Here is a 60,948-nt window from a genome sequence, read left to right as displayed (position 1 = left end):
TTCTCTATTGCAGCAGCCCAAGTAAGGTCTCTTTCCACCAGACTGGTTTTTTGGTGGAGGGGTGGCAGGTGGAGGAGTGGTTCCTAAATTAAGTAGAACCTCGTGGTTGGCTGCCTCTGTTTCACTTCTGGATCTTCCGTTTAGTTAATTGGCTACAGTCAAAGAGTCAGACCAATCAGATTACCACAGTAGCACCTTTGCCAATTATGCTAATTATACACACCATGCCTCGGAGTGTTAAGTCTGATGTCTGGCCTTGCTTAAGTGTCCTGCCCTCATCCTATTACCATTGTCGGAATCAAGGAGACAATTTCAGCACAGGTAGCTCCTCCCATCTGCATCCTTGGCCTACATGTGCTTTTCAAAGTTTCTAGGTCTTCTGAACCAAAGTATTTTTCAATGGTTTGGTGATATGAGTACAGGGGGCTCCGTATATGGGTTCTGCATCCACGGACACAGAGGGCCGACTGTACGATGCCATTTCATATAAGGGGTTTGAGCATCTGCAGATTTTGGTACTCACAGGGCCTGGGGAGGTGGGGGTGGGGGCGTCTTGGAAGCCATCCCCCCTTGGATACTGAGGGATGACTGTATATTCTTTTTTTTTTTTTTTTTTTTTTTTTGCGGTACGCCGGCCTCTCACTGTTGTGTCCTCTCCCGTTGCAGAGCACAGGCTCCGGACGCGCAGGCCCAGCGGCCATGGCTCACGGGCCCAGCCACTCCGCGGCATGTGGGATCCTCCCGGACCGGAGCACGTCCCCTGCATCGGCAGGCGGACTCTCAACCACTGCGCCACCAGGGAAACCCTGACTATATATTCTTGATCTTTATTGCGAGGAGGGCTGAATCACCCATGGTAAATCCATGCCCAGATTCCTGTCTTCCGAAGTCTTTTTATTCATCCCTCTTTATTATATCCAGGAATTCCTGACTTCTTGGCTTTATTTGGTGTTGTCCATCTTTGAGTCAGTTTGAAGTCTGCCAACTGAGGAAAAACAGTTAGACTCACTCCAGCTGCTGGAGCTACCATTTTCATCCAACAATCTCTGGAAAGAATATCAGATCGAAAAATGTAGCCTAATCTTTGTTTATGTCTCTCTTTCCTTGGCCAAACCCTTAATCTCGCATACATTCTCCAGGGTTTTGCTGATAAATTAGGAAAGACTTAAAGTCTTTTTATATCTTAGCCTTATTCCGGGTTCTGGGTCCCTGGGCACAGGCTAGGCTACAATTCTCATTGTAAGTCTGGAGACAATCAGAGATGGTGAAAGGATGGGGCATGGAGAGAACTGGCTCCCTTTTGCAAGGTAAATCCCTATAGCAAGGTCTCTGTGGGCTCCCAGACAGGAGAGGAGGAGGAGGAGGGGAAAGGGGAGGAGGAGGGGAGGGGGAGGGGAGGGGAGGGGAGGGGGAGGGGAGGGGAGGGGAGGGGGAGGGGAAAGGGGAGGAGGAAGGGGAGGGGGAGGGGGGAGAGCAAGGGGCAGATAGTTGGGGGAAGGAGGAGCTGGACCTGCAGCCAAGAGAGGCTCAGTGGGGATGTGGGATACTCTGAGCTGGACCTGCAGCCAAGAGAGGCTCAGTGGGGATGTGGGATACCCCCAGGTCAGTGCTTGGCACCTACTTCTTTCTAGTCACTGCCCTAACTTTTGCCCTAGACCTGATGAAGCTCTGAATTTAACGGAGGTTTGAATTTAACATGCTGTAGAATCAAACTTTGAATATTAGGAGGCAGCAGGGAATGCCAAGTTGGTCATCATATTCAAGAGTGAGTAGGAGACTGGATGGGGAGATACAGCCAGTAGCACTGAGAGCCAGTCATACGCAGAAGCAATTGGAGAATGATGTCCGGGAGAGCTCAGGTAAAGGTGGGAAGTCAGATGAAATGGCTGTGATCCTGACATGGACTTGTCTTGGGTGTCAGCCTCCTGGGACCTTTGGAGCGGGGGGGTAAGACCCTCGTAAAGGCAGACTTAGGGTTGGTATGAAACAAAGATGGATTCTCACTGCAGAAACTAGGCAGCTTACAAGTGGTACATTCCCATCTGACCTGTACAAAAGGAAAAAAACAAAAGTTTCCACCCACACTTAGGTCACAGGGGTAGATAGGATTTCTGTAAATAAACAGAATTCCTCACTGGGATTAGAGCAACAACTTTCCTGCTGGCTTCTCTACCTTCAAGTTCATTCTCTCTACAGGCTCATTCATCTCCACACAGCAGCCAGGGATATCTTTCTTTCTTTTTGATGCAGACCATTTTTAAAGCCTTTACTGAATTTGTTAAAACTTTGCTTCTGTTCTACGTTTTGGCTTTTTGGCCGCAAGGCATGTGGAATCCTAGCTCCCCAGCCACAGATCAAACCCACACCTCCGGGGGTGGAGAAGGAGAAGTCTTAACCACTGGACCACCAGGGAAGTCCCAGGGATATCTTTCTAACACACAAAACCTTTAATGGCTCCACTCTGCCTTCAGGGTAAAGCCCAAACTCTTTAACTAGGCTCTCAAGGCTCAGCAGGCTGCATCCTTGCCGACCTCTCCATCCTCATCTCATTGTCCCCACCTCCATCCTTACCCCTATTCTCAACCCTACAGCTTTTCACCAAAAGCTGACACTGAACTTCTTACAGGACTCTGGAGCAGATGGGGAGAAATGTTCTTTAAAAATGCAAAGCCTTCGAATGAGGGTGGATGCTGTCCACAGAAAGACCGTAATCACAAATTTTCTGCTAGGCCTTTTCATCACTAAAGGAGAAATTGTTCCTTTTGCTCAGCTGAGCGTCTTGATGGATTTTGGCTGTGCACAGGTGATCCTGGAGCTAAGTCTGAAATCTGTAGTTAATTTGGCCTGTGTGAAGAGTGAGATGAATATGGGTAGGGAGAAAAAAAAGACGAGGCGCTGAGAAGGTAAAGAAAGGAGACAGCTAGGTTAGAGAGAGAGAGAGAGAGAGATACTACTGCTAGTAAGAAATCCTCAGTGAAAGAACAAAGGACTTTGGGGACTTCCCTGGTGGCTCAACAATGAAGAATCCGCCTGCCAATGCAGGGGACACGGGGTCAAGCCCTGGTCCGGGAAGATCCCACATGCTGCGGGGCAACTAAGCCCATGCGCCACAACTACTGAGCCTGCGCTCTAGAGCCTGTGAGCCACAACTACTGAAGCCCACTCACTTAGAGCCTGTGCTCTGCAACAAGAGAAGCCACAGCAATGAGAAGCCTGCACACCACAAGGAAGAGTAGCCCCAACTCGCCGTAACTAGAGAAAGCCCGTGCACAGCAAGGAAGACCCAACGCAGCCAAAAATAAATAAAGAAGAAAAGAACAAAGGACTTTTCGTGTCTAAGAGGCAAGTTCAAGTTGTATTTTTGTGCACTGCACCCCCTCCTTCAAGACTCACAAACCTAAATAAAACTTTGAACCATTTTTACTTCTCCATTTTCTCCTTTCACATCCCTGCTCCTAGGTTTTGAGAGAAAAGAATTTTAGCTAAGGCTATGGAAATTTCCCCTAGAGTAGGTCTTACGTTATTCAAAAAATTCTTATTATTCCATATCACACTAGCACTGTCCATTTAGATTATGACTAATACAAGGTTCGCCACCATTTTCCTGTATTTTTTGTCATCTTCCATGCAGAGGTTTTTGTTTGGGGTTATTTTCTTGAGAACTTTCTTGACAAATTTCCTCAGAGTACAGGGGTGTAGATTTTCCAAGGCACTGTGTGTTAAAAAATGCCTTCTTTTTGCTCTCGTATAATGATTTGACTGGATATAAGATCTTCAGATCATAATCCTCTTTCCCCCCCAAATAGCCTATAGATATCACACCTTTGTCTCTCAAGCGCCTCCAGTATTGCTGATGGCCTCTCTCTTTTTTTGGTCAATAACTTGTTCTTTCTGGCTGATGAGGGTTAAATTAATCCTTGAAGCTCAGAACATTCACCGGGATACTTCTTTGTGTGAGTGTGTCTTTTCATTAAACCCACCTGGGACCAGGGGAGTCCATTAAATGTAAATAGTCAAGTCTTTCTTTAGTTTTCTTCTATCTTCTCCTTTCTCCTTCTGGGACTCCTATTATTAGACTAAGTCTCTGCCTAATTGGTCCTCTATGTGTTGTATTTGTGCATTTTTCTTAGTAGTTAGTATGCTTTGTTTTCTTTTGCTTTGGGTTATTGGGACAACCCCCTACACCCAACCCAAATACTAATTTAGTTTTCAGAAACTATCATTCTCTTTCATTTCTGCATTGAATCTCAATTTAGAAATCGTGCTCCTTAGTTGCATAATTTCATTTTTTATGCTCTAATTCTATCTTCTCAAAAGTTCTCATTATGGTTTTTCCCTCATTATGTTTTAATTGAATTTCGCTTCTGTGTCTCCCATGAATTCTGCCTCTATTGCCCACGTCTTCTGGCCATTCAGTTTGGGCTCTTCCCTAAAAATGACATGTTCCCTTTGTTTGTAGTCCATTTGCCTGATCATTTGGCAACTCAGCTGCTGGAATCCCTCAAGCAGAGTGGACTGATTGCCACTGTAACGTGGGCCAGCAGTACTGGGACTTTTCAGTTTAGGATTTAGGTTGTGGGGAGAGGTCATTGTTCTCAGATGTAAGAAAGCTAAACCTCCCTTCTAGCGCTCCTGGCATCAGTGGAATCACCTCCGTTTCCCCCAGAGATGGTTACTGCAAGGAAGAGGAGGTAAGGCAGCCAGATCGGGATCCTCACCCCTGGGTGTCAAACAATAAGCTCTTAGCTGTGTCTGGACTCTTCATTTGATGCCTGACTTGTCCTAGATGGGAGGGGCTGAGATGAGGAGTGACTGCACAGGTTGTCATTTTCCCAGAATTCCCTAAGGATGGGCAAGGGCAGCACTTCTGGCCCAAATCAGTGGGACTCTGAAGGCCAGAGACTGCTTCCTACATTCCCTTGGCAGCTCTGGTTCAACCTCATTAGATACAGCAATGTTACTCCTCCACCACATTTTTCCCCCTGGGCTGGTCCATGAAAACAAAGTAAACATTTTAAATTCCGGTTACACTGGTGATAAGTTCAAAATCTGCAGTTTCTCAGAATCAGGGACATAGAGAATAGACTGGTGGTTGCCAAGGGGGAGGGTGTGGGAGATAGATGAATTGGGAGTTTGGGATTAGCATATGCAAACTGGTATATATAGAATGGATAAACAACGAGGTCCTACTGTATAGCACAGGGAACTATATTCAATATCCTTTGATTAAACCATAATGGAAAAGAATATAAAAAAATGTGTATATATGTATAACTGAGTCAGTTTGCTATACAGCAGTAATTAACACAGCATTGTAAATCAACTATACTTTAATTTTTTAAAAAGAAAAAATACTGCAGTTTCTAAGGAAAAGATGTTTTTTGCGGTATGCGGGCCTCTCACTGCTGTGGCCTCTCCCGTTGCGGAGCACAGGCTCTGGACGCGCAGGCTCAGCGGCCATGGCTCACGGGCCCAGCCGCTGCACGGCATGTGGGATCTTCCCGGACCCGGGCACGAACCCGCGTCCCCTGCAACGGCAGGCGGACTGTCAACCACTACACCACCAGGGAAGCCCAGGAAAAGATGTTTGAATGGAAAACTTTGTTAACTTTTCAACTAGTTTTCCTTTGTTCCTGTCTCTTTCGTTACCAGACCTCTTGTTTGCCAATCAACATCTGCTGTTTCGAATGGCCCGCCTTGCAGACTCCTGGGTGTCCTGGCAACCTCTGGGGACTACACTCCTACTGGGCCACAGTCTGGTTCCGGATCACAATTCCAACGTGTGGAGGGGGAGGTTTCTTCCCACACTGCCCAGCAATGCTCGGGACACCAGCTAGGTGTCCAAAAATTCAACTCAATTCTGATACTATCTACCTGGAGATAGCATCAGATCCCACAGGTTAAGGACTCAGTCCTATAATACTGCCCAGCCCCCTCTTCAGACACCAATTGTGAGTCCAGGTTGTCACCTGTGCCTCTGACCTACTGGCTATAGATGGGAGGCTCTCACGACCCCCTCCTTGGGTTCAGTTAATTTGCTAGAACAGCTCTTAGAACTCAGAGAAACATTTTACTTACTTGATTACTAGCTTATTAGAAAAGGAACAGGCAGATGGAAGAGACGCATAGGGCAAGGTATGGGGAAGGGGTGTGGAGCTTCCATGCCCTCTCCAGGCCTGCCCTTCTCTCCAGATCTCCATGTGTTCATCCACCAGGAAGGTCTTCGAACTCTGTCTTTTCGGGTTTTTATAGAGGCTTCAATACAAAGACACAATTGATTACATCATTGTCTATTGGTAATTGATTCAACCTCCAGCCCCTCTCCCAACCCCGGATGTCGGGGTGGGAGGGGTGGAGCTAAAAGTGCCAACCCTCTAATCACAGGGTTGGTTCTCCTGGCAACCAGTCCCCATCTTAGATGTGGTCCAAAAGTCACCTCATTCACATAACAAAAGACACCTTTGCGGCTCTCATCCCTTAGGGAAGGTTAAGGGTTTTAGGAGCTTTGTGCCAGGAATGGGGATGAAGACCAAATATATGTTTCTTATCATAAACCACAATATCACAGCCACTTCACCTAGAGATCGACGAAATGAGGCCCTAAGAGCAGAGTCTCAACCTTCCTCTGCCCAAGGCCACCACCCTCCTCTGCTCCATTGTCCTTGACTTCCATAAAGTGCATCCCCAAGTGATAGACCTCCACTGAAATGTTCCTCAAAGTGTACTGGAAGGTGCGCGCATCAGAATCTCAGGAGAGCTTATACAGGCTGAGAGTTCTCGACTTCATCTCAGGGGAGTAGGGCCCTGTGGTTGGCATTTTAAATAATTTGTTTTCATACTGCAGTCTGGGAGCCATGGAAGCTATACAGCCTTGTGGAAGAAAATTCCCTTTCAGATGGCCAGTTCTAGCCCCCGACACTCACTGCTCTGAGTGCCCCAAGTCAGCAAACACCTGGGAGACTGCCTCTGAATTATACAAAACCAGTTGTCCATTAAAAGAATGATAGCTGGGAACATTCCAGCTGGGTAAAATTCCTTGAGTGTTGCCCACGTCGTGGGTGCAACTCATTCCACAGAGCATGTGCAATGCCCTGCCGTAAACGCCAGGTTCTCTCAGCCTTGGGATTTCATGGATATTCTCGCAGGAATGCAGGCCTGTGTCCTGAAGTCTTGTAACTGCCTGCCATGCCTTGCAGCTCAGTCCATTGGTGCTAACATTCTGGACAGTATTATATGGGCTACACTAGCACTATTTATAATAATTCAAATTAATCAGATTGATTTTCTCCTTGAATGCTAGAATATTCACTCTGAACCATCAAGGGCTGAGGGTCAGTTGTCCTAGAAAAGCTCATGCAACCCTCTGCATTAGATTGTGAACAATTCTCTTCCTCGAGCCTTGAAGGAAAGAAGAGCTACTTTGTCGACTGGGTAGCGAAACTTTCGTTTTTACTTAGTGACCACAGCCTAACACTGGAGATCCTTATGATACTAACACAAAGTTTTTATTGAGAATGTGCCTTTGCATATATATTATCTCCTTTAATTCTCAGATCAACCTGAAAAGGAGGTAACGCTGGTGTCCACCGAGAGGTACAGGGAGCAAGTGGTGATGCCAACAAGTGGATGCAAGCAGTCTGGCTCCACAGTCTGCATTCCTAACTGTTGTGTGATTACTATAGGCATAAGATTCATGATCAAGGCATACTTATCCTTATTTATTCATTAATTCCTTCAACATAATGGACTTCGGTGTCAGGTCGTAACCTGGGTGCTTGGGACACAAAGTCGGATATTACTGACCCTCCTTGCTGTGGCATTCCCAATCTAATGATGAAGACAAACAACTGAAAGGTCAATTAAAATAATGAGCGTTGGGCTTCCCTGGTGGCGCAGTGGTTGAGAGTCTGCCTGCCGATGCAGGGGACACGGGTTCGTGCCCCGGTCTGGGAAGATCCCACATGCCACGGAGCGGCTAGGCCCGTGAGCCATGGCCACTGAGCCTGCGCGTCCGGAGCCTGTGCTCCGCAACGGGAGAGGCCACAACAGTGAGAGGCCCGCATACCAAAAAAAAAAAAAAAAAAAATAATGAGCATTAAGTGAGGGGTGAGGTTATGGAGGCACAGACACAGGGTGGGGGAGGGGGGGCGGTACCTAACCCACAGTTAGATAAGTCATGGAGGAGTTGGCTTCTGAGTCCCAAGGTCAGGGTGGGGGGTTAGTTAGCGGAGTTGGGGGACCCTGATGAGGAAGCAGAGCAGAACAAAGGCCCAGAGCAGGAAAGGGCAGATGTCAGGGAAGCTACAGGAAGTTTACTACCAGGAGAGTTTATATGAATGGGCTAGGCAAGTGGCAAGGGACAAGACTGGAGGGATTGGCAGGGACCTAACTTGAATGGCCTCTGCGTGAGAAAAACTTGAGCTTTATCCTGAAGGTCACACCAAGCCATTCAAGCTTTTTAAGAGGAAGAGTAACTAGGTCAGTCAGCTTTTCTTCATATTAAAAGGATACTGGTGTCACAGGAGCGATGATGGCTTTGCCTGTCACTCAGCTCTCAGATCACAGAGGCCCAAGTTCAACTGGCACAGGGGCCGCAAACCTCCTGGACAACAGCATATCTGGCCAGAAAAAGTTTGTAAAGAATTATGGGAAAAAAAAAAAAAAAAAAAAGAATTATGAAAATGCTACGTGCATCCCTATGGTGTAACTGACTAAAACTGACTTTTAAAAAAATGTAGAAAGTATGAACTATTACCAATGAAATAAACTGAAAATGTTATTGAAGTGCCAGGCCCCTAAAGTTTTAAGGATAAATTCTTTCAAGCTTTCAAGGAACAGATAATTCCTAGCTAAATAAATTTTTTTTCTAGAGCATAGATTATAAAAGAAAAAAAATAAAAGGCCAATTGACTATGTAGTTAGCATAACCTCACTCTACAGCCTAGAAAATATTTCATAAAATACTAGCAAATAAAGTTCAGAAATGTATTGGAAAAACAGTACCCAAAAGCTTTTTTTATTTTTATTTTTTTTTGCGGTACGCGGGCCTCTCACTGTTGTGGCCTCTCCCATTGCGGAGCACAGGCTCCGGACGCGCAGGCTCAGCGGCCATGGCTCACACCCAAAAGCTTTAAGTAAGCCTTACTTCAGAAATGTAAATATATGTAGACTCTGAAAATAATGTTACTTCAGAACTGAAAAGGGTTTTGTGCTAAAAGAGGGAGGGAAATAACATTTGGGAAAACTGATCTTTGATCTGGACACCTGTGCGGGCCATTTAGTTGCACAAATGTTAATCAATTATTTCCATGCCTGCCCCATCTTGCCTTGGGGAAACATCCGAAAGGCAAAGATTTTAGCCGTGTGTTCTGGTTGGCAATGTAAATTGTTTCATATGGTTAAAAAGAAAAGAGGTGTGTAATAAGCAATAGGAAAGCCTTAAGACTCTCAGGTAAATAAGGTTAAGAAGTGGAAGAAATTTCAGTGGCTAAAAATCATACATAAAGAATACTCAATCATAACCAGTCACTTAAAAATCTATAAATTAGACGATGAGGTACAATATTTTCATCTGTCAAATTTAAAAAGATTTAGAAAATGGCAGTCCCGAGTTCTAGCAAGAATGCCAAGTAACGAGCATTTACACACAACCTCTCTTGAAACATTTCGGCAATACGTGTCAGCACACTGGAAGGAAATAATACATTAACAGTGACTTTTATTTTTTCTTTATTTAAAAAATTGAGATATAATTCCCATACCGTAAGATTTGCCTTTTAAAATGTACAATTCAGAGGTGCTTTCTTGTTTGTTTTGTTGTTGTGCAACAATCGTCACTATCTAATTGCAAAACACTTCCATCATTCCAAAAAGAAACCCTGAATCTGTTAGGAGTCCTCTTTCCTCCCATCCTCCAGCCTCTGGCAACTACTAATCTACTTCCTGTCCCCATGGATTTGCCTACTCTGGACATTGCATACAAGTGGAATCATACAGTATGTAGCCTTTTGTATCTGACTTCTTTTACTTAGCATAATGTTTCCAAGGTTGTGTTGTGGCATGTATCAATACTTCACTGTTGCAATTTCCAAATATCTGTGCCCATAGCTTTCATTTCTTCCTCACATGCTCCTTAAATCCCAATAATCTGACTTCTGCTCCTTCCACTCTACTGAACAGCCATGTTTTTTGTTTTTGGGTTTTTTGTGGCCATGCCACACAGCTTGCAGGACCTTAGTTCCCCAACCAGGGATTGAACCCAGGCCCTCAGTATTGAAATCATGGAGTCCTAACCACCAGCCCGCCAGGGAATTCCCAGAGCAGCCATTCTTACAACTTTTTTTGGCACAATGGTTACTCTCAGGGTCAGGAGCGATTTCTGGCTCTATCTGAACATCCCACCCTTTTCTCTTTCCCTGAAGAGAGTATAATGTAAAACAAGACAGACCATCCATAAAGAAGCTATGTTCTCACATGCTGACACTTCACCTATCATTATGCGACGATTCACAATGGCCTGAAATCCAACAACATTGGTGCCCCTGCAGGAAGTATGTCTGCTCCTGAACTCACCAGCCATCATTCCTTTTCGTCCATGACCCCCCTGACCATTTCCTTCTTGAAACCTCTCTAAGGCACCCGTGGCACTCGTTTCACTACTTCTTCTTTGAAAGGGGAGAGGAGCTAACCATCACTTTATATGCATTAGCTCCCCATTTCCACATGGTTAATAAACGTAGGCTCAGAAAGATGAAGTAAACTGCCCTAAATCCCATAGCTACCAGAAGGCTGTCTGACTCCACATTGGCAGCCTCTTTCCCTGGATGCTTTTCTCCCATTGTATGTCTAAATAGGTCCCCAAGATTCTCGTCCATTGACACTCTATCTTTGGTTATCACATTCATTGTCTTCAACTATCACGTCTATGGAAAGGACTCCCAAGTCTCCACTTCCAAGCCTACTCTTTTCCGTGCTCCAGAGCAGCCTGTCAATGGTCTGCATAATTCTCTAATATCCTGCCTATGTTCCTTCCACTGGCCTGGTGTTGGTCAGCCATGAGGGAAGATGACGGAGGTTCCAGGGCTGATGACAAGGGTAAGAAAACAATGGAAACAAGGTGGCAATGAGAGGTGTGGAGGCAGCAGTGGGGGCAGAACAGATACTTCCAGTCCTGGTATAAAGAAATGATATCCTTAAATTGTTTAATTACAAGTCCATGCTGTTAGCACGGATGTCTTAATGATGAATCGACTAAACAGCAGAGCACATGACACTACCCACAGTCTCTGCCAATCTCTCCCAGGACAGGGCAGGGGTCGTGTTAAGTGTTTAGCATATTTTGGTTCTTAGGCAAGTAGCTGCTTAGGAAACTGTTAAAGTTATACATTTTTATTTGTTTTTAGAAAATGTGGAGATAGTGATTGTAAGGTATCTTGCATATATTAGGTTTTTTGGTTTTTTTTGGTTTTTTTTCCAGTACGCAGGCCTCTCACTGTTATGGCCTCTCCCGTTGTGGAGCACAGGCTCTGGATGGGCAGGCTCAGCGGCCATGGCTCATGGGCCCAGCCGCTCCGCGGCACGTGGGATCTTCCCGGACCGGGGCATGAACCCGCATCCCCTGCATCGGCAGGCGAACTCTCAACCACTGCACCACCAGGGAAGCCCCCAGATATTAGTATTTTTAAGGCAAATTACTCAAACGCATTCCTTGCAGCTCTGCAGGGATAACTGCTCACCATTTTGCAATGTTTGTTTCCTTTCCAACAAAAAGAAGTTGGTGTAGTCATAAACTATAACTTGAAATGAATAAATAATCCAAACACTATATCCTACTAAACATGAGAAGGAAATGTCTTAACTATTTTCATAAACATTAACAGTCTTGTGGTATGTACTAATCTTATCTATCAAATAATATATGTAAAGCATTTACCTTAAACTAGCTTTATAATTATTCCTGTTTGGGAGGTTTGAATCTGGTTCTCTAAAACAATGTTAAGAGTTGGAATATAGATGGTTATTGAAATTATGGCTTTTTAAAAAATTTTAAGGTTTATATACTGAGTTTTAAAGCTGTTGTAGGCAGAATTTTAAACAACAGGATCTAGTGGAGTGACCGATGATGCTGGGACCTGATAGATGCAGGGGCTACACCCAGCTCAGCCGACAACTGTCCACCTACCCTCTGTGCCCACAGCTTTCACAGTGGGTGTCTCAGCTTTTCACTCTAAAATAAGGGCAAGGGCTTTTCAAAGTTTGCCTAGCTATAAAACTCTAAAAGACTTACACCAACTTTTTGTTGATCGTTTCTTAAATGTTAGTGTTAGAAGCATACTTTACAAACCAGGAGGAATGAGCTTGTTTACTGGGTCAAGGTGCTAGGAGTGGGGCCCCTGGCAGGCCACAGCCAAACCCCTTCTGGAGTCTTTCTCCCCTGGGACGAGCTCTCCATAGGATCATTCTTCTCTCACGGGCTGGTGGTAAAACAGGCCTGGGGGTGCCTCTAAGCTTGGGAGGAGCCTGACCCTGGACAGTGTGTGGGATGACACGTAGTCTGTTTCTCTGTTAGATGTCCAGCAGCAAAGCCATTCCTTTCCTTTCCTTGGATCTGCCTTTCCTCGCCATTGGGGTGGTAAGATCTCAAAGGCTGAGTTCAGGTTGTAAGCGCAGGCGAGAGGGGACTAAAGGACGACTGAGTCCTTTCTAAATGTTATAATGGGCCAGAGCTTCTCAAACCTGCTTGCACAGAGCAAAGAGTCTCCACCCAGAATAATTAAACCAGACTCTGCAGGCAGGGCCCAGGCATCTGTATTTTTTTTTAAGTTCTACTGGTGATTCTAACATGCAACCAATACAGAAAAGCCTGACTTTTAAGTTATACATCTCACCTGTAGCACGGGTAGAGGGAAGATTTCAAAATTAACACTACAGAATTCTTCAAATAATTCTGCTGTGAATGGTGGAACATGTTAGATTATTTATAAAAATATAAAAGACAAGAAACAAAAATACATTATTGCTAATGTTTTGATTGTATTCAAATTTTTATTTTTTGAACAAAAAACTTAAGACAATGATTTTAAATAATAAACATGGTATATTCTAGACACTTAGTGTTTTTTTTTTAGACAGTTTATTAAACTTGGACTCCTACAGTTCTGCTGTGATGCTTTCTTCATCATTATAATAACATTTGTATTATTTCTTGCCATTTTATCATTGCTCTAAACTTGCTAAACAAAGAGTCACTCTGTCTGGTTAAGTGAAGCTTCTCTGGAAGGAAATACTCCACTACCACATTAAAAACACACATATACAGAACAGTCATTTTTTATATTTACAAACACAAGAAGTCTGTCCAGCCATTTGGGTTTTGTCGTTACACTGCCCATACCGAGATCAGCAAAAAGCTAAGGAATAAGCAAGATTTCACTTCAGCAGTGCAAAGGATGGCATCAACCAAACTTCGTTAAACAAACCAACAAATTACAAACACAGTCAGCAAAATTCAGCTTGCATGATACTGACTTAAAAAAATAAACAGAGTGGGTCACAACTAGACTGGTTTTCACTATGCAACTTTCCTCAGGGAACAATACGACCCCCGTTTCACGTAGAAAGGAATATGCATCAAAGCCTTTGTTCATGAAGAAAATGCCCTTCAAACAAATTCATCATAAGGCAAACAAAACAAAACAAAACGGAAAAACTGAATGAAAGAGTTTGGCCCAGAGAAAGCTTGTATATACTGTGTACACTCAGTATACACACATTTACAGATATACTGCAATTTAAACCATGTATATACTCATTAGACAATTAAATGAAATTGGCTCAGTGAAAAAGTGTCCATTTTTTATAAATATGTAGTTATTGCTAATATGTGACACATTATGCTTTGACATGGAAATCGCAGTAACTTAAGAGTTTGAAGCTGCCATATTGCCAGTGTCAGCCCTGCAGCAGGCATTCATATGGACAACATGCCATCCAATCCTGAAGAAAGAGCAAAATGTCCACTACAAAAAAAAAAAAGAAAAGAAAAATGAAAGGCTTATGCACTGTCCCTTACATTTCTGCCTATTCCTTTTTTTTCTTTTAAACAAAAACAAGTCCAGCTCACCACAAGTTAAGCACAACCTGACAAGCGAGTTTAGCGGCATCATGGGGAGAGAAGAGTGAAATACAGCATGCATTTACAACCAGAACTGCTCTAGTCTGTTTTGTCATACAAACTGGAATACAAAAATCCAATTTAAATAAGACTAGACTAACAGTAATAGTAAATTAAAAAACAAAACAAAACAAAACACACACACACACACACACACACACACACACACACACACACAGACCTAGTTGGATACTGATTAATTTTAAGAGTAAAACTCATCCTGTCCCCTCTTAATACTCTACTGCAATTTATTTATTGATGGCTAGAATATTTATTTACTTAAAAAAGATATTAAATACCTGTATCATGAAATTACATTCTTTTTTAACAATAAGACAGACCGTGTAAGAAAATAGCTCATTGTGAGATGTGTCTGAAATGCATTTTTCGTCACAACTATCAAAACATCCATTCACACTAAAACAAACCCCCCACCCCACCCCCTGCAAAAAGTTAAGGAAAGATGGGATGGGTCAGGTGAGGAGCAGGGAAGGAAAGACTTACCAGCACAGTGATTAACAATGGTTCAAGACAGAACCAACAAGAGTTGGTCAAAAAGATGCCTTCAAGACATGGCTACAATTAAAAACCAAACTCAACCACTTTTGGTTCGTTGCGGTGAGACCGAAAAAATATTTCTCACAGATTCATATAAATACTAGACTCCAGCTCTTTTGTTATTATTATTTTTAAAGTTTTTCCATTTGTTTTTGCAAGGCCTAGCTACCATATTACAGTTTATATTTCCTCTGCAACGACTACAAGAGGTAGGCATAAAGCATGAAAAAGTTTCTCAGTTAGTACCTCACTGCAGGCAGTTCACTGCATTAAACCTTTCACTTTAGACATGAAAAGGGATTGCACCTTCTGGTCTTTTCGAGCCCCCCAAACAAAGCTGTTGCCATCCCATACATATTCTAAATGAGTGTACTCACCAATAAGAAACTTTCTCTACTGAAGGATACTGTCATAGTGTTTGTTGCAGAACATTCATATATAGATAGATAGATTTATTTATTTATGTATTTTTAAAAAGTAAACAAACAACCAACAACAAAAACCGAACCCAGGTTCCTAGAACCAATTCTCTTGATTCTCTACTTCCACAAAATAAAGTATAACCATTTGGCCAAGACTACAGATGTGTTTTTTTTTCTTTTCTTTCCTTTTCACAGATACAAGTGCCATGCAAAATAAATTAGAGAACAGATACCAAAACATACATGTGATAAAACTACTGAAGGTAGATTTTTTAAAAGCGTTTATATAAACATAATTTATAATCCTCTTTTTTTCCTTATGTACAGTCACAAAGCTGTAGTTAGACATCTAGGATTTCCTCGGCTGTGCCTCCACAGCGTAGTCTGTAGCGACCAGTTCTCCAGCTTATCGTTGGGTCCCATAATGCCGACAAAAAAATGTATATCGTCATGGATTCACGGATGAACCAAGCTACAGCATAATCAAGTTTTGAAAAACACAGTGTGCCACCCTAGGAATTAAAAAAATAAATTATGGACTGTCAGACTGAAGACACAGTTTAAAAAATGAAATTCTTCAATTTCACTCTTTTAAATACACTATATAAAGTCAAGTCTGCTTCTTAAGATAATTCAACTGTCATGCTATATTGGTTAAGGAAATGTTAATTAGGAAGAAAAGCAGCATTAAAATAACTGCTATCCTAACATATTCTTAGTTTGAAGACTTGTTGATTTGCTTAACATCATTCTTTTTTTTTTTTTTTTTTTGGAGCCTTAATAAAAGTGATTGTATAACCAGCTGAAAGTTGAAAATCAAGTTCCATGTTGTGTCCACATTCCACTAAGGAAAGTAACGCTTAAACCTGATTTTAACCTTCACTGGGAGGCTGAAGATGGCTCAGATAGATTTTCTTCAACTTCTTCTAAATCAAAAGTGTTTTAGTTCCACCAAATGATTGCCAACTTTCCCAAGCCTATCCACATACCTGGACACCCCTGAGTTGAATGTAGTCAAATATAAACCATGCCAGGCAATGACACATGAAAAATACCATAATATCCCATCTGAATACATGGTGGGCTGCCCATCCAATAATTAAACTGGCAACAAAGCATTCTGAAATTGGCTCACAAATTATTGTTGCAGGAAGCATGTTAATTCGCAATTTGGTCCACCTTAAACAAACAAACAAAAAGGGATTTTCTTTAAACAACAGCCTGGTTACAAGACTAATCAATTTTTCTCAAAATGATCAGCATTTTATCCTGTTATATAAAAGCCTTTTATATAAACTTTAAAGAGTATTTAATGAATCTCTTTTCTATTTTTATTTAGTATCTCAAAGAAAAGAGTCTATCAATTCATTTGTATGGCCTATACTCTGATGAATAAAAGATCATAAAATTCAAAGGGTAGAAAGTTAGAAAATAGAGATTGGCATAAAAAATTCAAAGTCTCAACATCTCTTTTTTGAAAGCTTTCAGTGTTACAAAGGAAAGAAAATATATTTAGACGTTAAATTTATTTTAATAAGGAAGTTAACCTCTCTTTTCTGGAAATAAACAAAATCTGACTTTTAGTTTTTTTGTTAAAACCATGTAAAAATTACTCTCCCTTCCCCTTTTCTTTTAATAAAGTATAAAAAGAAGAAATCCAGCTGATTTACCTGATCATTCTGGATTGAAACTGAGAAATTGAATACGAGCCAGAGTTTTGCATTGCAACTTGAGTGGACATGGCAAACCTCCAACCTCTGAAAATTAAGACAATTATAAAATGAGCTATGATGATGAACACATGCAAGCATGACTGATTATGCATTTATTCATCCCTATAAAGAGTAAGAAGCGTTATTTCAGTAGCCAAGATATGGAAGTACACACACACACACACACACACACATACACACACACATACACACACACACACACTAGAATATTACTCAGTCATAAAAAAAGAATGAAATCCTGTTATTTGCAACAATGTGCATGGACCTAGAGGGTATTATGCTTAGTGAAATAAGTGAGACAGAGAAAGACAAACAGTCTGTTATCACTTATATGTGGAATCTAAAAACTAAAACAAATGAATGACTAAACAAAAAAGAAAAGACTCACAGACTTAGAGAACTAGTGGTTACCAGTGGGGAGATGGAAGGAGCAAGGGGTAAGATAGGGGAAGAGGATCAAGAGATATAAACTACCTTGTATAAAATAGGCAACAAGGATATATTGCACAGCACAGGGAAATACAGTCATTATTTTGCTATAACTTTAAATGGAGTATAATTTATAAAAATACTGAATCACTATGTTGTATACCTAAAACTATATAATACTGTAAATCAACTATATTTTAATTAAAAAAAAAAGTGAGCAACTGTCAGTGTTCAGGGTGAGCCTCGTCCCAGGATAGCACCCTACGTAGGGTATATCATACTTGTACACATTTTAGTCATTACAGAGGCCCATGATAGTACCACCTAAGAAATGGAAGGAACAACCCCTCAGTTCACAGTTTAATAAACTTAAAATACAGACATTCTGAAAGTACTAAATAGAGTGGGTCCTGTATTTAATAGTTTAGTCTCTGAACACTATTAATCAAAAAAAAAGGGCAGGGTGTGAAACCAAAAGTGGTATTCTGTATCTCATGAGAAACGCTATGAAACCATGGACCACATTAACACCATCAGGAGAGAAGTTTAAAAACATACTTCACATCTTTAGTAAATTATCAGACAAGGAAATGACCCCCTTTAAAAAAGCAAATGAGTGTCACTGTGTGATAGAGAAATGTTATTAAGCCAATCATGTGAATCATTAGGTGGCTTCTTAGCAAGGTATGAAATAATCTACTGAGAAATTTCAAAATCTGAAATCATATTCTTTAAATTTTCACCTACCGGCTTATGACTGCACTGACATTTTTAATTCTTCTAAAACACATAAAAATTTACATCCATAATAATGAAAATTTATAATCACAGAGAAGCTTCAATTTAATAACTTCAAACCATGCAGTTTTTTTTTTTTAGGGTTTAAATGTATTTATTTTATTTTTAAATTGAAGTATAGTATAACATTAATTTACTATGTTGTGTTACTTTCAAGTGTACAGCAAAGTGATTCAGTGTGTATGTATCTGTATGCTATACAGTAGGTCCTTGTTGTTTACCTGTTTTATATAGTGCATACATGTTAACCCCAAACTCCTGAGTTATCTCCCCCACCCCTCCTATCCTCGTTGGTAAACATAAGTTTGGTTTCTATGTCTGTGAATTTATTTCTGTTTTGTAAATAAGTTCATTTGTATTGTTTTTTTAGATTCCATCTATAAGTGATATTATATGATATTTGTCTTTCTCTGACTTCACTTAATATAATCTCTAGGTCCATCCACGTTGCTGCAAATGACATTATTTCATTGTTTTTTATGACTGAGTAATAGTCCATTGTATATTCAGACCACATCTTCTTTATCTATTCATCTGTTGATGTGCATTTATGTTGCTTCCATGTCTTGGCTATTGCAAATAGTGCTGCTATGAACATTGGGGTGCATGTATCTTCAAATTAGTGTTTTCTCCAGATATATACCCAGGAGTGGGATTACAGGATCATATGGTAACTTTATTTTTAGTTTTTTTAAGGAAACTCCATACTGCTCTAGAAACCACATTAATTTGAAGAATGTAGAGAAATTAGAACATTTATTTGCTTCATTAGTACATAACTGAATAATTAATAGGAATTACATTCTAAAAGTATTAAACTATTCTGTACTCACTAGCAAAAAATAAAATAAAATAGCTCTTAATCCATGGGTTTAACAAACAGAGTAAACCAACAGAAGTTAGGAAACAAAAATGTAACAGCCTAATTTAATTTAGTTTTCTTACCGGTCAGCTATTGCTTTGGCCATAAAGTAATCTTCAGCAATGTACTGAGCAAAAGCTATAAGCCCTCCTGCTTGATCTAACACATCCTTTCTCATTAAACAAGACATTCCCGTCACACATTTGAAACCAGTGACATTGGCAGAGATATAGGACCTTGGATGAGAGGTTCCAAAATACACCTGCCAAAACAAAGCCAAAAACGTATGTATACAATTAGAATTTTATGTTAAATATATGATGTTTATAAATTCTTTTTCCTAATGAATTTCAGTATGATTGGGTGAATATTCTATTATTCTTACATAAATTACCTGAATAAAAAGTGGTACAAAGTAATATTTACATATAGCAAGCAGTCAATAATTTCTTATTTGGTTGACTACACTTGTTATTATCACCATTACAAAGAAGTATTTACTTCTAGGAGGGAAAAGTATATTTTATTCTCAAATAAATACTGTCTTCTCTAAAACTCCAAGATTTAAAGATTTACTGAAGTAAAACTTAATTTGAATTTGAATCAGACAGGTAAAAAATATCACTCACTTCATATAAAATATTAATATTTAATGTGTTGTTTTCAGAATGTTCATGTAGATATACACACATCTACATATATAGGTATATGTACGTACATGTATATGTGTATATGTATGCATGTGGCTACACACATGCGTACATTCATACACACAATATTTATAGGTACATCAACCAATAGAACAATCCTATTTCTTAATTCTTTTTCTTGTGTCCTTTTATATAGCTAGCTATTTCCTGCCGGTGTCACTGAGCTTCCCAACTTCCCCATTTTTCAATGTATTTTTCATAAATAGGGTGGATACTAATATTCTGTCTTCCATTTTACTGCCCTTTTCCTAGATGTGCTTTGAAGTAATGAGAAATGCAAACTACTAAATTAACGGTAGAATTAAATGGTCATCACCCAACTTATCAGATATAAAACCTAGTAATTAGTCATCTCTCTGTATCCTAGGGGAATTGGTTCCAGGAGCCCTGTATCAAAATCCACCGATGCTATGTGCGTATTATCTACACCTGTCAGATTACTTATAATACCTAATACAATGTAAATGCTATGTAAAGAGTTGTAAATACAATGTAAATGCAAAGTAAAGAGTTGTAAATACAATGTAAATACTATGTAAAGAGTTGTAAATACAATGTAAATGCAAAGTAAAGAGATGTAAATACTATGTAAAGAGTTGTAAATACAATGTAAATGCTATGTAAACAGTTGCTGGTGCAAGGCAAATTTACACTTTGCTTTTTGTAACTTTCTGGAATTTTTTTTTCCGAATATTTTCGACCTATGGTTGGTTGAAGCCAAAAATGTAGAACCCATAGACTTAATACAGTTAACTTCAGGTAGCTCATCCCAACTCTCAGCATAGTCTCAAGCTTCTGGGAGATTAGGGATCTGATAACAAGAATATTATTTAATCCATTTTTATGCGGGCCTCTCACTGCTGTGGCATCTCCCACCGCGGAGCACAGGCCCAATGGCCCACAGGCCAAGCCACTCCGCAGCATGTGGGATCCTCCCGGACCGGGGCACGAACCCGTGTCCCCTGCCTTGGCAGGCGGACTCCCATCCACTGCGCCACCAGGGAAGCCCAAGAATATTATTTATAACCATTGCACTTACCTGTTCTAGTGTGGCGGCAAAGCCCTGTCTGTCTGCTACATAGGGCAGCCCGTGAACCAGGCCTACTTTCTCTGTCATTTGGTTAACCATGTCCGTGAGTGTGTCTGGAATCACTAGGATGCAAAAGAAAAAAAGGTGTAGAGGGAGAGGGGAAAAAATTTCCTTTTAGTAAAATGCCCACTAATGTAAAATATAATTTATGAGTTATTAAATTCTTAAATGTTTTTCTTTGTATGTGGGTCTAATAAAATGAATCTCAATCACTTTTCTGAGTAGAATACAAAATTTCAAAGAGGTTAACTTATGGTAGTGAATTTATTCTGGACACTTGCAGGTTGGTACATACCTAATATGTAGCAGGGGCAGGATGTACCTTGAAAACTTTAACAGTCCATTTCTGAACCTCCCAACTGGAATAATGGACAATATGTCCTAGTACAAAAGGTACAGGAGCAGAGGTCAAAGGGGCTCAGTGTTCACTATGACTCCTCCATTCCAACCATAGGGAATGAGCCTCCTCTTTCTGGGGGTATGAGATATTCTCTCTCAAAACTGCTAATTGGAACTGAATGAGAATATACTTGACAGAGATTGATACACTGAAAACATAGCAAATATATGATAGTAAATAACTTAAGATAGCAAATGTGAAAAATGAATGTAATCTCTGACCATGAATTGATAGATTTGTAATCTAATTAAGTAGGAGTGCCACACTATTAATTTTCAAATTTGCACATTTCAAGCTGATAAAATTTAAATCATTTCCCCATTTTTAAATAGCAAAAATATCATATCATTTTATACGACTTCATTTTTATTTCCTTCAAGTATTTAAGAACTAAATCTACTGTATAAAAGTGTATTTGGACCTTAAATACAGGTAGTCTGGGTAGTGGTTCTCAACTGCTGCTCTGTAGGGGACATTTGGCAATGTCCAGAGACAGTTCTGGCTGTCACAACCAACAGCGGCTACTACTGCATCTAGTGGGTAGGGGCCAGGGATGCTGCTAACCACCCTGCAGGACAGCCCTGACAACAAAGAATTACCCAGCCCAAAAGCGTTGAGGTTGAAAAACTTGAGGTAATTAGAATATAATAGAATATTATAGAATACCAAAATTATTATAAGTATAAATGTTTAAAAATGCAAAAATACAAATTATAATGTCAATATATTGATATTGACATTATAATTTCAATATAATTGAAAACATTATTATTGAAATAATTCCTGATAAAATCAGCTAGGTAAAAAGCCATGAATGTATTCTAATAAATGTATGTAATTCTAGTAAAATATGCACCTATTAATTTCTGTCCCTTTGCATGAGACAGTACATTGCACATGCCACAAACAGATTAAAGTAAAAGATGTCACATGAATAAGGGAAAACTTACACCTAGAAAAAGCTCATAGACTATATAACAGACCACGACTATTTTTTTTTTTTTTTTTGGCTGCATTGGGTCTTTGTTGCGGCACGTGGGCTTTTCTCTAGTTGCAGTGAGCGGGGGCTACTCCTTGTTGAGGTGTGCAGGCCTCTTACTGTGGTGGCTTCTCCTGTTGCAGAGCACGGGCTCTAGGCGCGCGGGCTTCAGTAGTTGTGGCGCATGGGCTTCGTTGCTCCGCGGCATGTGGGATCTTCCCGGACCAGGGCTTGAACCCGTGTCCCCTGCATTGGCAGGTGGATTCTTAACCACTGCGCCATCAGGGAAGTCCCGACTATTTTTTTTTTTTAATAGTTGGAATTTTCTCTTCAAAATGAAAACATTTTCATACACGTAACATTCTAGGTTAGTATAAAAAACATCAAAATCTTAGTAAGTATAACTTGACATATTACCACGAAATAATGATAAAATGAATTACTTTATTAGGCAAACAAATAGGATTGATAAATGTATTCTCAGACTGCTCTTGGCATTTTATCATTGAATGAATAGTTCTGCAAAATAAATAAGAAAAACCTCACCTCTTATTCCACTATCACAAATCCATATAAGATCATACTTTGCAACTTCATATCCTGGCATTAAATTGTTAATTTTAGGATTAATGCCAACCTTTTTGCCACCTAAAAATTTTAAAGTACAGCAGTGAACAATTCATGCAATATTGGAAATATTTTCTATTATACATATACATAGTAGAGAGTAGTAAAAAGTACTTGCAGATTTAATAATTTAAACAAACATACTTTAACATTATGTTTCTCTCGAGACACAGATGTAGAGAACAAACTCATGGACACCAAGGGGGAAAGTGGCATGGGGTGGTGGTGGACACTGGTGGTGGGATGAATTGGGAGATTGGGATTGACATGTATACACTAATATGGATAACTAATTAAAAACATGCTGTATAAAAAAATAAAATTAAATTAAAAAAAAAAAGAAAATAGTAGGTGAAACCATCATACTTAAAAAAAGCCAAAAAACCCATTATGTTTCTTATTATTCATAATAATATATTTAGAAAAAAATTGTTCATTCTCAAAAAGAAAATTACATCATTAATCTTTGAAAATTCATTAGTTTCAGTTTTCTAATTCTTAAGTGCTTGCATTAATAGTAAACATTAATCAATATTTAATAGCAAATATACCTCTAATTAGTCTTTAGAATAAGCCTGTAGGCTTTTGGAAAAATATTCTTTTTGCAATATTACAAAAATGAATTCTATCCCTCATTCCCAATTATAATCAATGAGATACAGAAAAGGCCATAGATTGAAAATATTAAAGAAACAAAAATAACAGGCTCATGTCTGACTGACGAGTAAAACATGATTTGGGGTAATTCTGTTAATCCCAGATATGAAAAAAAAAACTTTGTCTTTATAACTTAAGTCTTCTCAAAAGGACAGAAACACCTTTCACTGTATCTAACAAACATGCATAAAGCAAACATGCTAATAACTTAATGGGTGTCTAGCACCCTAATCTGTAGTTTAATGTAAAGAAGATTACTGATATTTAATACATTAAAGCAAAAAGGTTATTGTAGAATTTGTTACTTACCTATAAACAATCTAGCATCAACATTTGGATATTTTCCAAGAAGCTTCTTACACACATCAATGGCTGGATCATCATGATCTTGGACACAGAGGAGTACTTCATACTAGTCAAAGAACACATTTTATGTAAATTAACCTCTTTTCCAAAGATAATCACTTATTATTAGTATTTACTGATGGATCAAAAAGCATTAAGAAAAACAAGCAATTGTACCCACAAAGTTTAAAAGTTAAGAGAGTATTCATAATGGATGCAGACACTTAAAGGATTATCAAGTGTTGCTTTAACCGAGAGCAGCTTCTCCAGAAGGGGCTGTCTGCAAGCCAAAGAGAGAATGAAGAGATTGGCAGGGCCCACAGCTGAAGTCTTGCCACTGCCAGATAGGCATGGCCTAATAATTCAACTGGATTCCAAGCTTCTCCATGGGCTTCATCACTGAAGATTTATTAGATGCTCACAGGGTGCCTAGCAGTGTGAAAACAACACAGAAAGCAACCAAAATGAACACACCCTTCGTTCTCTAGAAGCTTTGTCTCTGAACTTAATATCATTTCATCAGGGTGCTAAAAATTACATACTGAATACCACTACGATAAATTTAAAGAGGTTTCCCAAACTCTTCACAAGGACAAAGTGAGATTAGATTTTTTGTTGTATAATAATTTTCTGAAGTAGAATAGAATCTGATTTGATTAAAAATGTATCCTGAAAAGCACACTTAGCCTTTTAACTATGAAAACACCCAGGATTTTATTTTGCCCAGACCCATGTTTACTCTTTTTTTTTTTTTTTTGGCTGCATTGGGTCTTCGTTGCTGTGTGCAGGCTTTCTCCAGTTGCGGCAGGCTGGGGCTACTCTTTGTTGCGGTGCGCGGGCTTCTCATTGCGGTGGCTTCTCCTGTTGTGGAGCACAGGCTCTAGGCCTGCGGGCTTCAGTAATTGTGGCGCTCGGGCTTAGTTGCTCTGCGGCATGTGGGATATTCCCGGACCAGGGCTCGAACCTGAGTCCCCTGCATTGTCAGGCGGATTCTTAACCACTGCGCCACTGGGGAAGCCCTATGTTTACTCTCTGATAGTACACTAAGGAAGACATTTCTTAGTACTTGGCTGGCTGTGTCAAAATTACCCTCGGACAGTTTTTTTAAAAAGAGGATACTGGGCCCCACTCTTAAACTTCTGAATCAGAGCATCCGAGGGGATTCTGACATGTAACCAAGTTTATAAAATCTTGAGCTCTAAGATACCATGTAGTAAACTACTAAATTTTTTAAAAGTGTTTGCTTTCACACATAAAGATGCTACTCTATTATTCTGTGGGCTATGTATTCTAAGCAGTAATTTTTTTCAATAGTGGTGATAAATTCATGCTGACTCAATAGCAGATTTCCTACCAAACCTTCTTTCTAAGACAGATTGAACATTTTTAAGCAAAAGAGGAAGGTTAATCATGTCCATGAGAAAATAACAAAGCTATGTGTTCTAAAAAATACAAAAAGTTGAGGACACAATTTTTTAGGTGTCTAACATACACGGACTAAAGCTAAGGTAATGGGAAGGCCTGTTTGATTTACTTCCATTGATAAGCATACACAAGTAAAAAGTGGAAATAAAATGTGTACAGTGCCTTGAGCACAATAATTACTGTTCACCTAATATATTGATATATTATGTCAGCAAAAAGTGGCAGCATAGAATTTAGTGGTCAAGCACATAAGGACCAGGACTAAGGTAGATAAAGAAAGTTTAGCTAACAAGGTAAGATTTTTTTTTCAAGTGAAAAAAAAGTTTTCTCAATAATTAAGTAGAGACCTGGATGGACCTGAGAGTCGGTCATACAGAATGAAGTAAGTCAGAAAGAGAAAAACAAATATCGTTTATTAACGCATATATGTGGACTCTGGAAAAATGGTACAGATGAATCTATTTGCAGGGCAGGAACAGAGATGCAGACGTAGAGAAGGGACGTGTGGACACAAGGTTGGGGGAGGATGAATTGGGAGATTGGGATTGATATATATACACTACCATGTGTAAAACAGATAGCTTGTGGGAAGCTGCTGTATAGCGCAGGGAGCTCAGCTTGGTGCTCTGTGAGTGGGATGGGTGGGATTGCGGCGGGTGTGGTGGTGGTGGTGGTGGTGGTAGGAGGGAGGTCCAAGAGAGAGGGGATATATGTATACATATAGCTGATTCACTTTGTTGTAAAGCAACTATACCCCAATTAAAAAAAAAAAAAGTAAAGGGGAAAAGCAATGTATACTTTCCTCATACTTTCTACCTATAGTTATTACATATTCTATCCATTATCTACCTCTCATGATGACTGACCAAAATTGCCACCTTAGAGGTACTGAAATGATTAAGCAACTTTACAGCCAGTGGTCTCCAGAGATCAGATAAAAATCTGAGAATGGGATGGGCACCATTCCTGCCACACCCTGAAACTTCTTCAAGGGTTGACTCTTAAGTCCCATAAAAAGTCAGCCATCCTCCCTACCAAAATGTTTGCTTGAGCCAACAAGAGGCAGACCTTAACCATGAAGATTAGAAAGGTTAAGTGACTTTCCAAAGGGTGTAAGTAACAATGAGCTTTCCTACTATAGTGAGTTGCTCAGTCAGGCTTGCTCTAAAGAGTTCATTGTTTTTCCAAACATAGCGTAGTTTTATGCTTTTATGATTTATACTGTTTTACAGGTATAAGTAAATATAGTGAAAGAATATGTTTATAAGTAATACAATTCCATAAAATATTATTAAAAACCTACTCTTGGCTTTTTCCTCAGCAAGAGAAAACTCTGTAATATATAGTACTAGACATCTACTCAATGGGAAGAAAAAGGCTATACTAGGTTGTAGCAAAAACTTTTTCAGAAGTATATGGTGTTAGTATAAGTAAGGGAGGCATAGTTTACCTTTATCCAAATGCAAGATTTAAAGTTTTTGTTTTTATTGATTACACCTCTTAAACTTAATTTCAAATGAAAAACAAATACCTCCTGATAAGCCAGAGTGCAGATGAAATTCAATTCACTTTATCTAAAAAATGTTCAGACTCTTATTAAAGATATAACTTTCCCTTAGATGTGCCTGATATTAAAAATTATACCAAATTGGAGGTAGTATTCCAAGTGTTTTCTAAAGTATTAGATTTTAACCAAGAATCTTCATTTTTCAGCTAGAATCTCTATGTTTGATCAACATTTAATTTGCTAGGAATTTCTGTACTTAAATAGTTAAATCACTCCGACTACACTGCAATTGGTAAAACATAAGATATTAAGTCGATTAAAAGTTTTGTGTTTTTTTTTTTGCGGTACGCGGGCCTCTCACTGTTGTGGCCTCTCCCGTTGCGGAACACAGGCTCCGGACGCGCAGGCTCAGCAGCCATGGCTCACGGGCCCGGCCGCTCCGCGGCGTGTGGGATCTTCCCGGACCGGGTCACGAACCCGCATCCCCTGCATCCGCAGGTGGACTCTCAACCACTGTGCCACCAGGGAAGCCCTAGGGTAAATTTTGAGTGAAAGATAGATGCTTCCTTTGAGTGAAAGGAAGATGTTTTGTAAGAAAACTGCTCTGAATTCAAAGTTTTGATAAGTTATATCAAAAACTTACTTTCAAGAACTAGGTAGTTTACATGATTTTTCAAATTTATTTGGTAAAACACTAATCTTTCAGACGTAGTAGTTTTATTACATGTATTGTGCCGATCTTTCAATAACTGAACCTATTTTCAATCTTTTTAAATTCTTTACTGTCATCAGTGACAATAAAGAATCCAAGTATGGCACTGGACTTCAAACATTTTAAACCCATTCTATATTTGCAAAAAAGAAAAGAAAATCACAATTACCATAACCTCACTCTGTTAATAACTCTGATCATTCATTTAAAAATTCTTCATATGGCCAGAATTTACTAAAGTAAAGCCATCAAGACACTTTAGATGCAGATTACTGAACCCTCCTACTATGGCTGAATTTCTGCCTAAATGCCTTCTTCTATGCTGATGCCAAATGAGTACTCGATTTTGTGAAAAATGAATTGTATTCATTTTTTTTATTCTTATATTTTTTCCAAGAATTTTTTTTCCCCAAGGAATAAATATCAATATAAGGTGGATTTACAAGATATTTAAAGCATAGATGTCTTTCAGGGCACTTAGTATAATAACAGTCTCACCAAAATTTAAACCTAGAAATTCACACCAAGTGTCCGTAATAAATCTTCTTGCACATGTCTAAAATTAAATGAAATTTTAGTATTTCAGTATGTTATATACATATTTCCAAATGGCCTATAAGGTTCCAAATCAAATAACAGAGGAAGGAGTTACATCCAGAACAAAAACGTTTCCATACCTTTATAAAACAATGTTCACATTTGACAAATGGAGAATATTAAAATGTGCTGGGCCTGGCAGTTACACAAATGTTCATTTCATGACTATATGCCTCCTTGATGACACAAACAACTCGTGTTCACACTCAGATTTGTGCGATTTCAGTGGTTTAACTTCAGTCTCCTGTAGAATTGCCATTGCTTTTGGTCTTTTAAAAAGCAAATATAGTGCAGTGAGATCAACATTTCCTTTTAGATTGCAGGTACTCTGCACTTTTGCTCTGCTTTCTAAATGTTCTTTTTACACAGCTAACAATTCTTTTGTAATTAGAAAATAAAATTATGAACTAAAAAAGAATGAAAACAATCCCTTGCATATAATGTTATTCATTTTTGTAATGTGTCAAAACAGCTTCCTCCTCAACCAAATAAATGTCTTAATGACATAACTTAAGCGGAAAAAGAACTTAAGTGGAAAGAGAACTAAGTGGAAAACTAGAGCTCTGGAGATAATTCCAAACTGTATAAAAAAAAACTTCATTCAGAAAAAGAAATCAATTATTGATTCATCCCAAATGTTCATAGTTAATGGATACATATGTTCCTGGGGTTATTTTAAGAAACTCTTTAAACCCACACTAACTTCCAAAACCATTTTAAATTCCATGACTATTATCTCACAAGAGCAGCAACACAAAAATTCCATAACTAAGTTTTAAGAGTGGTTGAATAGGGAAAGGGGAAAGGGTTGGATGATGGTTAAAACACTGAAATTTGTGAGATTAAGTTTCACAAGGATAAATGCATATGGTTCCACACTATGCTCTGAAATTTATTCATAATCAATGAAAATATTCTTTCATTCACAAAAATAAATTCTCCTTTACATTCACTTATATAAGGTGAGGCTTGAAAAACTTCCATTTTTCTTATTGCAAAGCTTATTTTACAATTAATTTTGTTTCTCATCCTTCCTGAATTATCAAAGGCCACTTTTTTGCATTTTTAGTTTGAAAAAAAAATCAAGTACCAATCTTATTTTTTCTAATTATATATTTAATTTACTGAAGATAATGCATGCATATGATTCAGATCTCTAAAATTATTAAATATATATACACACACAAAGTAGAAGAAATACATAATTTTCTGCTACAAATTAGCTTCAAATGCCTAGACTTCCAAAACTCCAAAAGCAATAATATAGCAACACTAAAAAATAACTGAATGATACTCATGTCTACACACTGAATAAGAGCTGAATTAAGGCTACCATGTCTGTGTCTTCTTCTTAAAAGAAATGAAATAACAGTGTGAAAATCAGTCACCATGAGAGTGTGGTGTGTAGATGTCATCTTCTTTCTCACTACTTGGGCGACATTGTTCTAAAGAAATAGGAAGGGAAGAGTCTCCGACTGGCAAAAACTACGGAAAAACCGAGGCAATGATGGTAAAAACTGAGGAAAGTGAGTAGAGACCACAGAGGGAAAATTAAACTGGACTGAAAATCAAGCAGGTAGAAATTTAGACATATTTTCACAAGTAATCTACCACTGCTAGAACATGCTTTCAAAAGCAGCGTCTCAAATAGGCAATTGAAAAAGTTGCCATAAAACTAAATACAAAAATTAAGGAATACTAAGTTTTCCTAAGAAACTAAAGGGAAGAAATAAAAAGAATACTCCCATCTCAAGGAAACTGAAGTCTCCAAGGAAGGAAGTACATTGAGTTTATAGATAAACAGATTATATAGATAAAAGATATAAGCAATACAATTAGGTATTAAACCCCAGAAAAATCAAGAAATCAAAAATTAGGTGTTTTTTTTAAACATCTTTATTGGAGTTTAATTGCTTTACAATGGTGTGTTAGTTTCTGTTTTATAACAAAGTGAATCAGCTATACATCTACATATGTCCCCATCTCTCTTCCCTCTTGCATCTCCCTCCCTCCCACCCTCCCTATCCCACCCCTCTAGGTGGTCACAAAGCACCCAGCTGATCTCCCTGTGAAAAATCCGGTACTGATGAAGCTCCACCTTACCACTAATTCTAACCCCAAAAGTCAGATTCTCAAGGGGATTTATCATTAGTTCTAGCTGTCCTGCATCCCATTTCTGACCACTGAATATTGCTTTCTCACTTTCACTGTGACTCTCATGGAACAAGATCTTCATATTCAAACTACCGGGCACTTAACACTGTCTGCATTCCAGGAGCTTCATTCGGGGATTTCTAATTCAGGTTGACATACAGGTAGTTAGAAAAGGAATTTATACCCCTTCCTCAACCCCCCATTTCTGTCCTGTGATGACAACCACAACTACTACTACTACTACTACTACTACTACTAGAGCATAAATATGATGAAGCCAACACCATCATGCATTTTTAATACCTTCACCTGATACAGTGTCAAAATTTCTCTCTAAGTGTTTATTATAAGAAAAAAAAAGTATGGTCTAGCCCATTCCTATGAGTACAACACTGTACTCACCTTGGGATAATCCAATTCAAAGAACGTTTCCAAGTTGTTGATTAGGTTAGGATCTATTCCTTTCAGTGGTTTCAGAAGAGACACCCCTGGGAGCTTGCTATATGGTTGTTTGTCTGTTGCCTTCTTGTTTAGGTGTAATCGGCTAAAAAGCAAATGATACATATATTAACGTACATTTCTGGAGACTATATTAGGGCCAAGTCTATATAAAGTATGTATCAAGCTACCAATAAATTACTGAATTTCTTTTTAATTGGCATCTTTCGAAAGGGATATCTGAAAATGAAAGAAAGTAGAACCAGGTAAGCTTCCAGTTGAGGAAAACCAGAACTAAACAGAGTGAATGAATGTTCCAGCGAAGGCTGAAGCTTAAGACTGCTGTTTACTGCCGTACTCTGAGAGCCCAGAACAGTGCTAGGCCTGGAGCAGGCATTCAATAAATACCGGCTGAAGAAACAAATGACAATGTTAGCCCACACATTAACTGCCCTTCCTCCCAAATCGTCATCAAGGTGGCCAAAGAACTATAAACATAGCAGGGAAAAAAACAACAACCCTATTTGCACCAGAAAAATATGGAAAAGGAACCAGAAAAATTTGAGAAATTTCTGTAACAAACAGTCCACACAACCACTGATTGAAAGAACTACCAAGCCAGCCTGCCTGGCAAGCAAGAAAATGGGATATCTATCAGGACTCCCAATGCTCACCATCTCTGAATGGCAGGGATGGAATAGAGGGAAATTGAAGGTAAGAAAAAAAATCTCAGTGATGACAGAAATGCCTATTACGGACACTAGAAGATATACCAGTGCCACCAAATCACAGAGAAGTTGGCCAAGGTTCTCAGCGCTGCTCCATCCCATGGGGAATGAGCTCCTAATGGGGGAAGCCATGCCAATTAGAGAAGAGAGAACGTGCTCCAGTTCATGTCAGGTTGTCACGATAAAGAGAGGAGACGCCCTTCAGCAGAGTGCTGAAGTTTCTAAAGCAAGTCACCAGAGGCGTCTTCCCTCCTTCTCATTAGCAAGTCCCCAAGCACTCAACAGTAATTAGAGGCTGGGACAATCACGGGGCCAACTGCAGGATATTTTAAGACACAATTCTTCCACATTTTAACATCTCTGAAATCAATGGCATCTTATAGTTGCTGGCAGCCAGATGGCGGCCCGGACTTAATAGCATGAAAACCAACCCTTCCAGAAGATCAAGAAAACGCCAGTATCAACGCATAGTGAAATATACTATTCATCTATGAATGATTTCTGGAAGTACACCAGTACCATCATCCACAGAAGTTAGCCACAGGCTCACTCCCCTAATTAAGGCAGGGGTGTGCTGCAGCAAACATCTCATGTTTCAGATAAGGCCATAAGCAGGGGTCTCCAACCCCCCCCACCACCCCCCACCACCCCGTCCGAGGCCCGTTAGGAACCAGGCGGCACAGCAGGAGGTGAGCAATGGGCAAGTAAAGCTTCATCTGCGGCTTCCCATCGCTGGCATTACCGCCTGAACCATCCCCTCCCCCACCCACGATCCATGGAATAATTGTCTTCCACCCGTCCCTGATGCCAGAAAGGTTGGGGACAGCTGCCAGAATGCATCTTTACGGAAAGAAAAGCAGGCTACTACCTACAATGGAAAAAAATTTAAACCAACCAAAAATTTAAAGAACACTGTGGTCTCAATTTTTCATCCATAACATCAAACGCCAGAAAATAATGAGTACCATCTACAGCAGTGCTGTTCAGTGTGGCAGTGGTCCACAAGTTGCTTTTTACTGGCCAATGATGAAAGAAATGGAGAGCAAGCACTTAGAAACTTTTACAGCAGTTTGACATTGCCATGCCATCCAAGCATATGGTCAGTCATTTATTTTCACTGTAGTTTACTAAAGTATCAATCCATGACAGATTGGAAAACTTTTAAAGAACTGATCCTTTGCCACAGATAGTTTGGAAAATATTGATCTACAGAGTTCATCTAGAGGGCTGGAAAGAGGTAAAACCATGATCTAAAATTTATATAACCGCAAATATGACAACTATTCCATTTCTAACAAAATAGTAGACTAGATGTCTGGAGAAATCCACCCAGTACAGAACATCTAGATTGCCAGAAGGAAAAGTTTATGTTATATATTTAATTGGTTGAAACAGTTATGTATCCACATGGTTCAAATCACTAAAAATATTAAGAGGTTCATATAAAAAAGTCCCCCTGTCACTCCTGTCCCACATCTGTCTTGTTGCCATCACCACCTCCCCAGCATTATTAGTTTCTTACTTATCTTTCCAGAGATTTAAAAAAATGCATATTCAAGCCAAAACATACACACACGAAATTCTTACATAATATTCATAATTTTCTCTCCTCCTTCTTAATACAAGCACACTAAAAGCATGTTTTTAAATATATGACTAAACTGTTAGAAATAAAAGGAAAGCGTCCCAAGTCAGAAATGAGGAGAAACCCCTGAGTGAGTAGTGCTGGAGACAATACTTGCACTGGGACCATCTGTTGGTCCCTAGTGACCTAGAAATGGTGACAAGCCCGAGACAGGAATGATAGTAAATCTGTCTGAAGAACCTTGAATAAATATGGAATCTCTTACAGGCAAAGTAGAAAACTTCTGGACCACAGAGGGAAGATGGGGATGCTGCCTATCTTGGATTCAGTCCGAAGCAAAATGGAACAAAAGCAAAAAGGCTCCCTGGAGAACACCTAACCACGCGGGTTTGGAACCCAGAACGCAAACTATAGGTGTTGCTTGAAAAAAACCTAAGAGATGGAACAAGAGAGACCGTCATATGTGACCACGAATATATGAAAAGAACTACACAACGTCTAGAAATGAAAATGGCGATCACTGACATCAGAAACTCAATAGACAGGTCATAGTGAAGTTGCATACACACAGTTCAAAAGACAACTGGAGAACTGGAATCTAGATCTGAAGAAATTATCCAGAATGCAGCACAGAGAGAATGAGAGGCAACGACATTGAAATCATGAAAGGGTTTGAGACATGGAGGCTAGAATAAGAAGTCAAAATCACAGTAATTTTTATCTACTGGTCCCACTGTATGCTCATTAAGTGCTATTAAACTGTAACAAAACATGCATGTGAGGTGATGACCAATTATGGAAAAACCTAGCCCACTAACACACTGCATTTGGCGAGGCTTTAGATGAAAAACAATGTTAATTTAAACTGTGCTAAACAGTGTAGCGTTGATCCTGTTTTTCCCTTCTTCCCTTTGTCTTCATTAAGACATTTTACTTTAAATGCTAATATAGATATACCTCCTATCCTTTCATATCAAGAATGCAGCATTTTATCAAAGATAGGCTGACCTGCCAAACAACAATGAAGCCCTCTCCAGGTTTACAGTGAAGCGAATTGATGATAAGTACTATATCTGAAATTTCTACTCAAAATCATTATAAGCGCAACTATATCACAGGACCTTTAAAAAAATTCTCATTTGTGCCTCCTCCCAGTATCTGTCTATCTATGTATCTAGTCCTCTCCCTCCCTTCCCCCCACCACCTCTCTAACATACAAACACACACACAATTTTCCCTCCACACCCTAAGGGGTCATCTTGTAGTTTGCCCCCTAGCATCCAAGTATCCTACTTTGGAGAGTATTGTTTTGACTTATGTAATACAACGGACATAGCCCCTTGCTACAAATTACTTGAAATGCTTATCAAAAAAAAAAAGAATATCCGGGGCTTCCCTGGTGGCGCAGTGGTTGAAAGTCCATCTGCCGATGCAGGGGACGCGGGTTCGTGCCCCAGTCCGGGAAGATCCCACATGCCGCGGAGCGGCTGGGCTGGTGAGCCATGGCCGCTGAGCCTGTGCTCCGCAACGGGAGAGGCCACAGCAGTGAGAGGCCCGCGTACCGCAAAAAAAAAAAAAAAAAAAAAAAAGAATATCCATTAAGTCAACACGCGCACGCACACACACACAATCACATAGCACTCTGCTGTGCACACAGTGGTGCTCCGTAACTACTCACCGTTCCCTTCCTGAACAAATCTATTCTGAGCCCAAATGTACACTAGGCATCATCCTATGCACTGGTGATGCCATGATAAACAGACGGACTCCATACCGTCAAGGAGCTGTGGTTTAACGGGGGAGGCGCCCACATACAGAAGCTCTTCTCCTTTTAAAACTCCTAGAGAGGCCAACAGAGCCATGCTCTAGAGCAAGAATACCTACCTGAACTCTGCCTGCCACACAGACATGATGCCGATGGGTACCTTGGCCATGGCCAGTGTGTTGTAAACTAATTTGTAGTTTCCAAATTATGAACAACAGCCCATGTGCCTGGAGTCTCAAAAGTGGCTTGAATGGTGAAGTCCCCCAGTGGGCCTGTTTCATGAGTGTCTCTGACAGGGTCTTGCAAGGTTTCCTGGTTTCAAAGCAGCTTTTATTTAAGTATCTCAGGTCAGGGTTTCTGCATTACCTAGGTGGCATGAGCATGAGCTTACTGCCCTGACACCTTGCACAGGATTTCCCGTGGGTGCCCGTTTCCAACCCTACCTTGATCAGGTAACTTGCTTTCTTGCAGGATCCTGGGTACAGCACTTTCTCCGTTTCAGCTGCTACACTGGGAATCCACTTCTACTTTCCCATCGTGCATTTGGCTTGAAGCCTTGACCTTTTTGTAGGGGAGCCAGGGAGTACTTTTTCTTGATACGTAACCCATATAGTAAAGTCACGTGTAAGTACACAGCTCAGTGAATTTTCTCAAAGTGAAATACTCATGGAACCAGTACCCAGCTCAAGAAACAGAGTCTTACCAGAACCCCAGAAGCTCATGAATGTGCCTTTCTACTAACTACCCTCTCCTCAAGGTAACCACATCCTGACTTCAAACACCACAGACTAATTCTGCTGGTTTTAAAATGTATCTAAATGGGACCCCGTAGGACATACTCTTTTGTGTCTGGCTTCTTTTACTTTACACCATGTTTGTGACCGTCATCCTTGTTGGTACCGTTAGTTATAGTTCATTCAGTCTCACAACTGCATAGTATTCCTTGTATTAATATACCACACTTTATCTACTTCCTGTTGATGGACTTCTGGGTTGTTTCCAGCTTCGGGTTATCACAAATGGTCTGCGACTTTGTCTCTGACTTTACAGAAGTATAAAAACCCCTGACTTCCCCTCTCTCACACCTCAGGACTTCAACTTTTGGACAATATGAAGAAGCAGGAACTGGATTTACTCTCCCACCTGAAACAAACTAACAAAAAAAGCAGACAAAAAATAGGAAATGTTTTTTTAAGATACTGAATATCAGGTAGAGAAGTGATTCCTAAGATATGAAAAACGAATGAGGCGAGTCCTCCAATTGCCTCAGCTTACTATTCTGAGACAATTTCCAGGCCAGGAGACTCCTGGTTTTTTTTTAAACGTTTAGTATACAAAATGCCCACAGGCAGAAATCACAACTTACTGGACCATTCATTCCACAGCCTCAGAATCTGCATTTTTACAAACATCTCAAATGATTCTGATGCAGGCTAGCGGTGAACCACACTTGAAGACACACTACAGTAGGCTGTCAAGTCTCTAGGGTCCAACACAATAGCATGTTCACAAGTTTAAAAAATGTTAAATAAATGAAGAGTAAAAAATGTTGGCTAAATAGAGCTGGAAGGTATGGTTAGTCTAGAGACGAAAACATGGGAGTCACCCACAGTTTGGTAAGTACATAAGCTCTCCCAGGTGGAGCATGCCATTAGCAGGTGGCCACAAATCAATATACTAATATTACAGAACCAGTAATGCATGAGGGAGACCAAGAGTGAGTGACCAGGACAGTAGAAAGAGAGCCAGGAAGAAAGTGAAGTCACAGAAGGGTTTATTTGGCTGGGCTGTTTTCTTTTTGAAAGGGTTCAAGAAAGAAAAACATTGAATGCTGTCGAGAGCACAAGATAAGAACTGAAATGTCCACTAGATTGAAAAGTCCACAGAACTGAAATGTCCACTAGAATGTGTGAACACTGGTGACCTCAGAGTACTCTGGGCAAGGGGCAGGTAGATAAAAATGGTTAAGAAGCAAATGAATGAGAGGTGAGCTGCGATAACAGTGAATAAACACTAGTTTCTCCTGCAACCTGACAGTGAAAAAGAGCCAAAGAGTAGCTAGATGGAGAAGCGTTTTTCAGTTTAATTTTTAATTATTTTTAGTTTTTAATCCTTGAGTATATACGGTCAGGGGAAAGAGCTAGTCAAAAGGTAAATAGAGAAAAAATAAAAATAATTAATGGCATGATAGGATCCACAGTGCGAAGTAGGAGTGAAGGTAAATGTGACAAGAATGAAGGTAAAATGGTGAAGATTTAGAAGAGGTGCTGCCAGTCATGGGTGTCAGAGCTATAAACAGAAACAAAGTATTGCCAGATACCAGCGTAGCCTTAGCTGAGATTTGAGACCATGAATGTGTAGTAGTACCAATCCACGTGGCTGCGTGATTACCTCTGCAAGATTCTGAAAGTTGAGAAGCTGTAAATTATGAGATGGATACAGGATAACAGGGCAGACTGATGATATGAGGGAAGGCAAGGGGCAAGATAACGAAGTGATGAATTGTAATGGAGAATTAAGTGAAACCAAGAGGTAAGCGGGTAGAGGCCACACCTGTGGATAAATTGCCTAGAGCAGCTGTTCTCAGCCTTGACTGTACATGAAAATCACCTAGGGAGTTTTTTTTTTGAAAATTCCTGATGCCCAGACCAAATAAATCTGAATCTCCTGAATTGAGACCCAGGCAGCAGCATGCTTTTTTTTTAAAAAAAAAAAAAAACCTTCCCAGTGACTCCAAAGTGCAAAGTTGAGACCCACGGACCTAGGAAGGCTAGATTACTGTAAGAACAGAAGAGGGCTGAGATGGAAACTCTCAGAAAGGTCAGCAGTTATGGGATGAATGGAAAACAAGGAGCCTGTAAGGAGCCATACAAGTGGCACGAGAATGGGGAAGGGTTGTAGAAGAGAGAAAGTAGGGGCTCTCCCCCTAGTGAGCTAAATGTTGCCAGTTATCAGAAACGTAAGATTCATAGCAACTGGAGAAATTCCCATACAGATTACCCTATCCGTATGGACTACTTCTGGGGTTATTTTTAGGTTATCACTGGCAGTGTATACAGCATACTGGTTTAAGAGCCAGGGCTGGAGCGCAACTGTCTGGATTTCTGTACCAGCTTCACAGCTAACTCTCTGTGTATCCTTGGGCAAGGTACTTCCTTATCTCAAGTTGTTGTTGTTGTTGTTTAAAGTGTGAATAACAGTACCTACCTCATAAAGTATTGATAGTTGTGAGAAATAGATAAGATTAAGCCACAAAGTAAACATTTGGTGATAGCTATCACTGGTAATTTTTTTCAAAAACTGCTAATTTTAAGGACATTTTCCACTAAATGTAACTTCTCTGAATTACCATAGTTCTGATAAGAGATTTAGAGATATCAAACATTGATGCGACATATAAACAAAAAGGAAGGACTGGAAATTCATAGATTTAAAGATTATTTCATATATATTTAAAGATTATGGGGCTTTCCTGGTGGCGCAGTGGTTGAGAGTCAGCCTGCCGATGCAGGGGACACGGGTTCGTGCCCCGGTCCGGGAGGATCCCACATGCCATGGAGCGGCTGGGCCCCTGAGCCATGGCCACTGAGCCTGAGCGTCGGGAGCCTGTGCTCCGCAACGGAAGAGGCCACACAGTGAGCGGGCCCGCGTACCGCGGAAAAAAAAAAAAAAGATTAGACCATTATGTTGGTTTTCTTTTTTTTTTTTTAACATCTTTATTGGAGTATAATTGCTTTACAATGTCGTTAGTTTCTGCCGTATAACAAAGTGAATCAGCTATACATATACATATATCCCCATATCCCCTTCCCTCTTGCATCTGTCTCCTTCTCACCCTCCCTATCCCACCCCTCTAGGTGGTCACAAAGCTTGGTTTTCTTTTTAAACATAAAGTCAACTCTTATGTATTAAGAAAGATTAAAGGGGGAAAAGGGAATCATCAAAAGTCTCAAATCATGGTTAAAACAGAATAAGTCAAAATATGGGATAAAACATTTAATGTAAAGTTTAAATTATATCCAGTATTTAAGCTAAAATTGTATTCAAGGTTTAAATTACACTCAAAATTTAGGAACCAATTTAAAGTTCTATAGGCGTCATCCAAAAGTATAAAAACAATGCAAGTATGAGAGTGAGAGGCACTAAATGTCACAAATTATTATTGCCCAAAAATGACCTGTTACTGTTTTATTAGGTGAGCTCTCCTTTAAGACTATTAAATGGGTTCTCAGTTGGGCAGAGGTGCTGCATAGTCCTGGCTTCTCGAAATCCCTCCATCCTCAGAGCCTGGCTCAAAGTGTTGGATTCTGTAGCCACATGAATCTCCCCCTTCCCTTGGCTCTGCTGGAGGGAGAGACTGTCACCCTCAGAGCTGAGAGGCAGAGGCAAGATAATTGCCACAATGCTGCACGTACAATGTACAAAGCAACTACTGGTCACTATGTAATTCAATCAATACCACCGTCTCTCATGAAGATATTTTCAGGCATTCCAAAGTGGACAGTATTCTGTTTTGTTGACCATTAAATCACCACACCTAACACAGTTCCCAAAGCAAAGACTACAATGCAGCCTTCCTCCCGGGGGTCCAGGCCTGAGAGAAAGCCCCTCCCCGCAGCCCCTAATACCCGGCAAGCTCTCAGTCAGTGGCAGCATGTCCAGGCACCAGGACCAGCAGATCCACAGTCTGGGATTTTAATACTTTTCTTAGTTCTCTTGAAACAGAATCTCCCCATCTAACATGTATGTCCATTTGATTTTCAGAAATTTGATTTTATTACATTTTCAGGAACACATTAGGTAAAAGAGGAATGAACCTCTTATATACTAGCCAATGGTTTTGATTGGCTTCATTTTTGAAGAATAAAATGATCCTGAAACTAAGGGAGCAACTGGGGAAGACAAGAAAGCGGGGTAAATTTTCAATACGTCTCATTTTCCCAAGGAATTATTTCTAAATTACACTTGAAGTTGAGAGCTGGAGTCAAAAGAAAAAAAGAAAATCGAATTCATGTAATTAAGGCATGTCACTGTCAAAGACAGGGAGGGGCAGATGCTCACAGCAAGCTGCCGCAGGGCTGTACCCGCCAGCTGCAAGGACAGGGAACAGAAGGGTAGGTACCATCTGAGGCGCTTTCTCAGAGTAAGAGTCACTTCAGTCTAAAAGGTCACAAGAGATGAATCACGAGCAAGAAAGACAGGCCTTCAGGGTCCTGCTTTCCGTTGCGAGCTAGAAGGACATCTATTCAGGGAACACTTCAAAGAACTCCAAGGGATGCTAAGGAGTATTCCGGAATATTCTGCTGGGCTTTATGGCTGCTTTGGCCTGATGAATCTTCATGGCCTCTCTGCCTAAGGGTTTTCAACTTGTGAGCTGATAGGATGGCCTTGTTTTTCCTCGTTGATTTTTATTTCCTAACATCTCAGTCTCTAAAATTGTTACTGTCCTTTCCGTCATTTTAGTTGTTTTATCTTTCAAATCTTTAGTCTCCCCTACTCAACAGTTTATTTAATGGTTTGCACCATTTTAAAATGACTGATTGTACAGTTTTGTATTCGAATTGAGTTTTGAGTGGCAGGGGGGTCTGGAATGAGGGGAAACTTCTGGGAGAGGGCTGGCTGTGCTCGTCCCCTTCTGTCAGCCCCTTGCAGCAACCTTAAGACAGCGCTACACCTCCCAGAAGTGAGGCACAAGAATCTCCCTAGAAGATTCTAAGGGAGAAGATGGATTCCTTGAGGGCAAAGTTCACCTTGCTCAACAGTCGCAGACTGTGCTGTGCAATTCAGCTGAACCAACTTATCTGACATTAGGAATTTTCTCCTCTGCTCCATGCCATCAAGGTTGTTAATGTTTCATGTAAAATTAAGTTGATTGCTTGATCAGCAGATCCCCTACTTCATATAGTCCATGCCAGCAATTCCCAATGATAAAAGCCTTCTGTTGTTGTTGTTAGCTATGATTGTGCCCTGGAAGGCTGTTACTGTGTTTAATAATCAGTATGCGTCATGACTAATGTTACTTCCATATCGCATTTATCTTGTCAAAAATGGTACTGCAGCAAAATGGGCTTCATCAGCAACACAAAGCATACCTGGTGCAACATTAACTTTGTAGACACAAGATTCCCCAGAGGACACAGAACAACCAATAGTGAGTTAGCTTTATAGGAAAACACAAACTATTTCCAATGGACAACGGACTTGTACACTACAAAACACAAAAGATTCCACCACCATAAAAAACAAAGAGGAGATCTTTATTAATTTTGCTCCCCCTCCCTCCCCAAAAAACTCCACTCACTCACCCTTTGGTGACAAGAGTCAGCCCTAGTGTATGGGAAATAAATAGATCAAGGTATTTTGCTAACAGCAACTAATGGCTTTGCAATTTCCCAAAGGGCAGATCTAAGTGTAAAGATTATGATGGCACAATAGGTATTCCCTTTGGAAAACCATGGGGGGGAAATTCAAATCTAACAAATAATTTGTGGGTTATTACGTCATTGATACGGCCCTGTTTCTATTTGAACCACGATTAGTTAGAAATAGTAAGATAAAGATTCCATTTGGTCCAATTAATTTCATTAAAGACCATGGCCACTGAATGCATCCCAAATTCTGTCCATCTACCTCAAATCACAATGGCCAAATGACACTAAGTTAATGAGTGAGCAAGAATCCCACCATTACTACTGGAAAAAATTCAAAGATCATTCATTCGACATGCAATAATTGAGTGCCAAGTAGCACTGAAGATACAACAGTAAGACACCTCCTTAAGGCAAGGACATACAATGGAGAAAAGACAGTCTCTTCAATAAGTGGTGCTGGGAAAACTGGACAACTACATGTAAAAGAATGAAATTAGAACACTCCCTAACACCATACACAAAAATAAACTCAAAATGGATTAAAGACCTAAATGTAAGACTGGACACTATAAAACTCTTAGAGGAAAACATAGGAAGAACACTGTCTGACATAAATCACATCAAGATCTTTTTTGACCCACCTTGTAGAGTAATAGAAATAAAAACAAAAATAAACAAATGGGACCTAATGAAACTTAAAAGCTTTTTCACAGCAAACAAAACTATAGTCAAGAAGAAAAGACAACCCTCAGAGTGGGAGAAAATATTTGCCAAAGAATCTACGGACAGTGGATTAATCTCCAAATATATAAACAGCTCATGCAGCTCAATATTAAAAAAACAAACAACCCAATCAAAAAATGGGCAGAAGACCTAAATAGACATTTCTCCAAAGAAGACATACAGATGGCCAAGAAGCACATGAAAAGCTGCTCAACATCACTAATTATTAGAGAAATGCAAATCAAAACTACAATGAGGTATCACCTCACACCGGTTAGAATGGGCATCATCAGAAAATCTGCAAATAAATGCTGGAGAGGGTGTGGAGAAAAGGGAGCCCTCTTGCACTGTTGCTGGGAATGTAAATTGATACAGCTACTATGGAGAACAGTATGGAGGCCCCTTAAAAAACTAAAGATAGAATTACCATATGACCCAGCAATCCCACTACTGGGCATATACCCAGACAAAACCGTAATTCAAAAAGACACATGCTGCGACTTCCCTGGTGGTACAGTGGTTAAGAATCTGCCTGCCAATGCAGGCGACATGGGTTCAAGCCTTGGACAGGAAGATCCCACATGCTGCAGAGCAACTAAGCCCTTGCACCACGACTACTGAGCCTGTGCTCTAGAGCCCGCGAGCCACAACTACTGAAGCCTGCGCACCTAGGGCCCATGCTCTGCAACAAGAGAAGCCACCGCAATGAGAAGCCCATGCACTGCAACAAAGAGTAGCCCCCGCTCACCACAACTAGAGAAAGCCTGCACACAGCAACAAAGACCCAACTCAGCCAAAAATAAATAAATTAATTAAAAAAAAAAAAGACACATGCACCCCAATGTTCACTGCAGCACTATTTACAATAGCCAGGTCATGGAAGCAACCTAAATGCCCATCAACAGACAAATGGATAAAGAAGATGTGGTACATATATACAATGGAATATTACTCAGCCATAAAAAGGAATGAAATTGGGTCATTTGTAGAGACGTGGATGGATCTAGAGACTGTCATACAGAGTGAAGTAAGTCAGAAAGAGAAAAATATCATATATTAACGCATATATGTGGAATGTAGAAAAATGGTGCAGATGAACCGGTTTGCAAGGCAGAAATAGAGACACAGATGTAGAGAACAAACATAGATACCAAGGGGGGAGAGTGAGGGCAGGTGGTGGTGGTGGGATGAATTGGGAGATTGGGATTGACATATATACACTAATGTGTATAAAATAGATAACTAATAAGAATATGCTGTATAAAAAATAAATAAACATGTAAAAAAAAAAGACACCTCCTTACCCTCAAAAGCTTATAATCTAAGTGGGGAAAGAGACAACGGAACACCTATTTGTTTAGATGGGTAAATTCAAGATACTGTGGAAGGACATAGAGGGGGTGCCAATTCCAATAAAGAGCTAAAGTCGACAATAACTTGAATGAGTAGGAGTTAGTAAAACAAAAAGGAAGGAGGGAGAGAAGGGGAAGAAAAGGAAGGAAAGAGAATTCTAAAGAAAATGACATTGCATATTCAAGGAAGGCCAGTAATTCAGTGTTGCTGGAGAAACAGGCACAGGGGATGGCTCAGCTCCTACAGAACTATACATGTCTTGTTAAGGAATTTGAATTTTAACCTGAAGGCAATGGGGAACCATGGTAAGATTTTAAGCACATGATCCAAGATTACTGCACCAGAAAGATTAGGTTACAATAAGAAAAATAAAGTAGATAAGGAGCAAAGCTGTAGGTAAAGATACCAGAGAGTAGAGAGAGTTCAATAATCTAGGGCAGAGATAACGTGTACTGAACTAATAATGTAGGTAGGAAAAGGGAGGAATGATGAATCAAGAGAATCATCACTAAATATTAAAACTGAATTACAATTTCCTTTTTGCTTTTTAAAGCTATCACAATATAGTCCAATTCTGTATCTACCCCAGGCTCAGGTTCAAGGGGCTCAATTGCCTTATTCGTGCACCCAAAAGTGGTTCTGGTAGCAATGACCCTGACTGATCAACATCTGTCCAAAGTCCAAGTACATCCTCAGGAATAAACCCAGAAAATAAGTTCTCAATTTACATTCTACTAAGGCTCAGAACATCAATGTATTAATGAATTTAAGGCCCCCAAAAAATCATATTATCTAAAAATAACATTTGAAATGCTAAAATTCACATTAAAAACACAATTACTTTCTAACAGGAAGTTTATCACAGTTATCCTGATAGTGAGTATTTAAACTCCATTCAAAAGCTGTGCAGCAGGTATAAAAGTTGTTATACTAGAAAAATTAGGAAAGGCAGAATTAACTTGAGAAAAAGTCTTCAGGAAAAGGACCTCTGCTTTAGTAGAGGGCAGTTAATATTTATGGATACAAGAAGTATTTCCACCATACCCTGGCACCTCCAGTCAATTAATAGAAAAGATAAAGCCTAACACTAAACATTAGGATACCATGTGTAGAGGGGAAAAAATGATAAATCCAAGGAGGGAGAGGGATGGGGGAGTGAGAGGAGAAAAAAGCAAGGTGTCTTGCTTAGATACTCTTATCTAGCACTATGGCTCCTAACGGCTAAACAGGGAAGAAAACAGCAGCCCCCAAGCTATCAAACCACACTAGCTCTCAAAAAAGGAAAAAAATCCATAAAGATCACTTAACCAACTCCGCCTACAGAGGATATAATCATTAGTGTTTTTGTTGTTGTTGTGTTTCGTTTTGTTTTGTTTTAGGAAAAATAATCTTCAAAATAAGAGCCCTGAATTTCAAATGCTCTAATCTGAATGTTATCTTTAACATTATAGGGAAATTCCCTGGTGGTCCAGTGGTTAGGAGTCCTCGCTTTCACTACCACGGGCCTGGGGTTCAATCCCTGGTCAGGGAACTAAGATCCCGCAAGCCATGGCGGGGCGAGGGGGAGACATTATAGGCAAAATTCCACAAATGTCTGCCATCTAAAATATGTTATGAAATGATTAGGCATCAGTCGATACTAAATCTGGAAAGGAGCAAAGCAGTAGGTAGAGATACCAGTGAGCAGAAAATATTGAAAATAATGGTTCTCTAGTTTATAAATCATCTCAATTTTTTAAATTGTAGGCATATAGGAATTGTAAGATATTTATGAAATTGGAGCAAAAAATTTCATTGAACAATTGTTCACTGTATTAATCACATTCAGCTCCATTTTTAAAATACAGTCCAATACTTAGCTCTTTATCTCATTTTAAGAAATTACAATAGAACATTGAATCTAAATTAACTAGATACCATTACACACTGTATTTAATTTTTAAAAAATAACCACTGGTTTTAAAAAAGAATGTTTTAGCGTTTTTCTCAGCAATTTCACTACAATGTTTGTATTACTTAAACATTTTTAAACATTAGTAGCTCACAGATTATGCTCCTTAATCTGATGACCAGACATGGAGCCATATAAGGTTTTGAAAATAGGCTCCATTTCCACCAGTTGCAGGCACAAGGTTTTAGGAGAGGACCAATATATGATTATTTTATTTATACTTTACCTCACTTAAAAAGGATTTGAGAGGACACAGAACACCTGTTCAGAAAATATATTCTTCAATAAAATACAGAATGCTTAGCACAATATTTTAACCAAAATATCATTGCCAATGTTCTTTAACCTTGCTTGTCAAAATGAGGAGATTATCAAATTTGCAATTTTACTAAATACAGAAGAGAGGAGAGGACAAAACCTTAGGGCTCTGCTTGAAAACAACTCATTAAATTGGGAACTATCTTTACTTCAGTAAGAAAGGAATCAAATCAAACACGTAAATAATTTTGATGGTGGGATGAGATGAAAGGAACTTAATTTTTAAAAAGGCAAGATTTAATTTATACATAAATTAAGCTGTTGATTATTTACTTTATGTTCAGTTATCCATTTCAGAAAGATAGAAGATTCCTACTCATCTGTTATAAACTAATTGCATTTTCTCTATTCTATTTTCACATAACTTTTCTGAATCCTGTTACTGTCAATATAAAAGGTAACTCTATGGGGCATTGGAAAAGAAATACAAAGACTCTACAGTAGCTTAACTAAGCTAAAGTTTGTACTAGTCTCAAAAACTAGAAGTATTTTAAGTAAAAAAGTATTTAAGAAAATTCTGCAGTTTATCATGAAGCACAAAATAACTTAAAACTATTCTGGAGTTGTCACAGTCTAAGAGTATAAACTTCCCCAGATGGTTATTTGAAGTGTTAAGCTACATCACCAGTGTGAAAAAAGCGTGGCTTTATCATTATGTATACATCATAGAGGGAAGGGGATCCATCATGGTCCTATGTTGAAAGAAGTCAACTTTCTTCAAATCAAGCTGTGAATTTAACAATTCCAATTTAAATACAAGATTACTTAGAGTCTGGAAAAAAAAAAAGGTTCTAAAGTTCATTTTAAAATAAAAATGTATAAAAGTTAAAAATTTGCATAAGAATAAGGAGGGGCTGGCGTCGCCAGTAATACGGTAATAAAGGTAATAATACTTCATTCATTAAAACAGTGGATACTGGTACACTTTGTAAGGGTAAAGTGTAAAAAAAGAATCTAAGAAAACTCAAAATACTAAAAGAAAAACATACTTACTATATAATAGTTGGGGGAAATGGAGAAGATAAAAAATTTTACCAGTCAAAAAAAAAAAAAGACTTGACTACCTAAAACACACAGGTACACACTTTTCCTCCATGTTAAATACATGTACAAAGTTGAAAGACAAAACAAAACAGAAACAAGACAAAACAAAAAAAAAAAACAAGGTGGGCAAAAACTGCAACATATCACAGAAGAACAATCTTCCTATTAAAAAGATTAACACAGCAATACATTGCAGCACAAGCAAAAGACTGAGTATGAAATTTACAACTAAATGTAACTAGTATTAAATATATGAAAAACATTCAATGGAACTAGTAATTAAAGAAATGAAAATAAAAAACAGAAAACAGTAAAAAGCCTGATACTTAGTAAGGGGAAATGGGGACCATCATACAATGTTACAAGGACTATGAATAGATACAACCTTCCTATAGGGCAATATGTAATGAAGTTTAAAATGTGCACCACTTCTGGCCCAATAATTCCTCTTTCAGAATGTAAACTAAGGAGATCATCTCTCAAAGATGTAAGCATATGAATTCATCACCATGTTGTTTGTAATCTTGACAAATTGAAAATAAACTAAATGCCCATCAATAATAACAATGAATACATATTAGTACCTCATAAACAAAAATGTCATGCATCTATTAAAAATGATGGAGAGATCATAAATTTATTTTATTTTTTTAATTACTTATTTATTTTTTGGCTGCGTTGGTCTTTGTTGCAGTGCACGGGCTTCTCACTGAGGTGGCTTGTTGCGGAGAACAGGCTATAGGTGCGTGAGCTTCAGTAGTTGTGGCACGCAGGCTCAGTAGTTGTGGCTCACGGGGTCTAAAGCGCAAGCTCAGTAGTTGTGGCACATGGGCTTAGTTGCTCTACGGCATGTGGGATCTTACCCAACCAGGGCTCGAATCCATGTCCCCTGCATTGGCAGGCTGACTCTTAACTACTGCGCCACCAGGGAAGTCCCTCATACGTTTATTGACATGAGAAAATTACTCAAGATATTTTACATGGACGCTCCATGTGAGCAGCGGCCCTGGATGTATTGTTCTTCAATCTTATTTCCAGCACCTAGAACAGTGCCTTGTATATACAAAAGAGCTTCCCAGAAAGTATTTATTAAATAGATGAATTTTGAGGCTGGTGAAAGAACAACCATAATATGGTTCCTTTCTCTCTCCCTCCTTACCTCCCTCCCTTCCTTTCCCTCCCCCCACAGAAATATAATTGGAAGGATAGTCACAAAAGGTTGACAGGTAATGGAGTTTTGGTGTGTGTGTTGAACTTTCTTCTTTCTTCCTCTCCATACTGTCTAAATGCTCTATATAGTAAGCATGTCTTATTTTTAAATTGGAAAAAGTGACAATTGTTTTTTAAGAACTCATATATTTAAAATGAACTCCAGAATGTTCAGTGCCTACAGCTCACAAACTCCAAAACCTAAGATCAACAGTGTCCAAGAAGCATTTTTCTTTAATCTTCAAAGAAATATCAGTATGCCTTGTACAATGTAGCATCTTTCTCCAGTACCAGGAAATGCCACACTATACTAATAAAATGCAGCATTTCCAAAAGGAAAAAGCACACTTTTTCTGTAGTGAAAAGGAAAAAAAACTATAAGTAATTAATTTCTTAAAGTTCTCCCCTCTCTTCTACTAACATATACCCTATTCTAATGGGTGGTAAAGATCACTAGGCACCATCATCTTTTGGGGGGGCTAAAAATCCAGTGAATCCAAGAGTAATGCGCTCTATGCCAATTCTTTCATATCCTCATGAAGGCTTCCTTCATTTTAAAGACAGTTGAACAATTGAAATATCAAAAGTAGCTACACACTCTATGTCATATTCATCCATTACCCGGGTTTATTTTATTCACAGTCTTTATCACTATCTGAAATAACCTTATTCGGAATTTTATTATCTGTCTCTCCCTTCTGGAATGTAAGATCTTTGAGGACAGGAATTCTGTCGTGCTCGCCACTGTGTCCCCAGTGAAAGGCATCTAATGAAAAGGGGGGGGCACATCTAAACAAGGTAATAAATAAGGAATTGGGAAAAAAAAAAGGAAAGAAAACCACTTTGAAATGTACAAGCTGACATGACTCAAGGCTACAACGCCAGCTCTGACATTTGGTGGACATTTTTCAAGGTGGACAGGTGCTTCACACCTATCTAAGGACACAGAGCTCTTCCAGGAAGAAGAAAATCCACAGGGAGGTCTCCAGGTGGCTGTGTGCAGCTCACCGAAGGGTGAAAACGATCATCACCATAATAGAAACGTGGCCCAGGTCGAGGGAAAAAAACCAAAACAAAACACAATACACCATACATCTTGGCCCAGATGAAAAATCACACGAATCCCCAACACAATCAAACCAAGCAAGCAACCTTCCGCCTGACACGTAAAAAAAGCATAGTCTCCTTTCCCCTGGCTGTGCAGTTGCCTGAAGCCCAGCCATCCCCTCACTCGCCACTTTTCTCTTCCAATGAACCCCCCGCCCCAGCTGATGCACAGGGAGAGGGAATGGGAGGAAGAGTCTGAGAATTAGCTTTCTTCACCCCCATCCGATCCCAATCCCCTCCAAAGAGAAATTCCTCCCACCCTCGCCTGTCCCCAGGCCTCGACCCCCGCCACGGGATCCTCCAGCTGCCCCTCACTCACGTGTAGATGATGGCCATGAAATGCATCAGCCACAGCACCAAGAAGAGGACGAACCCGAAGACGGCCATTCCCTCCAGCGCCAGGTCCAGCAGCGCCATCCCCCGGCCTGGCCCGCTCCGGCCGCCGCAGCGGACAGCGCTCCCGAAGAGGACAGGGTGGGCGCCCGGCGCGGGGTCGCAGAAGTGGAGAGAAAGGTGGCGAGAGGAAGGGGCGGAGGGGGGTGGGGGCGGAAGGGGCGGGCAGGGCCTGCGCGCCCCCGCCCGCGCGCACTCGCTGGCGCGCTGGCCTGGGCGCGCTCGCGGATGCAGGCGTTGCGGTGGCCGGACGCAGTGGGCAGGGCGGCCGTGGCCCCGCGCTCCGGCTCGCCTCTCCACCCCCTCGCGGCCGCCGGCCGGATCCCAAACGCCTGCGCCGCCGCCGCCGCCGCCCCGCCGCCTCCCCGCCGCCTAGCCGCCTCCCCGCCGCCTCGCCGCTGGGCTCCGGGCAGCGCAGCTCCGTGCCCTCCTTTGCAGCCGCAACTCCGCGTACTAATCGAAACCGCCGGCTTGTGCCCAGACTCCCCGGCGCACCCAGCCCCGCCCCGCCCCGGCCCTCCGGAACCGCGGCCTCCACCCCCCCCCCCCCGCCTCCGAAGGGCGGTGCGCGCCGCTCCTCTCCGCCCACCCTGCCGCCCTCGCGCCGGTGGCGTCACTGTCGTGAGCGCGCCCCTGGGAGACTTCTCCCCAGGACGCAGGCAGGGTTTTCCCCCACCTACGGGCTCAGGCCTCCGCCCACCTCTCAGTGACCGGTGGAGGCTACCCGGGCGGCCAGCACTGCAGCCCTAGGCCGGCCTCCGTCGGCGGTGCGGGTCCCTGTATCCAACTCGGAGAACACTTTCCCTTTGTCCGGTTCTGGTGTTCCAGGGCGCCCCAGGAAAAGACCTGGGGTTCCAGGCAGACCCCGAGTTGTCTCGCAGTCCAACTTCCAACGCTGGTTTCGCAGCCGCTGCGCCGGGCATTACTCGGAGCGGCTCAGGCCCTCCTCCAAGACACGTTCTTGGGCGCCAGGGTGTCCCATGGCCTTCCTCCCTCGCTGGTTCTAATGCTGTGGAGTCTTGGATCACAACGGACCGAGAGTAAAACAATCTCCTTGTGCTTCGCAGATCTCTAAACACCTTAGAGGCAGCGTGTAACATAAAAGAAATTCTCAAACTCAGAATGTAAAGAATCAGTTAATACTGAAGTCCTCAAAGACTACTCCTGCACAATACTGTAGCCATAGGGGGGTACTGAGCGCTTGAAATGTGGCTGGTAGGAATTGAGATGTATTGCGAATGTAAATCATACACCTGATACCGAAGACCACCTCATTTATTTTGTATTGATTACATGTTGAAACAATATTTTGATATACTGAGTTAAATTATTTCACTGTCTTTGCTGTTGTTTTACTTTTTAAATTTGGTTAGCTACTAGAAAATTTAAAATTACACGGGGGATAGCACTGCTCTAAAATGGAAAGAAATGGCATTTTGGATAGTAAGGTAATTTAGTGTTTATCTTAATTTTAAATCAGTCCAGGGAGATGAGTTAATCTAGTACTAAATGTTTCTGTTTGTTTCTTCAGCCTAGATGAGTTTATATAGTTTCTCTATTGTTTTATGTTTAGATGATGTTTATTCAAGTGATTTCCTTTTAAATAATCCATGACCTCCCTTGAGAGATTTCAGAATGGAATTCAATTTTGAAAAGAAGTTGTTTATTTTATTGTTATTTATTATAGCTAATATTGATCGAATGAGCTACCTCAATCTATAAGTAAATGATAAACTACAATCAGAAAAGAGTTTAAATTAATATCTATACTGAGAACCAATCCTGGATTTGCTATACCCTTTGTTTTACCTGGTTAAAGTCAGTAAGAAAGAACAGGGCTTAGAAACCAAACTTCCATTGTTGAGAGTTACTGGTTGATAAATTAAAGTTATAGCCCAATAGTATATTAACATGTAAATAACACTACAAGTGGAAATTTTAAAACATCACTATTTTAGTTAATCAATTCTAAGACATACTTTTTAAGAAACATTTCATTTTAACATTTCTGAAATGGAAATGCATCTCACAGTCAACGGCATCTTACAACTAATTGGTAGATTTTTTTTTTCTTAATCGTATATAAAATAATACTGCATTCAATTAATGTACTTTAAGATTTGATGAACTATATCAGTTGGTCAATTTAAGCATTTTGTTGTATTCTACATTTCTCCAAATGGTTTTTGGAACCTTACAACAAAGGATTTTATACAGTATGATCAATGACTTGGAAAAGGAGGCCAAAGAAAGTTGAAAGAACCCGATATTCTTAACAGTTAACAGAACTCCTCTGATTGAGTATAATCAGTAGATAATAGATCAGCTATGTTGTACTTGAGCCTAGTTAAACTTGGTCTGTCCAAACTTGGTTGATGAGTTTAAAGTAGCAGCTTTAAAATGTGCAATCCTAACATTCTATAGATATAGAATATTCTATAGATATAGACATCTATATTCTATAGATATAGTATAAGTGTAAATTTTTTCCATGTAGCACAGCAGCATAGGAGTCTAGCAAAGACCCTGTCCACCAATCTCACTTTTGGCAGCTAAGATTGTTTTGCTTGTTTGTCTAAAGGGCTCTCCTCAAATTCTACCAAGTTCAGGGCCTCTGACTTTTTCCAGTGGCAATCTAGTAACATTAGTATATATTAGAATTCATACATTTTAAGAAGCAATGTTTTTAGAGGTAAACAAAAGCCAAATTTGACTGTCATTTAATGGCCCTAGATAGTTTAGTTATAAAACCTTAACCAGAAAAGGATGCAAAATGTCTGGTTCAAACCAAGTAGTTGGAACACATTTTCAGTTTGAACCAAATCCAAGCCAAAATAATTGTAGCTGATTCCAACTGAAACTGAAATGAAATTATATTGGTTCTAGTCACATGTCCCAGAAAAGACAAGAGTGGAGGCTGGGAGAACACAGGTACATAAGTTACCTCAGAGAAATGAAACAAACTTTGGCAAGTTGATACTCTGTTACACTGTGCCCCAAATGCCTATACATAAAAGTTAGTTTTACATTTTTTAAAGTTGTAATATTTTCAATAATCAGGATTCTTTTTTTAAAGATGTATTTTATTTTTTAATTAAGTAATTAATATTTGCCTGCATTGGGTCTTCCTTGTGCTGTGCACAGGCTTTCTCTAGTTGTGGCGAGCTGGGGCTACTCTTCATTGCAGTGCGCGGGCTTCTCATTGTGGTCAGTGGCTTCTCTTGTTGCAGAGTATGGGCTCTAGGCACACAGGCTTCAGTAGTTGTGGTTCGTGGGCTCGGTAGTTGTGGCTCGTGGTCTCTAGAGTGCAGGCTCAGTAGTTGTGGCACATGGGCTTAGCTGCTCTGTGGCATGTGGAATCTTCCTGGACCAGGGATCGAACCCCCATCCCCTGCGTTGGCAGGCAGATTCTTAACCACTGTGCCACCAGGGAAGTCTAATAATCAGGATTCTTGATTTGGATTGCGTCTAAGAAAAACATCATCTTTAATGAGATTTCTAGAAAAATCAAGTTTAAAAGGTGACACAAAGCCTATATACAGAAAAAAGACTAAAAGAAATTACACCAGACAATTATGAGTACTTATCTTTGAGGAATGAAAAGGGTTGATTTTTTAAAATCTACCCGCTTATATTGTTGACTTTCTATAATGAGCATTACTGTTTCCATGAAGAAAAATGACTATTTTCTATTTTACAAATGAGTTATCAATGATGAAAAATCATGTAGAAATTTTTCATAATTTAAAAAAAAATTACAAGTGATACAGTCACTTTGGAAGATAGTTTGGCATTTACTTACAAAACTAAACATACTCTTACCATACTATCCAGCATCACACTCCTTGCTGTTTAGCCAAATGAATTGAAAACATATCCATACAAAAACCTGCACACGGATGTTTATAGCAGCTTTATTCCTAATTGCCAAAACTTGGAAGCAACCAAGATGTCCTTCTGTAGATGAATGGATAAATCCATTGTCTGGTACATCCAGACAATGGAATATTATTCAGTGCTAAGAAGAAATTAATTATCAAGTCATGAAAGACATGGAGGAAACTTAAAGGCATATTCCTAAGTAAAAGAAGCCAATCTGAAAAGGCTGCATACTGTATGATTCCAATTATATGACATTCTGGAGAAGGCAAAACTATGGAGACAGTAAAAATGTCAGTGGTTGCCAGAGGGGAGAGAGGGAGGGATGAATAGGCAGGTCACAGAGGATTTTTAGGGCAGTAAAACTATTCTGTATGATACTATTCAATATAATGGTAGATACATGTACTATACATTTGTCCAAAACCATAGAACGTACAACATCAAGAGTGAACCCTGGGGCTTCCCTGGTGGCGCAGTGGTTGAGAGTCCGCCTGCCGATGCAGGGGACACGGGTTCGTGCCCCGGTTCGGGAAGATCCCACATGCCACGGAGCAGCTGGGCCCGTGAGCCATGGCCGCTGAGCCTGCGCGTCCGGAGCCTGTGTTCCGCAACGGGAGAGGCCACAGCAGTGAGAGGCCCGCGTACTGGAAAAAAAAAAAAAAAATCTAAAAGAGTGAACCCTAATGTAAACTGTGGACTTTGGGTGACTGTGATGTGTCAATGTAGGTTCATCAGCTGTAACAAATATACCACTCTGGGGCAGGATGTTGACAGTGGGGGAAGCTGTGCGTATGCTGGGCAGGGAGTATATGGGAACTGTATTTTCTGCTCAGTTTTACTGTGAACCTAAAGCTGCTTTAAAAATAGTCTTTTTTTTTTTTTTTGCGGTACGCGGGCCTCTCACCGCCGTGGCCTCTCTCGTCGCGAAGCACAGGCTCCGGACGCGCAGGCCCAGCGGCCACGGCTCACGGGCCCAGCCGCTCCACGGCATGCGGCATCCTCCCGTACCGGGGTACGAACCCGCGTCCTCCCCGGCATCGGCAGGCGGACTCCCAACCACTGCGCCACCAGGGAAGCCCCAGTCTATTTTTTAAAAAAAATAAGTGAGTGCTCCATTTGAAGTACTGGAAATGTTATAACTGTCTGAATTAGTGAGATAAAGTAGTTTGTCATCAGATCCCAGGGCTTTCCACCTTCTAGGCACTCAAATATTTGTTGAACAAGTGAATTAGTTTATTTAAACTGATCTACACTGAGAGAAGTCACTAGAAAAATTGTTCAACTTTCTCCTTTGTTTGCAAATACTTTAAATATGTTTTTTTTCCTCTGTGGAAAACAAATACACATTAACTACTCATAACCCTCCTTCAGGTTATAAAATTAGACCACAGAGTTAGAGTGAGTGAAAGTAACTACATATTAGTTCACCTAATCACAACCTGAAGACCTGCTCCAGAGCCCATGCTCTACTTGACATAGTCAACAGCATCATTTTTATGTCAATATTGGACATACAGTTGACCCTTGAACAACAGGGCTCCACTTATATGCAGATTTTTTTCAGTAAATACTACTACAATACTACGTGATCCGAGGTTGGTTGAATGTGGCTAATGTGTTATTTTTAAAAGACAGGTATATTGTAAATTTTCAGCCCTTATAAAAACTTTTTTAAAATGTAAAAAGTGATCCTCTAGAAATTGGGTAAGTTTGAAGTTTCAAAAACAAAGTTAGAATCAATAGATCTGAAATTTGTTGTGCTAATGCCCAAAGAAACAATTTAATTCTTGTCATTTTTTTCCCCTAAGCATGTTTGAAATTAGTAGAAAAATGCCTTATCTACTTATCAGTTCAGGTGCTTAACCTACAGTGGTTTTTTTACCCATTAAATGGTAACTTTGTAAAGGCCTTCAGATCCTCAGATACTATATCACTATGAATAGACTTCAAGTGTACAAAGGTTCTAGGCAAATTGTCAGTTCAAGGCCTGATCTTGATAAACCACTGGTGTGTTTGTATGTATAGGTGTGGTCCAGGGGAGTGCCTAGAGTTTACTAGAGTTCGTTTCATTCTCAGCTGTTTTGCTAGCTCATATCCAAAGGACTAATTAAAATGTTTTACCTCATACTCATTTCTTTTCAAATTTCATACTTGATTTTGTTTTAATCCATAGTGTGCTAGGTTGAAGCACTGATGTTCATTCCTAAAGGAAGCTAAATTCTAAAGATTTCCAAATGTGTCCCATGTAAGTATCAATTATTTTCTTTTTCAAAATGTTTTTGAAATTGCTTTCTTTTTAGATAGATATTCATGACTCAATTCAATTTACTTATTAAAGTTTATGTCAAAACTTTCACCTAGGCTCTGTGTGTGTGTGTGTGTGTGTTAACAAACTTCGTAGATTTATTGGAGAATGAGAGAGAGACAGAGACAGAGACTGAGACTGTAATACAGTCCTCCCTTGGTATCAGTGGGTGATTATTTCCAGGACCCCCTCAGACACCAAAATCCACAAATGCTCAAGTCCCTTATATAAAATGACATAGTATTTGCATATAACCTAAGCACTATAGGTATGTATTATATAAGCATATGATCCTGTATACTTGAAATCATCTCTAGATTACTTATAATATCTAATACAATGTAAATGCTATGTAAATAGTTGCCAGGACATGCAGCAAATTCAAGTTTTGCTTTTTGGAACTTTCTAGAATTTTTTTTCAAATATTTTCTCTTCTGGGTTTGAATTCCAGCTGATTGAATCCATGGACTCAGAACCCACGGTTATGGAGGGCCAACTGTATTTACTGAACATAAGAACATAAGTTATGTGCCAGGCAAATTTTAAAATATTAACTTGACTTTCACAAATGTCATGAGATATATAATTGGAAGCCAAAAAGATAAAGTTATGCATCTGATAAGGAGGGAGCTGGAGTTTGGACCCAGGTCTATCAGACTCCAAAGCCAACGCTCCTTATATTAAAATGTACAATATTAAGTTAATTTAAACAATGTATAGTAGATAGATAATCAATCCTCAAAGTTCAGATCACAAAGTAGATTTTGGTTTAGCATTATTTAGTTTGATAACAAATACTCTGTAGAAGGCAATTTCAACATCTGAGACATAGGAAAGTGTACTTAGAATAGACCATATATTTCATGCTAAGATGCACTAAACATCTTACTCTTTACCACATCCTTTACTTCAATTAAGAGGAATTTCACGAAATATACCATCATTTCAGAACAATTCATCTAAGAGAGTAAACAACAAGTAGAAGAATTTAAAAGATCAGAAAAATGACAATAAAATCTGTTTCTCATTTCATAGTATTAACAACAATATAGTTAAATGTGAGTTTAACTTTTACTAAGGAACAAAGGCTGTGGAGATAACCTACATCTTTGGAGTTTAGGATCTCTTCAAAATACTTTCTATCTGAAGAAAGCTTTGTTTGAGGATACACTGTAGACTATCAGTTAAGCACATACATACATTGTGAATGTCAAACTGGCTGGGTTTGAATTCCAGTTCTACCATTTACCACCTATGTGACCTGTGTTGTGAGGACTAAAGTTAACATATATAAAATATTCAGAACAGTTGCAGACGTGTAAATTTTTTGAAACTTTTATTATTATTCCTTAACAGAGAGCATTCCTTCATTCTAATTTCATCTAGATCACTAACTTATTTTCTCAATTTCTTCCTTTACTGTTTTTACCTATGAAAAATAAAATTAACTATACTTAAAAGGATTTTTTTTAAAGCAAATCGGTTTCTCTGTAGCAGAAGCATCAACACTCAATTTTTGCTTATAACACAAACCAGGATATCCTTTAGATCTCATCTTTTTGCTAACATAACTGGTTTATTCAGTCAGAAACAAATGCAATTAGATGATAATTGTATAGAATAGGAATAATATCATAAAATAGTAAAGAGCAAACCAAGATACTTTTATTCCATAAGAAAAATAAATTTCAGGCCTTGAAATAAAATATTCTATACAAGCAAAGCATAAGATTTAAAAGGTATTTAGATACACATGGGGTCTTCTGACATGTAAGAAACAATGATATTGAGTGTTAATATTATTTTTGGTAATAAATACCTTAAAAATACTTAGAATAAAATGTATCAGGATATCAGGATTAACAGAAAGCAGTTTTCAGAGTCTAGTTTACATGACATTTTTTTTTTAGCTCTGAATTGGTTAAAAAAAAAAAAAGGAACATCTGCATGAATGAGACCAAACTAACAATGAATTTGTGAAGAAGATGAGCCCTCCACCCAGTCTAATAATTTAATTGTTCAGAAAACATATCAGATTATTTTTAAGGCTTTATTTCATTGTGGGTATAAATTTGAAGCATTATCTTAAATATGAAGAAGCATGAAACAGTTCACTGGAATATTCAGGGTAACAGAAACAACTCTTGGGGGTTTTCTATATTAAGCTCATCCTTAAATTCAATTGCCCATTTTAATTATTTTGAGATAATTTGGGCTTGGGAGTCATCATTAATGGTTAGTTGCTACAATGGAAAATATTGAGCAAAATTAGTTGAACAGACTGTTAAAATGACAAAGCAAACAAATGAATGGCTTTCCTATCCAGTTATTTCTTTTCCTTTATTCCTCAGCAAATATCAAAAGAAACTGTTCCAGGAGCACATTGTTCTCATGCTTTGAATACAAAGTTAAAAGTGATATAATCTTTTTTCAGGAGATGTTCCCAGTTGGCTATGGAAGATAAACACAAGAACAGATCATTGTAATGCAATGTTATTGAGTACTGATAAAGAGGGATGAGGAGAATTGTGTGGGAGTTGGGAATAACCATTTTAACCACTTTTATTTAGAAAAGTCTAGAAAGACTTCATGGAGAAGTCCTAGGTCCTGAAGAAAGAGTAAGAGTGAGAAGAAACCAGAATGTTTCCTTTGGTTACTTTTTGAATCTAAACAACTGAACAATCTGAGGGAGGATGATGGGAGGTAGCCAGAAAACAGTCCAAATGGACACAACTTGAAAAACAGTTGACCTTAGTTAACTGCTAAATTGATTGATATATGATTGAAAATCCAATTATCTTGAGTGTGACCATATAAATGAAACTGGAACACTTTTCAGAAAGAGAAAGGGCACCATTAACAATCAAGCTAGGAAAACTAGTATAAACTGAGACTGTCATAGGCAAATTAGCCATATGGTCACACACTACTTAAAGATTATTTAAAGGATGCAGGAGTCCCGCAAGGCTCAATCAGGGCTCTTGCTCCATTTTTCTGAGATAGTCTTGGCTCTCTCCTTCTCTGTGTGTCACTTTTGTCTTCAAGCTGACTTCTCTCATGGTTGGAAGACGGCTGCTAACCTGTGCCTCATGGTTGTCCCTTTACATGCAGAAAAAGAGAAAATGTATTAGTTATTTACAACCACCTGACAAAAACCTGGGCTTTCTCCCTCCCCCCGGCCCCCACCCCACCAACTGGAATACTCTTGATGCCACTTGTGTACTGGCTTAAGGTATGGCAAGGAAAACTAGAATGGTCAAATCAGGACCCATTGAAGCTGCTAGTTAGGATAATCACACTCAAACTGCATGGCAGCTATGTAATAGATGGGGAAAATTAGAATTGGAAAGCTAACCATAATACCCACTACACTGAGTTTTCACGAAACAATGGGAAATTTCTAGGAAGTTTTAAATATGGAAGATCCCAGTTAAACTCCTTCAGCTTTTTGTTTTTACTAACAGCTTTACTGAGACATAGTCATACCATAAAATTCACTCTTTTAAAGTATATAATTCAGTGACTTTTTGTATATTCAGAGTTGTGCAACCATGACCACCTAACTTCAGAACACTTTCATCACTGCAAAAAGAAACCCCATACCCATTATCAGTCATTCCCCATTTCCCCTTCCCCCTAGCTCATTGCAACCACTAATGTAATTTCTGTCTATAGATTTGCCTATCCTGGGCATTTAATAAAAATGGAATTATATAGGGGCAGAGTCAAGGTGGCAGACTAGGAGGATGCAGAATTCATGTCTCTGCACAAATGCATCTACCAGGCACCGGTGGGGAACCACAGACACCTAAAGGAACAGAAGGAACCCCCAGTGACTGGCTTGCAGGATCATGGTTCCCAGGCAGGAGGTTGGGCCTGCGCTCCTGTGGTGAGAGCTCCTAGTCCAAACCACTGGACTAACAGAGAACCTCAGACCCCAGGGAATATTAGTCGGAGTGAGGCCTCCCAGAGGTCCTAATGTCAGCACCAAGACTGGGCTCTATCCAACTGCCTGCAAACTCCAAGGCTGGACGTCTCAGGGCAAATAACTAGTAAGACAGGAATACAGCCCCACCCATAAAAGAAAAAGAAAGAAAGAAAGAAAGAAAGAACAAAAATGTTACAGACAAAGGAGCAAGGTAAAAACCTACAAGACCAAATACATGAAGATGAAATAGGCAACCTACCGGAAAAAGAATTCAGAGTATGATAGAAAAGATGAGCCAAAATCTCGGAAACACAATGGAGAAAATTCAAGAAACATTTAACAAGGATCTAGAAAAACTAAAGAGCAAACAAACAGTGATGAACAACACAATAACTGAAATTAAAAATACTCTAGAAGGAATCAACAGCAGAATAACTGAGGCAGAACGGATAAGTGAGCTGGAAGATAAAATGGTTGAAATAACTGCCAGGGAGCAGAATAAAGAAAAAAGAATGAAAAGAACTGAGGACAGTCTCAGAGACATTTGAGACAATATTAAATGTACCAACATTCAAATTATAGGGGTCCCAGAAGAAGAAGAGAAAAAGAAAGGGTCTGAGAAAATACTTGAAGAGATTATAGTTGAAAACTTCCCCAACATGGGAAAGGAAATAATCAAGTCCAGGAAGTGCAGAGAGTCCCATACAGGATAAATCCAAGGAGAAACATGCTGAGACACATATTAATCAAACTAACAAATATTAAACACAAAGAAAAAATATTAAAAGCATCAACGGAAGCGCAACAAAAAACATACAAGGGAATCCGCATAAGGTTAACAGCTTATCATTCAGCAGAAACTCTGCAAGCCACAAGGGAGTGGCAGGACATATTTAAAGTGATGAAAGCGAAGAAGCTACAACCAAGATTACCCAGCAAGGATCTCATTCAGATTCAACGAGAAATTAAAACCTTCACAGACAAGCAAAAGTTAAGAGAATTCAGTACCACCAAACCAGCTTTACAAATGCTAAAGGAACTTCTCCAGGCAGAGACACAAGGGAAGGAAAAGACCTGCAATAACAAACCCAAAACAATTTAAAAAATGGTAATAGGAACATACATATTGATAATTACCTTAAATGTAAATGGATTAAATGCTCCAACCAAAACACAGATAGGCTGAATGGATACAAAAACAAGACCCGTCTCTCTACAAGAGACCCACTTCAGACCTACGGACACATACGGACTGAAAGTGAGGGTATGGAAAAAGATATTCCATGCAAATGGAAATCAGAAGAAAGCTGGAGTAGCAATTCTCATATCAGACAAAATAGACTTTAAAATAAAGACTGTTAAAGGAGACAAAGAAGGACACTACATAATGATCAAGGGATCAATCCAAGAAGAAGATATAACAATGGTAAATATTTACGCACCCAACATAGGAGCACCTCAATACATAAGGCAAATGCTAACAGCCATCAAACGGGAAATCGACAGTAACACAGTCATAGTAGGGGACTTTAACACCCCACTTTCACCAATGGCCAGATCATCCAAAATAAAAATAAATAAGGAAATACAAGCTTCAAATGACACATTAAACAAGATGGACTTAATTGATATTTATAGGACATTCCATCCAAAAACATCAGAATACACTT

The 60,948-nt window shown here is 39.5% G+C and overlaps 1 protein-coding gene across 2 annotated transcripts; it reads right to left on the bottom strand.

Annotated features, from left to right (window-relative positions):
- Positions 1–13,024: 13,024 nt before the first annotated feature.
- On the bottom strand, positions 13,025–49,524 carry UGCG (UDP-glucose ceramide glucosyltransferase). 2 transcript variants are annotated; one of them, XM_004269335.3, is made up of 9 exons: positions 49,090–49,524; positions 30,581–30,722; positions 23,748–23,850; positions 22,701–22,802; positions 20,725–20,837; positions 19,059–19,237; positions 16,824–16,910; positions 16,143–16,332; positions 13,025–15,665 (listed from the first exon to the last, which is right to left on the bottom strand). In XM_004269335.3, exons 1-9 carry the CDS (start codon positions 49,185–49,187, stop codon positions 15,495–15,497), a joined length of 1,185 nt encoding a protein of 394 aa, XP_004269383.1. In that variant the 5' UTR covers positions 49,188–49,524; the 3' UTR covers positions 13,025–15,494. The 2 variants fall into 2 exon arrangements, with proteins under 2 accessions (XP_004269383.1, XP_049566939.1); XM_049710982.1 differs by lacking the exon at positions 22,701–22,802 and having other exon boundaries at positions 49,090–49,325.
- Between the last annotated feature and the right edge of the window lie 11,424 nt (positions 49,525–60,948).

Source organism: Orcinus orca, chromosome 6, assembly GCF_937001465.1.
Source record: "Orcinus orca chromosome 6, mOrcOrc1.1, whole genome shotgun sequence".
Taxonomy (NCBI): Eukaryota; Metazoa; Chordata; class Mammalia; order Artiodactyla; family Delphinidae; genus Orcinus; species Orcinus orca.
This window is presented reverse-complemented; position numbering and strand designations above follow the sequence as displayed.

Excerpts from the sequence above, each read along its gene's own strand:
- UGCG (XM_004269335.3), bottom strand. The coding sequence starts at position 49,187 with ATGGCGCTGCTGGACCTGGCGCTGGAGGGAATGGCCGTCTTCGGGTTC. Across the intron at positions 19,238-20,724 it reads TTGCCGCCACACTAGAACAG|GTGTATTTTGGAACCTCTCA; the intron begins GTAAGTGCAATG and ends TTGTTTTGGCAG. Across the intron at positions 16,333-16,823 it reads TTTCAATCCAGAATGATCAG|GTGGACCAAATTGCGAATTA; the intron begins GTAAATCAGCTG and ends TGTTTGTTTAAG.